The sequence below is a fragment of the Castanea sativa genome, chromosome 3 (genome assembly GCF_040712315.1).
Source record: "Castanea sativa cultivar Marrone di Chiusa Pesio chromosome 3, ASM4071231v1".
NCBI classification, from domain to species: Eukaryota; Viridiplantae; Streptophyta; class Magnoliopsida; order Fagales; family Fagaceae; genus Castanea; species Castanea sativa.
The window spans coordinates 40098375-40170463 of NC_134015.1; the positions used below are offsets into that span (position 1 = coordinate 40098375).

The window sequence follows — 72089 nt, forward strand, 5'->3', positions numbered from 1 at the left end:
TTATACTTCAATATGTTTATTTATATATACTTAAAGTGAATCCACCTCTCACTGTACACCATATATCTATGCACATGTGCATCCGATTAGTAAAATAAATCCACGCCTTCATTAACATCCTATGTTCATTTTATGTTTATTATTAATTTTATCCCAACAATTGGACCTTTTCATGTCAACTTGTCCAACTTGTCGATATAACCAAGACATTTCTAAAGTTTAAGTAACTTCAAACAGTGGCTTATTATATATATTAATACATACTCTACTAATTGCCTCAGATGCTGCGTCATCATCAGAGATGTTGAAATTATTGCACTTTCATTTTGGGGTCACACTTTGGGTTCAAAGATGATTACATTCATAAAAATAAATAATAATAAAATTGTTTATTTCTAAATTAATTGAAAAAAATCTTAATTTTTTTTATATCTTCTTAATGGAAGTGATTTTCTTTTTTTAAAGAAAATTTTAATCTATGACGTCTGCTCTTAATGATAACTTTTTATCATCAGATCAAAACATCAATTGGTTTTTTGTGTAGTTGAGTAGTTCTATTGAATTTCAGATCTCTTATTCAACTATTAAAAATTTTACCAGTTGAACTAACTGATACTCATTATTGGAAGTAAATTTTGAAAACATAATTGTTAAATTATATGTTCTTATTATATCATTGTTTGCAAAATTTGTTAAAATTTCAAATTTTTATAGTGTAAAATTAGAGTAATGCGAAGGCTATTTCTTTACCACTTACAAATTGATACATGAGCAAATTGTAAAAAAAAGTTATGAAACTAACATTTTTCGTAAAATTATATATAAGAAATAAGTTTAATGATAAATAATAAATACTTTTTGATCGAAACAGAATTTTACATGAACATAAATAATATACTATTCAACTATTAAAATTTTTGTTTTTGTTTTTTTTTTTTTCTTTCTGAGAATGAATCTTGTCCGTAAAATATGATTGTGATTTGTTAAGACTAAGAGGAGGGATAGAAAAAAAAAATAGTAAAAGTAAATCTGACCTGACCCTCGTTTGACCATAAAGTTGTGTGGTGGTCGGGTCAACCTCCGAGCTGAGTCGACTCGCAGCGAGTTGTAGTGACCCGCCCACACTATCGCTGTTGATATTCCTTTTCTTGTTGCTCTTGTACTACAACAGAAAAAGTAATAACAATAATAATTTAAAAAAAAAAAGAAAAACAAAAAGCAGAGTAGTAATAGATATTAGATAGTACAAAAAGTAAAAACAAACAAACCGGCCCATAGTCAGAGCTAGCTGCATAAGATTTGTGTGAGCGAGAAAAACAGAGAGAGAGAGAGAGAGAGAAAACAACGCGTCCAAATGTCGCTTTTGAACGGAATGATATGAAGAAGAATCCAAATCCTGTAGCTGTAGCTCAAATTCCATTCACATCCAATTCCGACTCTCACTTTTTCATTTCTCCAAGTAAGCTATTCTCTACTCTCTACTCTTTTTCTACCATTCAGATTTCTAAAAGTCCAAATCCATCTCAATGATCTCTCTATAACACTTTCTGATTTTTTTTTTTTTCCCGATTCAGACCGGTAAGAACATCGATTTTTTTTTTATTATTAAAAAAAAACACTTTTTTTTTTTGAAGATTTTTTTGGGTGTAATGATTTTTCTCGGGAGTGATGAGTGATGGAAAAAAAAGCAAAAGGAAAAAACTTTCCTTTTTTCTGTGATTTCTGATTACTATCTATAGACTTGTAAGAAAGAAAAGAAAAGAAAAAAGTTGTTGTGGTAATAATAATGATAAATGAAGAGGTGGAGTTGCCGATATTTTCTAAATTTGGAGAAACAAAAAACAAATCTGTTTCTGTTTCTGGAAACTTCCGTTTGGACTTTTGGAAAATTGAAATAACGAAAAAAAGATTCTTCCTTTGGTTTTCATTTTCTCCGGAAAAAGTTGTGTGCGATGAAAGAAGAACGACGACGCCGTTTCACTTTCTCAATAGTTATCCACAGGAAATTTCAAAAACAAAAACAAAAACAACAAAAATTCCTACTTCTTTGTTGTTGTTGTTGTTGTGGTTGTGCATGTGCTGTCTCTAAAAGGGTACCAGAAACTTTTTCCCATAACCTAATAAACCCTAGAGCTGGGACCAGCAAAGCACTGTACTGTTTAGTCTTTTACCTGATACTGAGCTTTCATTAATGCCTTTTTTATTTATTTATTACTGTTTGCTTCAATGGACTTATTATTACAACGTCCTTTTCATGCCTAAAAGTTCTTGTCCTCCTCCTGTTTTTTTTTTTTTTTTGGGTTGTTGGTTGGGTTCAATGCAAATTTATGACTTTTCATTCGGGTTTAAAGAAAGGGACCTAGTGGGTTATTGTAGCATTTATTAAATGGGCATTTGGGTCTTGTATAATTGAGTTTGTTGTTTGGTATTTGGTGCATATTATTAGGTGGGAATATGGGATTGGAGAGGTTGGCTGCATCAATGAAGCAGAGATTTTTTTTTTTTTTTTTGGGTTTAGTTTGCAGAAATTTTGTTGGGTTTCTATTTGATTTTGATTTGTTTAGGGGTTTGTGAGTAACACTTTCTAGATGGGTTTGTTGTGGGTCTCAGTCAATGACCGTCTTTTGAGTTTTAAGTGCTGATGATAGTGAGAGAGAGAATTATTGAAATTGTAAGGCTGGCTCTCTGTGTTTTGAATTATTGAAAAGTGAAAGCTGTGTGGTAATTAAAAGGTTAGTAAAAGTGGTAAATATGTCCTATCGGTGTTCTTTCACTTTTTAAGGTTTTTTTTATTTTTTTTTATTTTATATAAAATTAAAAAAAAAATCCATGAATTATTGGAGAGAGAAATAGAGGTGGTGTTAATGCTGAAAGGTTGTGTTGAATGTAGGGTTGTAAAATTTTGACAGTATTTCAGTTGGGTAATTGTAAGTGTTGCAGGGAATTGGGAAACACTAAACTGCCTTTACTGAATTGAAGGTGATAATATTTTATGAATGGTGGGGACTGGGGACCCTTTTTAAATACCAAACTCAGAAGTAATGGATAGGATCTCTAGAATACAAAAGGTTGCAGATAAGTTCCATCCCTTGGTCATAATGAAAGAGGAACTCTTTTAGGTGTATCTTGAGATTGGAATTCTTAAAATCTGGGTGTTTTTGACCTATAGGGATGAAGATTGATGTATGAGTCTTATAGGCCAAAAAGGTTGAATATTGTTCTTTTGGGATGCTTCCTTTTTGCATAATTTGAGCAGTACGTGTAGTGTTTTGACATTGTTTTCTGAGAGATCATTTGGGTTTGCCTTCTGTGATATACCAATCATCAGAAGCAAAGAAGAAAGCTTGGAAGGTATTGCGTATTCTTGATAGATATGAGCTTGATTAGGCTTATCCTCTGCTTCTTTTTTTGGTTTCCTATTACTGTTTGCTCTTTCTTAATGTGTTTGGTTTTGTTAATTACTAAAGCAATATGTCGTTCCTGCTCTTCTGAGTATATGGTGCATCGATTTCTTTATGTAGAATCTGAATAAATTGAATTTAATTATCTGAGTAATGTTTGCAGGATGCAGTGACCAGTTTATTGTGCATCTTTTGGCTATTGCCCGTTGCTGATGGAGTGGAATGAGAAATCCCCCTCACAGTGGGAGTGGGAGAATCTGTTTATGTTCAATGCTAAAGCCACTGAAAATTCCAAGTTGCAAGAAATAGAATGGGGTATGCAAGGAGATCAGGGAATTAACTCTGGTTCTTTTTATTCGTCTGCGGGTGGTGAGGGTAGTGATGGGTCTGGCCCTGAGTTGGGACATGCTTCTCCATCGAAGAGCTCGAAATCAGCTTCCATCAATTCTTCATCAATGGGCGAAAGTAAGCCATCCAAACTCACTTTTGAGGCCTTTGGAGGTTTCCCAAATGATTTGAGCAACAAGAAAGAATTAGCCAAGGTTGAGCCTAAGAGAATTTCTAGAACGCTTGAGCCTTCATCTGGCTGTGGTGAGCCATTGCTAAGTCTAAAGCTTGGTAAGCAGATGTACTTTGAAGATGCTTGTGTGGGAAGCAATACAGAGACCTCAACTTTTTCTATGATTCCCATGCCATCTGTGACCATAGCAAAGAAATGTAAGACCAGTTTTCCGAGTACTACACCACGCTGCCAAGTTGAAGGCTGTAACCTTGACCTCTCATCAGCTAAAGATTACCATCGCAAACATAGAGTTTGTGAAAGTCATTCCAAATCCCCCAAGGTCATTGTAGGTGGTCTGGAACGTCGGTTTTGTCAGCAATGTAGCAGGTAAAAGCTTGTTATAAAATGGCAGTTATATATCAGAATATAATGAAATCAAGCAACAATTACTGATTATTTTATTGTCTACTCATAGTCACTCTTTTCTAAAGACCACTTGGATGATAATAATTTCACATGTACCCTGATTCATAACCTAATTTAAATTTAATCAATCAAAATGAGGTTCAAGTCCTAGCTCATCTTGAATAAATTTAATATTAATAACCATGTTATTTTCTATTTTCCAAGCTCATCTTGCATTTGATATTAATAACTACAATATTTTATATGCTGAAGGTTCCATGGTCTGTCAGAGTTTGATGAAAAGAAGCGAAGCTGTCGCAGGCGTCTTTCTGATCATAATGCTAGGCGGCGCAAGCCACAGCCAGAAGCAGTCCGGTTAAATCCGGCAAGGCTGCCTTCTTCACTTTATGGTACTAGTTTCAAATTCAAAATCGAACTCCCCCCCCCCCCCCACCTCTCTCTCTCTCTCTCTCTCTCTCTCTCTCTCTCTCTCTCTCTCTCTCTATATATATATATATATATTTACCTGGGTGTATGAGACTAATTTCTCATACTACATGCTATTAAACATGTTGGTATTAATTTTGATACCTTGTCCACTCTCTACAAACCATAAATCAGGCATGGAAGTGATTTCTTTATCAAGTTGTATCATAATCATCTCAAAAATTCTTTTACTTAATATGGTATTGAACTGTATGACTTGTGAATTTGTGGAAATGTAATGTCTCCTGGATATATATAATGAATAGCATGATATGACCACCGTATCACAGAAATTCCTGAAGTTACATGGACCTAAGAAATTAATGTCTTTATTTATGAAACTCCTCTGAAGTTTAATGATTTTCCCTTTTACTTGATAAAAAAATTGAATGGATATTTAAAATCTCTAATCTTGTTATTGTTTGTTAAATTTTAAAACCACAAATGAAAAATCACAATTTATTTAGATAGAGCAATTTTAAAATTGATAAACTTACCCAAAAATAGTATAATGACATTTTGGCATACTGATTGCAGAATTTTATGGGCACTGCAACTATTGACATAATGCTGCTCTTATAGTACAGCATTGTTGTCTTCCAAAAAAATTGGAAAATGAAAATTTACTTTTTATAGAAATATATACTTTTACTTACCATCATTTCCAGGCAAAGCAAAACACAGGACTTGAACCAGCTTTTCTCCTGGTTCGCAAGAAGAAGATAGGAAGCTGGGGGTTTTACATTTGGAAAAGAGAATCAGACTCTCAGATGTTGTCCCTATGCCAAATTTATATAAAACCAAATAAAAGACACATAATAGCTGCAAACTTAGGGAAGGGAAATGTTGGTCAGGTCTTCTCTTGTAGGATGACTTGTATAGTTGTAGTTGGATGAAACTTATGTACTTCAAAGGGGTGTTGGTGGAACCAAATCTGTGCATATTAATTAATTATTTTGTAGAAGACACCTGCAGTCTCAATTTAGATGTAATTCTGTGAACAACGGTTGATGCTAAACACAGTGCTAGGAAATTCTTTAGGACAACCACTGTACTTATCCTGATAAGTGAATCATTGCCACCTGGTTGTCTGGTATTGACTTTTTACTTTTTAGTTCTTAACTAGTTAGTTATTTTGTTGCTCTGCTATAGAGGACTAAATTCAGTCACTCATAGTCAATGTCATGGTATTGCCTTTATCTTTATTCATCATCTTTATCACATCATTTAGTTCAATTAAGATCTATACTATCCGATGTTAACCACCAGTTACTATCACTATTGCTATTCTGTCATATGAGTTACTTTCTAATAAATGCCCTGCACAATACAGTCTATCAATACAGAATTTAAAGATCTGAACTCCATAAAATATTTCAATTAGGATTGCTATTTAACAAAAACTGAGCCATTGAATTTGCTATAAATTGTGGTTACCTCCACAGATGGGAAGCAACAGATGAGCCTTGTCTTCAACAAAGGCCCCCTTGCTTACTCAAGGGCTGCTGGTTTTACATGGGAGGACATATGCAGCTCCAAGATTAACCAAACAAAAGAGTATCCTCTAAAGGTTGCAAAAGCAAGAGACAGTGATATACAGTTGCATTTGCCCAGCAATGAAATGCCACGTTCCATCAATACACTTTGTCATGATTCGAGTAGGCTTTTGCCATCCAAGGGAACCATAGCTGAGGCTCTCAACCCAGGTCTGTTTGTTGCTTCCTCACTTGACTCAGCATTATTAAATTTTTGTTTAATTTCAGATTTAATTATGAAATGGTTTTGGATTGCCAAGCCCTGGATCAATTGCTTGCACAGTCATATAGGGTTATAATCTGGCCATGTCAAGATTGCTTACTGGAGTATACTATCATGCATGTTTCAGTGGCCATCAGGGGAAAAAAAAAAAACACACACACACACACACACAACAAATTTTTTTTTTATTACATGATAGAAAGCCTTCAATATCTTATTTGTTTTTCTACAAAGGAAGAAAAATGAAACTACAATAACCATACTTGCCTTGTGAGCTACTTCTGGTAAGAAAATCTGAACTGACATCATGTGTCAGATGAATAGATGATCTGGGTAACCTGATTTATCTGTGCTCTCTTTAACAAGATCACAATTCACATACCAACTTTCAGAAAAAATGAGATGAAAAGCATCCAGAAATTAGGTACTGAAGATTTGCCTTTTAAAGAATTTGAAAGGTTAAAAGCTTGAGAACTCAAACCTAGCATGTGCAGTAGAGATTGGAAGACCTCTTACCATAACCGATGAATCATAAATTGATGCAATGAGATTATTCATTGTCTTGTTTTTGATGACTACAAGTGAATAGATTCATGATAGCAACAAATTTTGTTGAACTCTAGGGAAGATATGATATATACATGGTAGGATGGTTCAAGAAAGCAATATTCAAGTTTTGCAGATTCTTGTGCTACATAAAAAATATAAACTGAGATTCTTGATTGGTAATTTGTGGCTAACAAGCATGTTTAAGAACATTGTACAATAGACTGTGTATTTACCCAATTCTGGTGTATTAAGAAAATATGTAAAAGGGTGTGGCTACTGCTGTCAACTAGCTGGTGGCAAAAACATAGTTTTCTAGTGTTAAGGAAGTTGGTTAAATAATTTAGACGTGTCAGAAGGACTGTGCAGCCACTTCTAAGAAGGGTGAAACAAATTGGTTTATTTATTTTGATAAGTTAGTTTTGGTAAGTGGAGGGAGGAAAACACTAGTAGTGTTGAGAAACTATAGATTTAGAAAGGATTTGGAAGCTTAGCTCACTGAAGTTAAGGTTCTAAAATTGTTGTTTACTGAACAAAAGTTTGCCTTTTCCAGTTGACTGACAAGGAATTCTTATGTTAAACCTTTCAATCTCATAGTTGTCTAAAGAGGTGCAAGTGACATTTTTGCAGGTTTAGGAGAACCCATGATGTCCACTGATCTGGATGCATCACAGGATTTTCGACGTGCTCTCTCTCTTCTGTCAACAAATTCTTGGGATTCACGGGAGTCAAAACCAGCTAGACACCCACACTCCAACCATACAAGTCAATCTAACATGCCACAGCCTCTCATGCATGCTATGACCCAAGGCTTGCCACATACTTCATCAGAACACTGGCGGACTGAGCAACAGTCCACTGAGTCCCAAGTTCATATCTTAAGTTCACCTAACAATGGCAGCAGCCATTTTCAAGAATTCCAGCTGTTCAAAGAACCGTATGAGTTTGGCTTTTATTCCAATTGATTGGATTGACCACTCAAAACCCAATCAACAGTTTATTTACTAAAGTATGTGTAGGGGTTAGTTTCTTTTGTCTCCTGGTTTTCCTTTAACTTACAGCCTATCAGATGTTAGGTTACTCCTAAAAGGTTAGCGAATATGTATATGCAAGAATGCAGACAGGCCGTTATGACTCATCTGGAAGTTGGCTAAAAGTTTCTCCTATTTTCATCAAGCGCTTATTCAATTTTTATTTTAATTTTAATTAGAGTTCTGACGTGGGAACATTGCACATTGGCGTAACATTGAGTTCTCTGTTAAAATAAGTTTTTGATTAGAACCAGCTCAAACCATTAGTTAATAGTTGCCCAAAATCTTAAAACTTACGTTTGGAAATTCCGTAGAAGCAGAAAGCCGGTATAATTTTTTTGACTTTCAGCATTATTTCCGTGACCCAACATTATTGTGAGAGATTAGGATCCTCTTCATTTGCCTTGAAATAGAGATTTGGAAACTACTGAAAATTGAAGCCTCCATTTTTAAACAAAAGAAGAAAATCCAGGAGTTTGAATTACCTGTGCTCGCACTTCAATTTGTTAAGACTGCCAAAAAGTAATTTTAAATCTTGGCCCTAATATATGTGGTCAAAATGACTACTTACTAGGGTAAGGCTTCCCAAGTGAATTCCATTTACTCACGCTTCATTTTTTGGTTAAAAGTTAGAACTGCCATAGGAACACGACTCTAGACATTACACACCTTACCAAAATGTGGTCATTTTTTTTATGAGCCCTTAGACGGGAGCAATACTTAAGATAGTTTTGGAGCACTGCTCTGGGCTCTCACAAAGGGAATAGGCCTTAAAGTGAGACCCACCCTCTCTGGTAAGAGCTTGGAGCGGTGCCCTAGGACTATTTAAGTATTTTCCCTCAACACAACAGCAATTTCACAATAAAATTAAATTGCAGATTATGATGACTTCATGTGTGAGGTGATGGATTAATTTGGGAATAAGGTGAAAAAATTGTGAATTCTTATTGTGCTCTTAATTTTTTTTATTTATACTTGGGGTTTGTATCTGTGTAGGGTGGACACAAGCTAGAATTGAAAAATGTTTTGATAAACAAGTTCAGAAATGTACACGGTTTTATCTATTTACTTTTTAATTTAAAGATTGCGGCAGTTTCTAATTTCCAAGTTTTAATGAAAGTAAGCTCATGACAAGCAGCACCCCGTGACGGTAGAATACGACTCTTCGAGAGATCAAGTTCTTCAATTTTGGAAACCCTACCCATGCAATCTATCTTTTATCATTTTGTACAACAGCATCCATCTTCCACACACACACAAAAAAAAAAAAAGACACAAAAAAAAAAATGGAAGGGAAGAAGAAAAGAAAAAGAACCCGTCTGGTTATTGAGATGACAACCTCAATGGTAAGATTCATGAGGGCATGGTAAGATTCATGAGGGCAGCCTTTCATCTCTACTCCGCTTACTTAATTGGAAATATAAGTGGACAAAGTCTATAAACACACAAAATTTCACGTCTAGTTGATGTGTCAAATTTATAGTGATAGATAAAAAAATGATGTTAGACTGTTAGTAGGAAGTCCAAATAAAAATCGATAAAAACTTGTCAGCTCAAGGATGGGTTTGCTTCTTTGCAAAAATATCTAGCTTTCTCCAGTACGAACATTAATGGTCCTTCTACTTCTCTTCTTAATGATTGCAGGTTGTTGGCTACCCCATATTCCCAAGCTTAAGATGACTCACTGCTATAAGAAGGCTAACAGATGCCTTGATGCATTAGCTAAGTCTGGTGCTTATCAGGCTTTGGACTGTTATTTACAGTTCCCCTCCACCTTTCTTGGTGGGGGTCTCTTGTTATGACTTTGCTGGTCTGTACCTGAACAGGCCCTGTCCGTAATCTATATCGCTTTCTTAGTCTTAAAATAGTCTACTGTATGGTTGAAATAGTACTTATTTGTGAAGTCACTGCCCTCCAATGTACTCTCCAATCAATCATATTGTACATCTAATCTGTTTTCAAAGTTCACGGACCAAACCACAAGCCATCATGTACGATAGGTATATTAAAAATTTTCTTTCAAATAAAAACCGTGTCTAGAATCCAAGGCCATACTAACAGCAACTGCATCAATATGTCAAACAGATTCTATCTATTTTATATAAAAAATTTATTTTTTCTATTTTTCACCATCACTCTTACAAAACACTCATATTAGTTTATCTATTATATACACTTTTTTATTAAAATAATATTTTTCCTCCATTTATGTATTATTTCCCACCTACTCTCACCTAACCCATAAATTATATGTCTCTCACTTTCTCCTAACCCACAAAGTCTCTGTCCCTCTCTCATCCCTCAAAGTCTCTGCGTCTTCTTTTTTTTTTTTTTTTTTGACAGTTCGAAAGCTACAAGGAAGAGAGAAGATGATGATGAAGAAGATGAAGATGATTGAAACATAAGGAAATCCCTCATCACTCTCCTTAATTCTCAGATCCCTTAAGTCTCGACACCATTGGGTTTGTGTTTGATTTTGATTTTGGGTTATGAGTTTTCAGTTAATGGTTTAATTTTGAGTTGATTTTCTGTGAATTTTCGGTTTGATTTTGAGTTGATTTTGTTTTGGATTGATTTTGAGTTGAGTTTGGAATGGTTTTTCAACGGGATTTGAGTTGATTTTAAATTGTTTTGTGTTGATTTTGAGTTATTTTTGGTTTGATTTTGTTGATTTTGTGTTTGGATTATCAAATGTTGAAATGAGTTGTGGTGGTAGACCGGTGATAGTTGGATGGTGCTGTGTTTGTATTTGGTTGATACTTTCTTGACCGGTGTTGGTTTGTAACAGAGGAGCAAGAATATGAGGGAGAAGAGAACAGCCCAAGTTCGTTTCAAAGGAAGAAGAGAGAAAAAAGGAAGCCAAATTGAAAAATTATTAAAATATCAATTACACGAGTTATAGTAACCGTGCATATATGCACAGTTACTGTAGCAATTGTGTATAAATACACAATTTTACACCCACCGATGTGGGTGTTTTTTTAGCCAAAATGTGTAAAATGAAGGAATTTTTGTATTTTAGAAGACTATGCACCTACATAATGTTTCCACTTTCCACCACCACTACCCATGCAAGTTTTGCTGCCGTATCTGATCACAAGTATAATTACGATATACCAATAATGTACAGGTTAATGCGTTTTACTTTTAACTCACTTTACATTTAAGTGAGTAACAAAAAACGTGCACTGAAGTAATAAAATATCTTCCAAAATTAAATTTTCATGGCCTAAGTTGGATCTACCATAATTGTGACAGGTCCTAGAGATCAAAACAATTGAAACAGGGACATATCAACTATCTTTGCCCCAACCCATAACACGGTGTCAGTCTTTATCAGTCTTTATCAGTCTTCACAGTAATAGTTGAACACAGTTGATAGAAGCATGTGAACTTGTTTGTATATTATTAACCAAGAACAAACCCAAGATTCGAAGGCTAAGTCACCATATATGTTACCAATGCTGACGATCATAAGATTCCTTATTGTTTTTCCCTCTACCCTTTTCTTTTTGGTTTTCATTCGGCCTTTATTCAGCCCAAGATGCCTAACTAAAGGCCTACATTTTAAGATTCTCCAAAAATAATTAAAAAAGCCAACATTTTAAGGAAGAATCTCTTAGAGGAACTTTACAACCATAGTTTTGCTTACCAAATGCTTTACTACATCAAACTTTGGCTTTGCAATCTTATTGGCCAGTTTGGATGAAAGGAAAGTGGAGTGAATTAACTGAAATTGCACGAAAATCATTACTTTAAAGAAACACCTAAATGGCTCGGGCCCAGACGGGGTAACCAGGCGATATGTAGTTGGAACTCACAAATGTAGCAAATTATTAGCTACAACAAAACACACATGTTCTGAAATGAGTCCAATATCCAAGTAACAGCGAAATGAGGTACTGGAAACCTAACTTTTAGCAGCCAAGACACTAATTTCAGTTCCAATCAGGGACTTTAACCTGGAAGTCCATGGGACTGGACAAGAATTGATGCATATGCAGAACGATTCACATTTCAATCTATATATTATCTTGTCGAGAAATGTTACAAACAAACTATTTTACAACATTTTTACAAATTGTTGATGTGACAAATTCTTATTGGTTGAGCTCAGCCCTAACATCACATTTTTACTTACCAATAATTACTCATCACATCAGAAATTTGTAAAATAATTTGTGACTTTAGCATTTTCCTATCTTGTCAAAGAGATGCACAGTTGTAGCCACAAAAAACCAAAACCCAATGCAAATATAAAGTCTTGTCCTTGTGTTGTGGCTAGGGAAGGAGACAGATCAACCCTGAGATAACACAAGGACCCATGCAGCATGACTTCAAATGGCTGGTTAGGTATTAAGGCAACTTAATTAATGTGACCTAACTTTCCGGCAACAAATCCCACGGGAGTAGCAGGATGTGTTGCTCCCCAGGTCTCAACAAACCAGAAATGAGACCAATGCCAAATACCTAACAGACCTAACAAAGTTTTTACAGCAACAGAACCACAACCATTGAGACCATAACATGTGGACCCACATGTCAAGTGCAACATACGGCAAAGAAAAGGCCTATATATAACATCATAAAGCAACTGACTAGTCAAAAGACACATTTTCTAGACCCCAAATTTTATTAACATGATCTTCAGAACTTGGGACTTCATAAGCTTTAAACAGAAGCATCTGTTAAAACAAAGATACTTCAACGACATAGAGACAATTCAGATTGAAATGAAAACTAAAAATGCACAGACTGCAGTATCCTTATGCCGCTAATAACTTATCTAAAATGCATGGTAACATACCCACTAGGATAGGAGAGCTGATTCCAAAAGTACAAATCCTAACTATCAGAAACCAGAACCAACCTGTAAATCCTTGCCAGATCAAGCTGGCTGACACATAATGCATCAGAACAATTCATAGACCACAAATACCATTTCAGTTAATACAACAACTTGACACAGATCATGAGAAGGTAGAGTAACTTGACAACCGCGGCAACATGACGACGACAAGACTGACTTTCAGACGCCCATATTGAGCAATGCCGGACGACAACTCTGGACCTTCTCAACCCTCAAACATGTCCTAGTACTCACTGGAACATTAGACAATTGCAAATTAATGGATGCAATGAAGAAGTAGAAAATAAAATAAAACTACAGCTGTTGAAAAAAAAAATCAACTAGACAAGGGTGAAAGGAATAGAGATAGAGAGAGAAGATAGTGTAAAAGAGGGTGGGAGTGGGGGGGGGGGGGGTAAAACCTTGCAAGGAATCCACACGCTTTAATAAAACTGAATGTTTATTGATTTTATTATGTGTACACAAATTATCATCGACCTTATTGAAAATTTCAAGCAACAAATGAATATACAGAGAAAATGTCACACCACAAACCTGGTTACTTTCATCTGGCGATGGTGAAGGCGACTTCTTTGACTCAGTTGGTTTGTCAGCCCCACAATTCTGTCTGTTGCACTTGGTTCTGAATGGAAAGTTTATGTTATTACATTTCTCACACTTCCAGCTTCCCTCAGGCGTCTTTTGTTCTGTAAGGCAACAGATAAATAAGTGTCCCAATTACAACATAAAACCAATAACATTTGCAGGTCTAAAAGAAAGAAAAAGCAATCAATTGGCAGAGATGCATCCTGTCAACTTACTAGAATTCTTGTCAGATTTTGCAGCCTGCATATGCAAGAGAACATTATTACACATAAAAAAATTCCAAATAAAATAAAATAAGAAAACAGATTTTTTAGGAGGATATTCAGGGGGGGGGGGGGGGTTGGTAATTTATGGTGCCAACAGAAAATAAAGGCTTGAAATAGTGCGGTAATGCGGAACAGACCTGGGATCCGGGTTTTGGTGTGTTGCACTTTCTCATGTTACAAACCGTTCTAAATGAGAAGTTGATATTTCCACATTTGGGACATGTCCAGTCATTATCACGTGTTGCATCTAGAGGTGCATTTAATTACAGAAGGGAGAGGAAGACAAAGTTAGTTCACCAGGAGATGTCAAGGTGTCTAATAATTGGATAAGACATTCATCAACAGCCTAAAGGTGACAAACCTGAACCCTTCTTTTGAGATTTATCATCTGGAAAAAATCCTGGCCGTGGCCCCTGTGCAAATAAAAAATGCTCATTAATTCTAATTCACATCTTGGTACAGTCAATTCTACCCAAAACTGAACAAAATCTAGACGCTCTATTAAAAAAGAAACTATAGCTCAACATTAGAGAGGAAACTATAGCTCAACGTTTGTATGTCTATTACTTGTGTTTTTATTATACATGAAAAAGTGAAACACCGAAAAAGGAAGGGATATGAAATGCCTCTTGTTAAGAGGCATGCCAAAAGTGGATTTCATTATTTATTACGATAAAATTGATTGCAGATGCAAACAACACAATTGCAGAAGATCTCAGATTCCAATACAATATCATATAGAAAAAACTAAGATAAAATGTTACATATGTATCCTGAGTTCCCAGTCCTGACAATAGAGAAATCTTTGCAACATACCATAGCACTAGGGCCCATGGGCATACCCAGTCCATATCGATCCATCAGAGGGGGTATACCATACATCCCACCTGAAAAGGACAAGTAAAAAGGAAAAAAGAATGAAAGAATACATCATTAGGAACCTACACAAGACACAATCCAAACAGAAGGATTATTAATTATCAAAGGTCTTCTTGATTTTCACATCATGCGCTCTAAATCATGAAAATTGAAACCATCCAGTATTTTTTGATTGGTAAGCTACAGATGCACCAGTGGGTATTGAACACACAACCATACCCTCCAACCCAATATTACAGAAGTGCCATTTGAGGTAAGCTTAGTGGCAAAATTGAAACCATCCTATATACAAATAAGGTGTATGGAAAAAGGAAAGTCAGGATTTAAATGGAATTAAAAGGTTGATTAAACCATTAACTCTAGGCTATACCAGAAGAGGCTCCTCCCACTCCCCTTTCCCCGCTACAAACACACACACACACACAAACTATAGAACAGATGGAACATAACAGTAACATGGAACATAATGGAGTGATAAACAATGGCTTAGTTAGAATTTCAGTTTAGTCGTTCTTCAAGGAAATAGTAATTTTGCACTATCATACAGAACAAAGGTAGCAGAAGATACCATTCCCGATCATAGATCCACTTGAGTAAGGTGCTGGTGCAGACAAATGTAGAGGTCTGTAAGGGCTACCAGTAGAAAGGCGGCTGCCATAGTTGTAGTGGTATGCTGAACCCCCAGAGTATGGTACATCAAATGGAGGCATAGATGAACCACTGAAAATGGAAGAACCATAGGGTGGCACACCCAGATACATTGAAGAGGGTGCACCGGAACCTACATAAGGAGCTGAGGATGTGTAACCCTGTGGCGCTTGAACAGGCTTGGCAGCAGTTTTCTAAAAAGAGAGGCCATTAAATAAAAAAATTAGATTGTATGATAATTGAAATAAACTAAACACAATCTTGGAAAAAGCAAAGAAAAAAAAAGGTGAACAGAATCAACAAATAAAAAATAATCCATGAAACACTTCATAACAACCTAATCAACAAAATCATGATGACCCTTAAAACATTGTACGCTAGAATGAAATGCTATAATCAGTACATAGAAAGAAATGAACACGTGACTAAAAATTCAAAAAATAAGAGTCATACATACAGTCCAACCATCAATATTACCACTTGCCCAAGTTCTCATTTTTTGAAGACTGCAACTCCATTTAAAAAGGTTGACCTTAGTGCAATGGCAAATGCCTTCAACCAAAAGCGACAAAAGAAATTGGGGGTAAGGATTGCCTACCAATCACCTCTCCCTAAATCCCAAAAAAGTGGGAGATTTGTGCACTAGGTAGGATATATTTACTACAGCTACATTTGAATCTCCATAATTTTGATGGAGAAAAGAGAAAGTGTTTTAAAATTGAAATTTGTTATATAACCCAATCAAATATGACTGAAACCAACTACTTGGATCCAGATCCAACCCTAGATATCTTTAGTGAGAACAATCCAATAATTTAAATTATTTTATGAAAAGGTCCAATTAACAAAAACACATGCACACACATAATCATAAAATACATTGCATGATTGAAATGACAGTAGGTTGATGCACAAATCAGCAACCGTGATAAATAGACAAAATAATCAAGAAAAACAATAGATTATGTTGTATAAAAAAATATGCAAGCCAATACATGAATCACACTCTATCTTTAACCTAGCTACTACTATACCCTGCAATGCACCGATTAATAAAATAACATATGTAAACTAAGAAAATGTTCTTTAATAATGATTGGTACAAGGAAAGTCTAGCCACTTGGTGGAAGGAAAGTATAGCCACTTGCCATAAAGAGAAGATAGCCAATTGGCGTAACACAGCTTCTAGGGCCCAACTTTTATTATATAATATACGATACATGAACCTCTAAATATTTTTTAATTTTTTTAGTAGAATCAAACCTCTAAGAAAATTTTAAAAACTATGAGTTATTATATAGAATATGATACATGAACCTCTAAGATTTTTATTTTTATTTTTTATTTTTTTTAGAATCAAACCTAGAAGAAAATTATCAAAACTATGACTTAGTTGTAACCAAAAAATGTAGCAAGCATTCATTCTGGACAATGTAGGGCAGCTGTAGTTTATATCTTACTGAGTTATGATCAGCGGGCCTCGGTTGAGTGCAATTACGCATATTGCAAGTTGTCCTGAATGAAAAATTGACATTACCACAGCTAGGGCAGGTCCAATCATCTTCCCTACGACTACCTACAAACCACACATTATTTAATGCACCCAAATATCAGTACCAAAAAAGAAAGATATATCATTTCCTAAGATAAACAATTAATATTATTAGGGCAATTTTCAGAAGAGCATGAGTAAACATTACAAGAATAAAAATTCAAATAAGAAACATTACCATACACAAATGTGATGTGGCTAGTATCAATGTGTGTATGTGTAATATGCATGTGAAGATCATACTATTCGTCACAGTGTAAAGAGAGAGAATACTTTTTATAGGCAAATAAAATCTGCACATCCAAGAGGGATTGAATCCATGATCTCATCCTCCATCCCTGTCTAAGGGAGGAGGTTATGCCATTTGGCCCAGGTATTCTGACGAACATAAAGAACATTCTTCAAACAGGCCGTCACAAATCCAAAGGGGAAGAGGAGATTCAAATTTCAAACCAGTAAACTCAACTTTATGAGCCGTCGTCCCTAGCAAATTGTGCTACTGCTACCCCTTGGGGGTTTCTTTTTTATTTTTTATTTTTTTATCCCGTCAACTGACTCAAACTGGCAATATTAGATACGTTTATGTTGCAATATACGATCACATGGAAAATCTGCACCATCTAGTAAGTTAATTACAACATACGTGCATATCCTTAGAAATATCACTCAATCCAAATTTCCATAAGTTTAACCCTCCCCCACTTCATGCCTTCTTAACATCCCCAATACTTGAGTCATGTCAAAAAATATGATGAGCCCATTGAATCACATTTGACAGAAATATTCCCAAACTCAGCCGGTGTTGAATATGCGAGCACAGACCATTATTCTCTTTATTATACATAAAACTCAAATAAGATTCCTAGAAAAAGTAGTACTTTGCAAATGCACATTTAACATCATAAGTATTGAGAATAACACAAAACATGAATAGTTCAATAACCACATAAAAAAAAACAAAGCCTACCATCAGTTCTAGCACGCTTGGCAGCTGAAGAATTTCTGTTATCAACCTGTACCACACAAGAGAGAAAAATACAGTTATCGAACCCTATAGACTTCAAATGAAAACCATAACAAAACAAAAGCCACAAGTTTTGCATTCCAAATCAAAACTAATTTAAGCGCGATCAGAAAAGGAGAAATCAAGAAATTGAGAAACAAATCAAAATCGATATGAACCTAATTTCAAGTATCTGATACAGTAGTTTTAGGATGAGCTAGGGTTTGGAATAACAGCGTTAAAAACAAGCTGTGAGAATGGGAAGATATAAATAAAGAAAAGGAAATGGAGAGAGAGAGAGAGTACCTGAGACATGTTGATGAGGAAAGAGAGTGAGAGAGTACGGCGAGATCTAGGTGTGTAGATTCGAAGCCGGAAAAATGAATTTTGCCCTTGAAGTTGAAGACAAAGGCGATAAATAAAACAAAACAGACTAATAAAGCCGCAAGCGTCGATAAGATGGGGGTTGTTTTTTTTAACACCGTTATTTAGGTCTTGAGTCCGTACACAACGCGCGCCGTTTAGGGTCTTTTTTTCTTATGCTGCGTTTGGCCAGGCGTAAAATGCTAAAAGTGGCAGCGTTTTTAGGTGTAGGGAAGAGAGAAATCCGAATGATGGACAGGTTTGGCTAGGAAAGGAAACCAAATCTTAACAAACACAGCTTTTAACATGAATTTACTAATCCTGAATTTTCAAAATGCACAATTATTACCTTAAATTGTGTTTTACTTTACACCCTATCTTAATTGGGTAGCTAACTTGGATGAAAAAGTATATTCCATGTGACTCATGTGACTTTTGTATTAGTGACACCACTTGAAAAAAACTAGGAGTGTTAAATGAGTAGGTTTGGGTGGGCATAATTGAGTTAAGTATATAAAATTCATTTACTCATCAAAATCTATTTAACAAATTGTTTCTAACCCAAACTCAACCCAGCCCCAATTATTATGGGTAAATCCAACCCACCCAATTACTCAATTATTAAAATTACCAAAATGCCCCTAAAGTGAAAATGACCAAAGTACTCTTAAATCTTTAAAAACGACCAAAATACCCCCAAAACCTAAAAATTACCAAAATAACCCCAAAACCTCAAAATTACCAAAATACCCTTGAAACCTAAGAAATGACCAAAATACCCCAAACCTAAAAATTACCAAAATACCCTCAAAAGTCAAAAATGACCAAAATACCCCCAAAACCCTCAAAATTACCAAAATACCCCTAAAACCCCAAAAAAACCAAAATAGCCCCAAAACCTAAAAAATGGCCAAAATATCCCCAAAATCTAAAAATTACCAAAATAATTTCGAAACCTACAAAATGACCAAAATACCCCCAAAATCCAAAAATGACCAAAATACCCTCAAAATTCAAAAAATGACCAAAATAATCTCAAAACCTAAAAATGACCAAAATAATCTCGAAACATACAAAATGACCAAAATACCCCTAGAACCCATAAAATGACCAAAATACCCCCCAAAACCCAATAAAATGACCAAATACCCCCCAAAACCTAAAAATTACCAAAATACTCCTGAAGCCTAAAAAAAAAAAACCAAAATAACTTTGAAACCTAAAAAATGCCCAAAATAACCTCGAAGCCTAAAAATTGACCAAAATAACCCCCAAAATTTGAAAATGACCAAAATACCCTTGAAACCTTAAAAATAGCCAAAATAAACTCGAAGCGTAAGAATTGACCAAAATAACCTAGAAGCCTTAAAATGACCAAAATGCCCCCTAAACCTAAAATATGATCGAAATACCATTGAAACCTAAAAATCAACTAAAATGCCCTTGAAACCTACAAAATGACCAAAATACCCCTAAAACCTAAATATGACCAAAATAGCCCCTAAACCTTAAAATGACCAAAATATCCTTGAAACCTAAAAAATGACTAAAATACCCCGAAACATATAACATGATAAAAATGCCCCTTAAACCTGTAAGTCGATAAAAATGCACCCTAAACCTAAAAAATTACCAAAATCCCCCCTAAAATTAAAAAAATGACCAAAATGCTCCTGAAACCTAAAAAATGGCCAAAATAACCCCGAAGCCTAAAAATTGACCAAAATAACTTAGAAACCTAAAAATGATCAAAATGGCCACAAACAACTTGAAACCTCTAAAATTACCAACAAGACCTTGAAACCTCCAAAACCTATACATACCTCTAAACCTATAAAACAACCAAAATACCTCTAAACCTATAAAACGACCAAAATACTCCTCAAAATATCTAAAATGACCAACATACCACTAATCCTAAAAGATGAAAAAATACACCCAAAGCCTCTAAATTTACCAAAATAGGGGTTTGGGGTATTTTGGATGTTTCGAGGGAATGTCACTAATTTTTTAGGTTTTATGGGGGCCAAAATGGGCAATTAGCCATAGTTATGGAAGAATATAGTTAGTAGATACAGTTTGGAAAGTAAATATAATACTAACATCTCGACTCTAAGAGAGTCGATTTTGGAGGCCAAAATCGAGTATCAGAGACTCGATTTTCATGGTATATCACATCTGATGTGGCATTTTATCTACGTGGACTCCACCTGAAAATCGAGTCTTATAGACTCGATTTACAAAACAAAAAAATTTCAACTCTCACCCAAAAAAAAAAAAAATTCAGAAATCCCAAACACTGGGTCGCGTGGCCTGGTCGTGCGCCCGGGTCGCGACCTGGGTTGCGCGCCTGGGTCTCGCGCCTGGCCGCGACCCAGGTTGCGACCTGGGTCACGTTGGGTGTGCGACCTGGATCGTGACCTGGGTCTCTCGCCTGGGTCGCGCCGCCTAGGTCGACGGCGATGGGCTGTGGTGGCTGAGCTTGTGCAGGAAGCAGATGAACAAATGCATCGATGAAAAAAGAAAGAGAAGGAAAATAAGAAAAAACAAAGTGAAACATATAAATCGAGTGTCAGATACTCGATTTCCAGGTGGAGTCCACGTGGATAAAATGCCACATCAGATGTGATAGACTATGAAAATCGAGTCTCAGAGACTCGATTTCGGCCTCCAAAATCAACTCTCTAAGAGTCGAGATGTTAGTATTATATTTACTTTCTAAACTATGCCTAATAACTATATTCTTCCATAAATATGGCTAATTGCCCATTTTGGCCTTTTATGGGTGTTTCATTAACTTTTAGATTTCGGGGTTATTTTGGCCATTTTTTAGGTTTTGGGGGTATTTTGGTCATTTATTAAGTTTTTGGATTATTTTGGTCAATTTTTAGGCTTCGAGGTTATTTTGGTAATTTTTAGGTTTAGGGGGTATTTTGTCTTTTTTTAGGTTTTAGGTGTATTTTAGTCATTTTTTGGATTTTAGGGGTATTTTGGTAACTTTTTAGGTTTCAGGTGGTATTTTGGTCATTTTTTTAGTTTCGGTGGGTATTTTGGTCATTTTTTGGATTTTAGGGGTATTTTGGTAATTTTTAGGTTTTAGGGGGTATTTTGGTCATTTTTTGAGTTTTGGGGTTATTTTGGTAATTTTTAGGTTTCAGGCGTATTTTAGTCATTTTTTGGGTTTTGGAAGTATTTTGGTAATTTTAAGATTTTGGGGGGTATTTTGGTCTTTTTTTTTTGTTTCAGTGGTATTTCGATCATTTTTTATATTTTGGGGGTATTTTGGTCATTTTTGGGTTTCGAGTGGTATTTTGGTCATTTGTAGGTTTTGGGGTTATTTTGGTAATTTTTAGGTTTAGATGTTATTTTGGTCTTTTTTTAGGTTGAGGGGGTATTTTGGTAATTTTAGTGGTTTTGGGGTATTTTAGATTTGGGTGATTTGTAGAAATGATACTTGGATTATACTTCGGTACCCAATTAGAACCCAATAAACATTAATGTTAATTGGTTTAATTGGGTTAATTAATACCCATTTAACCCAATTAAGGGATGAAGGTAAAAAAGAAAAGTAAAGGTTTTAATGTGTAGAAAAGTGGATAAATCATAAATGTAGTATCATTTAGAGTTTAGAGTTTTTTTTTTTAATCAGGTATTAACTTCCCTAGTTGATAACAGAAAAAGAAAAAAATTAAATAAAAATTAAAGATAAAGAAAGGAGTGAAAAAAATAGAAAGAATAAATCAAATCAGATAGGAAAAAATATTGGGTTATCTTGGGATAAAAATGTTAGAACAAATATATTGGGTTTGGAATGTATTAAGTATGGGGAAAAAATAAAAGCAAATCTATATGTGTGTGTGTGTGTGTGTGTGTGGTGTGTGTGTGTGTGTACAAAATTGAACGATCAGTTTGCTACTTTTATTAAAATATCGATAACCCCAAAACATTACACTGATATTAACCAATACCAAAATATTTCATTTTTCTTACCAAATCAAAACAATTTTTGGTACAGTATCGACTCCCTTGCTTAGGACACTCTTCCAAATCAGTGAATCATTTCCTTTATAAAGACTGAGAAAATGTTTACCTCTCAAGTACTTTGAATTCAAGATCCTTGCACAATTGCAATCCTTCTTCTTCAATACCGTCCAAGCAAGCTTGGATAATAGAGTTTTGTGAGTATTGAGGAAATCTTTTCCTCTGAAGACCTCATAATGTGGTTCATATGCAGTTGTTGTATTGAGTTTTTTTGCATTAAAATTATGGTTTTGTGAGGAAAACATCATTCCTTTGTTTGAATTTGAAGATGGGGTTTTATATCAAGCTTTAGAGGTTTCTAAAGACTGGTTTAAAGATAAGGCCATGGACCTCTTTTGATGATGCCGAAAAATCACCAGTAAGCTGCACGCACTCCCAAATCGAAATAACACCTACAAAACAAAAAGAGAAGACCTAACAGAGAACACCGGTGTGGTGCCGGCCAACAACCCTTCGAAGGTCAAGTTAGAGTTTTTCACAACCCTAAAGTGCCAGAGTTGAGTCAATTATGCATACCTTGATTTATGAGGGTTTTGGAGTATTTATATTAGTGTAGGATTATCATCCATGCCTTGGCCAGGAAACCCTTTCCTTTTAGGATAGCACCACTTCGATTCTGCATACCTTATAGAGTTCTTTTCCTTATAGGAGTCTTTTGATTATGGTTAAACGTGTGACACAAGAACTCTCTTTATTCACGTTTGCGTGGAGATCAAGCAAAGCCATATCAGACTTATCGCGAGATGCAAGTTGATTCCGGTTAGGAATCCTTAAAGCCTAATCAATACAAATGGAGGCTAGATGTTACAACCATCCACTACGTGTCCTTATAACATTGACCCGTCGACCATTCACATGTCAATACCGTACCGTCATGCTTTAAGGAGAGACCCGTATCCTATTTTATCCTCTTCAGTTGCCCCCTCACTCCTTGAGTCCGTGACTACAAACTAGACGGACCCATGGAGTGGTAGTCTTCCTTTCTCATGGTAACCTATCAAGACAGGCTGGCTAGGATTATTTATGACAAGGGACACACGGCTTTCATCTATTAGCTGTTCACCCTAAGCGAGGCGTCCCTTCGTATTTTGTGCCCTTCGCTCTATAAAAGGTTGCCTTCTCTTTCTTCATTCTCACCTTCTTATAGAAATTTTTGCAATCGGAGCGCCACCGTCATTTACTTTACGCACTTATACCGTCCTGCTAATCTCTCTATTGTCTCATACTGCTTGATTTCAATCCGGTATGTACTCCCTTCACTAAACTTTTTCTTTTTCGAATCCACGTACTTTCTGTAGATTCGTCAATGTTTTAGGTTTTACCATCATATGTAGGTAATGTCTAGTGCGTCGAGTAATCATTCGTTGTCCGCGACGGGGCGGGCTACGATGAAGGATTCCTGTCAGGTCAAAAAGACCCTGACACTTCAACTAAAGAAAGGAATCTGTCCGCTACTTCTTCTTCCTTAGATGACGAAGGTTTGGAGTCGGATAGTTCAGAGGAGGCTTCAAGTGATGGCCTAGACGGCGTTGATCCCCCCGTTCAATCTGTAATTGGTCCGATGGCCTTAGGGAGTTCGTAATGCTACCCCTGTAGACGGTCAATGATTTTAGGTCCACGATCAAAGAATCTCATTTCAAAACTATTAGGGCCAAGTACCAAATTCTTGACAACATCCGTCTCTGTCTCCCCTATAAATCCGAGAAATGTTACTATAAGGGTGTTGAAGGTGTTGGGGTTTATGAGCAAATGCTAAAGGCAGGGCTCAGATTTCCTCTGAGCTTTCTCTACTGTCAACTCCTTCAGTATCTTGGTTTATCCGTCGCACAAATCTCCCCGAACGCCTGGAGGGTTTTCATAGCCGTGGAGGTCTTGTATGGGGCCATGTCAGACGGTGCACAAAGGCTGATGGTGGAAGAATTTTTTCACTGTTACCATCCCATTGAGATCACAAAGTCAAAGGGTATGTATAGTTTCGTGGCTAGGAGCCCATTATTGAGGCTTGTGCGTGATACACCCGACTCTAATAGGGACTGGAAGAGTACATATTTTTTCATGGAAGGGGATGAGTGGATGTGTTGTCTAGGTGATAACAAATATATGCTCGTCGACACAACATGGGGCATAATACCTCCGTCGGGTATGCACTTAGTTTAGTATTCCCATGTGTGATCAAACCTTACTTTTATTTTTTGTAAGTTACTCTAAACATCTTCTTTTGCAGCTCGAGACCGTCTGGAAGTTTCATTGGAGCAGTGGAGCTTTTTGGAGAGGATTTTTAATAAGACCAAGCTCGAAGAGAGGACGTGGGCAAAATTAGTCACCCTCGACACACTCCACTGGTATTATGAAGGTCCCGAACCAACTTCAGCCGCTCGTCGTTACGACAATAGAGTTCGCAAACGTAAGCCTGTCATTAAACGCTTTCAGTTTCTTTTGCTCATACTTTTCTAATGCTGCACATCTGTCTTTTCTTTGCAGAAATGGACGCTGCCAAAAGAAGAGCCTTTATCAAACATCAAGCAGCTAAGAAAAAACCGGAGGCCAATCAACAAATCAGGGGGACGGGTTCATCCGTTTCGTCCAAACAGAAGCAATCGGAGAAAATGGACCGTTATAAAAAGAAACAGAAAACAACCCCTGAACTAGTTGTAGCGTTGGAAGCTGAGGCCAAAAGAACGGTTACTCCCATGAGGCATGGAAAGGGTAAAGGTTTGATGAAAGGTCCAGTTTTTGTTGGTGAGAAACTACCCGTCCTCCTGCGAGAAGATTCTGAGTATGCCTTAGAAAAGCTCTCGTCTATCATGACTGTTGACGATTATAAGGATCTTGGCAACCATGCTATAGAGGCGATGGGAGAGACGGGTCTTTTTACCATTGCTCAGGTATTTTACACCCGTCCTTCCTTATTCATCATTTTTGCCGTACTCATATTGACTTTGCTTTCAGGCCATGTTGATAATGAAGGGGTTGATGGGTCGTTGTCTGAATCATGAAACAACCTTGGACTGTCTCAAGAAGAAGAATAAGTTGATGGAAGACGAGCTTCATGATCTGAAGGCTTGGAAGATCAACATGGAGAGAAAGCTTACTTGCTCTGAGCAGGTCAGAGGAGAGCTAGAGAAGCAGACTGAGCAGCTGACACAAATCTTGAAGGACAAAGAAAAGGAGGTTACGGATGCCAGGAATCAGCTCTGTGAAGCTAAAGAGGAGGCGATACGGGAGTGTCGTGACTCCGACCTTCTTTTAGCAGAACTTGGGAGCTCCTTTGCTGAAGGATTTGATGATGCCCTTGGTCAGGTTAAGGCCTCGTATCCAGATCTAAACGTGTCCTATGTCTCTATAGACGTCCAAGGGCAGACATTAGCCCACTCCGTCCATTCAGAGAGTACAAAAGACTTATTTGCTGTTAATGCTCCTTTTGTGGATGAAGGCCAAACTCCTGCTTAAGATCAACCAGATGACGAACAGAAGCTTGAAAGCACTCCCCACCAGCAGCAGTAGTTTTTTTTTTTTTTTTTTTAAATGTTAAGGACAGCTTTTAACCGTCATATATTGTTTGTAAACATAATCCCTCTTGTAGGGTTTAACTAGCTTATTTGCTTGTTTTTATCCGTTTTCTTGTACCATTGAACGGCTTGTATCCATCGTGCATTTCTTAATTTATGGTTCGTACAATAGGTATTCTAATCATGTCACAGGGGTCCGTCCAAATGTGGACTTGCATGTATGATTGAGTCATCGTTTACTTGTGAGGTCCGTCCATCTCACAATTTGACTAATACATTTCATCCTCGAGAGGATGAGTCGTCCACTTTTTGGACTCACATATTCATCCTTGAGAGGATGACCCGTCCATTTTGTGGACCTGTACACTTCGTCCTGGATAGGATGACCTGTCCATTGCGTGGTCTTGGTAGGTTTTTATCCCTCTTGGGATGACCCGTCCAAATCATGGACTTGATAAATTTTTATCCTTCCTAGGATGATCCATCCACATCATGGACATTGTAGACTTTCATCCTTCTTGGTTGTTTAGTCCACTGTGTGGACTTAATAAATTTTCATCCTTCTTGGATGGTCCGTTCGGGGTGTGGACTAGATTTTCATCCTTCTTGGATGATCCGTCCATTGTGTGACTTGTTAAACTTTCATCCTTCTTGGATGATCCGTCCACTGTGTGGACTTATTAGATTTTCATCATTCTTGGATGATCCGTCCACTGTGTGACTTGTTAAAATTTCATCCTTCTTGGATGATCTGTCCACTGTGTGGACTTGTTATCCTTCTTGGATGATCCGTCCACTTTGTAGACTTGTTAGATTTTTATCCTTCTTGGATGATCAATCCACTGTGTGGACTTGGTAGATTTTGAGCAAAATATATTCCATATGCTCTAAATAAACCCCTCTTATTATAATGGATTGGTAGAATATATTGTTCATAGAAAATAAAAAACATCTTTGGCTTTAAAAGTACTTGTAAGAAGTAAAAACTATGATTATCTAAAAATAAACTGGAAATGAGGAGGTAAATGTTGTTGTTGTCTTTGCCCTTTGTCTACTAGTAGTATTTTTTCAGGTGCTCCGTGTTCCATGGATGACTCAACTTTCTTTCTTCTAGTGTCTCTAAGTAGTATATTCCCTTTCTATGCCATGAAATGATCTTGTATGATCCTTCCCAGTTAGGACCTAGTTTCCTTTGGGAGGCATCCTTTGTAACGCCGAGTACTTTTCTTAAGACTAGATTTCCCACCTGGAAGTCCCTGTGCCTGACCTTGGAGTTGTAATGCTTTGCCATTAGGTCCTGGTATCGCGCTAATCTCTGTTCAGCTGCATCCTTGACTTCGTCCAGAAGGTCGAGCTGTAAACGCAAAGCTTCTTCATTCGTGCTCTTGTCGTAGTTCTCCACACGGTAGCTTGTTAACCCTACCTCTGCCGGTATGAGAGTTTCACTACCATATGCCAATCAAAACGGTGTTTCCCCTGTTAGTGTTCTCACTGTTGTCCTTTACGCCCATAAAACACTTGGTAATTCGTCCGGCCATATGCCTTTTGCCCCTTCGAGCTGGGTCATGATAATCTTAAGCAAGGATCGGTTTGTGACTTCAACCTGTCCATTGGCCTGCAGGTGAGCGGGTGATGAGTAGTGATTCTTGATCCCAAGCTGGGAGCAAAAGACTTTGAATATGTCGTTATCGAATTGTTTCCCATTATCCGAAACCAGCACCCTCGGAATTCCATACCTGCAAATAATACTTTTCCACACAAAACTACGGATATTCTTCTCCGTGATAGTGGTCAGAGCCTCTACTTCCACCCATTTGGTGAAGTAGTAAATACCAACCACTAAGAACTTTAGCTGCCTCACCGCTGTTGGGAATGGACTCATGATGTCTAATCCCCAATGTGCAAACGACCATGGGGCCGTCATAGGGGTAAGTTCTTCCGTTAGTTGCCTTATGAAATTGCCAAATCATTGGCACTTGTCGCAAGCTCTAACATATGTGTGGGCATCCTTCTGCATTGTTGGCTAGTAGTATCTTGCTTGGAGTAGCTTGTGCACTAAAGATCTTGATCCAGAATAGTTTCCACAAACTCCTTCATGGACCTCCCTCATCACGTAGTCTGCTTCTTCACGACCGAGGCATCTTAGGTACGGTCGGGAGAATCCTCTTTTGTATAGAATGTCTTTAATCAAAACGAACCGGGCAGCTTTAACCTTCAACTTCCTTGCGTCCTCTTTATTATCAGGTAGCTTGCCTTCTTTGAGATACACCACTATTGGAGCCATCCAACAACACTTATTGCTTACCTCCTGCATGCTAATGTCATCTAATAATGATGAGGGCTGTACGAAGGACAATACCTGTTTAGGGATGATCATAGGTTTGGCCGAAGCTGCCTTTGCAAGTCGATCGGCTTCTTGGTTCTCCTCCCTTGGGATTTGAATCATCTTGATTTAGAGGTTATTCATTCGACCCTTCACTTCCTCAAGATACCTTTTCATCCTTTCATTCTTGCAGTCATAGCTCCCATTAACCTGGCTAGTCACGATTTGAGAATCGGAGTATACGACCACACTCTTAGCTCCTGCCACTATTGCAAGGTTCAGTCCTACTACCACGGCCTCGTATTCCGCCTCGTTGTTGGTAGTAGAGAAGTCCAGACGGATCATGCATTCGATCTTATCTCCCTCCGGGGTATGGAGTACAACTCCAACACCTCCAGCATGTTTATTGGAAGATCCGTCTATATGGACTCTCCATATAGGCGTCTCCTCTACCCCCTGGTCTTTTATGATAGTGAATTCAGCGATGAAGTCTGCCAATATCTGTCCTTTCACAGCTGCCCGTGGTTGGTATCGAATATCGAATTCACTCAGCTTGATCGCCTATAGCGCCATCCGTCCGGCAGCTTCGGGACTACTCATGGCTCTTCGTAAGGGCTTCTCGGTCAGGACATTTATGGTATGCACTTGAAAGTATGGTTTGAGTTTCCAAGCTGCGGTTACTAGAGCAAATGCGAGTTTTTCCATCTGAGGGTATCTCTCTTCTACTCCTCTCAGTGCTCGGCTTATAAAGTACACAAGCCTTTGTACCTTACCTTCTTCTCTAATGAGAGCTACACTGACCGCTGCTGAAGAGACGGCAAGGTATAAGAATAATTCTTCCCCCAGCATAGATGGGCTGAGCAATGGCGGAGTGGAGAGATACACCTTTAACTCTTCAAATGCCTCTTGGCACTCGTTTTTCCATTCAAATGATCTTTTCAGTGTGCGAAAGAATGGGAGGCATTTGTTCGTCGCTCTTGATACGAATCTGTTTAAGGCTGCTATCTTACCGGTCAAGCTTTGTACTTCCTTTACCATCCTTGGAGGAGATAATTACGTGATCGCCTTTACCTTCTCTGGGTTTACTTCAATGCCCCTTTGGGATACCATAAATCCCAAGAATTTTCCTGCAGTTACCCCGAACGCGCATTTGCTTGGATTCAGCTTCATTTTGTATGACTGAATAGTATCGAAAGTCTCCTAGAGGTCCCTCAAGTGATCGGACTCCCGCACACTTTTTACCAACATATCATCTATGTAAACTTGCACATTTCAGCCAATTTGGTGCATGAACATCTTGTTCATCAATCTCTAATATGTGGCTCCTACGTTTTTAAGCCCGAAAGGCATTACTTTGTAGCAGAAAAGCCTTTGACTCATTACGAACGAGGTTTTCTCCTGATCAACCTTATCCAATTTAATTTGGTTGTAGCTAGAGAAGGCATCCATGAAGCTCAAGAGTTCATGTCTTGCGGTAGAGTCTACCAGGGTGTCAATACGTGGGAGTGGGTAACTATCCTTAGGGTAGGCGCTATTCAGATCTATGAAGTCAACACACATTCTCCACTTCTCATTGGCCTTCTTGACGATTACTACATTTGCCAACCAATCAGGATAGTACACCTCGCGTATGAAGTCCATTTCTTGTAGCTTCTGTACTTCTTCTGCTATGGCTCGATCTTGTTCAAGGGCGAACACTTGTTTCTTTTGTCGGACAGAGGAGAAAGAGGGTGATACGTTCAACCTGGCATGTCCTCGTGACTCCATGCAAAAACATCTTGGTTTTCCTTGAGGAATAATGCGAGCGCTTGTCTGACTATTTGGTTGGCCAAGGTGCCGATTCTTGTGGTCCGTTCGGGCCTAGAATCATATAGGTGTACTTCTTCTAACTCTTCCACCGGTTCTGCCACTGTTCGCTGTTCCTCGACGCTCATTGCTTGTAGGTGGTCATCCATTTCCATCATGGCGATGTAGCATTCCTGTGCAGCCACCTGATTTCCACGTAGCTCTCTAACTCCGTATTCAGTGGGGAATTTGACCATTAGATGGTAGGTCGAGGTAACAACCTTCCATGCATTGAGAGTGGGCCGTCCGAGGATGGCATTATAAGTAGAAGAGCAGTCAACCACAAGAAAAGCTACATCCTTTGTTACTTGCTGTGGGTAATCCCCGACCGTCACGGATAACGTGATGACGCCCAAAGGGTAGACCCTTGTCCCTCCTAAGCCAACAAGGGGTGCATTCGTTGGGATCAGTCATTCTCTAACAATCCCCATTTGCTGGAACGCGGGGTAGTAGAGGATATCCGCTGAGCTTCCATTGTCCACCAAAACTCGATCCATGTTGTAGTCCCATGCCCGTATGCTAACGACGAGCGCGTCGTCATGCGGGTGGTGAAAGCGTTGTGCATCTTCTTTCAAAAACCCGATGCTGGGGTTATCACGTTGCGTCATTTTCGGTGAGGAACCTGTCAACTGGACGCTTTGAACCATCCGCAAATAGGTTTTTCTGGCCTTTTTGGATGACCCTGCAGAAGTAGTGCCCCCTACAATTATTCGTATGTCTCCTACAGGTGGTCTGGGATGCTCGTTCTCCCGTCGGGGATTTTGTTCCTAGAGTTGATCCGTTCTCTCCTTCCTCATAAACCTCTACAACCTTCCTTGCCTAATAAGGGCATCAATTTGCTGTTTTAAGTCATAACAGTCTGTCGTATCGTGGCCATGATCGCCATGGAAACGACAATATCTGTCTTTTGGCCTCTTGTTCGGATCTCCCTTCATCTTGCCAAGAAACGTCAGGGTTCTTTCATCTTTGATCTCCATTAACACTTGGTCGATTGGGGCTGTGAGAGGGGTGAAGTTCGTGAATCTTCCCGCGGGCGGTTTGGGTCGTCGATCTTCCCGTTGCTCTCTGGTTCTAGCCATCTTTCGTCCCTTATTCGGTCGTGTGTCTTCCTGCCTTTCCTTTTATTTAGGCTTTTCCTCTCGGGCTAGCAAGGTATCCTCAGCGTTCTTGTACTTTGTTGCCCTATAAAACACTTCGGACATAGTTTTTAGGTCATTCTTATACAGAGAAAACAGGAACTTACCCTTCCGCAGCTCGTTTGTGAACGTTGCTACAAGTATCTTGTCATCCAACTCGTCTATCGAGAGGGCTTCCTTGTTAAAGCGAGCTATGTGTGATCTTAGAGGCTCGTCTTCTCGTTGTCTAATGTTCATCAGACACGCGGTAGACTTCTTATGCCGGTGACTATCGATAAAGTGTGATACGAACTGTGCACCTAATTCCTTAAAAGTGTCGATGGAATTAGGCGTTAGCCTACTGTACCAATCCTTCACAGGTCTTTTTAATATGATGGGAAAAACCCTGCACATGATTTCATCCGGTACACCCTGAAGATGCATTAGGGTCTTGAAAGATTCCAAGTGATCCAATGGGTCCTTGGATCCGTCGTAATTCTCCACCTGAGGCATGCGAAACTTTGGGGGAAGGGGGCATGAACTTATGAGCGCTGTGAAAGACGAATCTGTTCTATGGACTAAGTCATCTAGGTCGCTGGAGATTCGACCCCTTAGGGCATTCATCATCACATCCATCTGTTCCCTCATCTCTTGCATCTCAGCTGCTATGTGATGTGGTAGGGTGTCCAAGATGGATGGCTGGTTAGTGTCCTGCCGTTCTGGTCTACTCGGAGTGTTGCTACCCTCAGGCCCTTTCGGGTTCCTTCCTTCCGCGCTTGCACCTTCCTGGTCTTCCTCTAGTGCGCTTGGGTGTGCATTCCTTGGCCGCAGTTGCTCTTCTAGATCATGATTCTGCTTGGTTAGGCGCTCAACTGCCGCCGCAAGAATTTGGACTTGCCTCTCTAAAGTTGTGGCGTGCGGTTCGTCGCCTTGATTCTTGGTTGTTGCCATCGATCGAGTGAGTACCATGCAACTTTTTGTCTCAGAGATAGAGCAAAGGCTGATTACTCTCTAGTGATGATAATGTTTCCCACAGACGGCGCCAACTGATAATGCCGAAAAATCACCAGTAAGTTACACACACTCCCAGATCGAAACAACACCTACAAAACAAAAAGAGAAGACCTAACAGAGAGTACCAGTGTGGTGCCGGCCAACAACCCTCCGAAGGTCAAGTTAGCGTTTTTCACAACCCTAAAATGCCAGAGTTGAGTCAATTATGCGTACCTTGATTTATGAGGGTTTTGGGGTATTTATATTAGTGTAGGGTTATCATCCATGCCTTGGCCAGGAAACCCTTTCCTTTTAGGATAGCACCTCTTCGATTCTGCATACCTTATAGAGTTCTTTTCCTTATAGGAGTCTTTTGATTATGGTTAAACGTGTGACGCAAGAACTCTCCTTATTCACGTTTGCGTGGAGATCAAGTAAAGCCGTATCAGACTTATCGCGAGATGCAAGTTGATTCCGGTTAGGAATCCTTAAACCCTAATCAATACAAACGGAGGCCAGATGTTACAACCGTCCACTACGTGTCCTTGTAACATTGACCCATTGACCATCCACATGTCAATACCGTACCGTCATGCTTCAAGGAGAGACCTGTCTCCTATTTTATCCTCTTCATCTTTGGTGCTAATTTGATGTTTTAGCTCAGTTTGCTTTTGTTTAGGCAAATGGTTGGCTTGATTTTTACATCAAAAAGGGAAAGACTTAACCAATTGGCATTGGGTAATCTTTCCTAGCCATTTTTGGGCCTCTAGGGAAGCTAGCCATGCTGACATGATGCAGCCAAAGTCAGCCAAGAAGCCAGCTTAGTCCAAAAACCTAAAATGACAACGTATGAAAGTTTTAGCCACATATAACAAGAGCTACATGTCTCTATTTGAGTGAAAACTTTGGACATTTGACATTTGACATTTTCTATGAGAACTAGGTCATGTAAGCATTCCCCAACTTTCATAACACAACCTATATTCAGGAATCATGCAAAAAAGGTTAAATAATCTACCCACACCAACCAAACCACACTCCCCTAAATCCCTCTTAAGGTGCACGGGCTCAGGCCATGCAAAAGAAAATAAATTGAGATAAAAAAAACATGAATTGAGTCCAAGAATAATAAATTGGACTTAGCTTGCATTGAGCTTGTAAGATTTTACGAAAATAAGTACCAACAGTTTTAATGCTTAAATCGAGTATCATAGTTACAAGCTTAAATGCTTAAATCGAGTATCATAGTTACAAGCTTATCCACGATCGGCTAGTAATATTAGAGATTTTTTGTTTGTTTATATGCTTAAATTGAGTATCATACTTATGAACTTATCCTTAATTAGCTGATTTTTTGTTTGTTTGTAGTTGTGTGGGGCTGATGGTGGGGATTTAGGATTACATATAAACTATTGAATAATTTATAGTTTTAAAAAATTTTTTAATTGCATGACTGAAAAAGCATAGTGTCTATTGATAAACTTTTTAGACACTACCATGATTAGTGGTATACTACAATTAGTGAAATATAAAATGAAACTCAAAAAGTGAAACAAGCGCACTTGTATTCAAACCTTTGCACAACCCGTCAGCCACTCACCAAATGAGAAAAGTCTGAAACCTTTGCACAACCCGTCAGCCACACACACCCAAAGAGAAAAGTCTGAAAGGTTGATAATTACGCATACATAGCAAACTATTGAGTTAAATGTAATAGCGAGTACCCCGAAAACAAAATGATGCAACGACAATACAATTAAGCATAAAAAGTCCTAAAAGGGCGAGCAAAACAACCGAGATAAAGGAGTTTGCAAGCTTCGCTGCTCCTGTTAGGTGAACCTTTCCCACTCTACTCAATACTAGTGGCTGCAGACTCAGCTGGGAATGCCAAGAGAAAAATGGCTATAGCCATCGCCATCAGACCAGTCAAGTGAGGACCAAGCCTAGTTCCGAAATTGGCGTCGTTAGCTTTTTCCGATGATGATGTTGGAGTGGGTGTTGCTGTTGAAACATTTGTGAAGATCGCAGCGTCTGGGGAGCCAGGAGCTAGCCCTAACAGCTCTGTCCAATCCAAAAGACACGATACAAAGTTAGCAATTTATTAACTCTGTCAAACTTTGATTTTACTTCGTCAGCTCTCAAATTTTAATACGTAGAAGGCCAAAGGGCAAAAGGAAAATGAAAACATGGAAGTATGGAATTTCTTACAGCTTAGACATAAAGTTATTGGCTCTATTAAATGAAGTTGACTACACAGCATTAGGGTTAAAAAAAATTAAGATCACAATGTCTATGTTAGATATATGTATTACTCTTCTCATAATATGGGTCTCATAATTGTATGAAATTGATTTGATACACTACAAGAAAGTCTATGCATACATTTAATACATCATAAATGAGATACCTTATTCTATGGTGGACGTTGAATTTTCATTGATTGACACTCCATACTAAGATTTACGATGGAATCAACGTTTGAAAGGTCACTTTCAATATTTCGATTTTGTTTTTAATTTTCTTTTGATGATTCGATAGCTAAAAGTGGGGAGGATTTGAACATGTTTATATTAGAAAGGCCAGGCTTAGGTCTAGTATTCAGCAGTATTGGATCCGTTGAAATTATGATATGGGTTTACTTTTAGACATATGTCACTATCTGACTGGGTCCAGTACACTAAATGTACTAGACCTAAACCAAGTCTATGTTAAAAATAGTAAGATGTATTAGTTGAGTCCCAAATATATATAATTTTTTACTTGTGAAAGAGTTTTTTCTAAGACCACAACTTTTGTCATAACTCTAAAGTGACAATATGTGAATGTCTATCTATCATTTTCATATCAATTCACCATTTTTTCTCTAATATTTATAATTAAGCACATAAAAATTATAACAAAAATTGTGTCCATAGATATTCTCTCGCAGAAAACACCATTCACCGTTGTATTTGAGGGAGATGATAGAAACAATATTTATCTAGCAGCCATGATGTTGTTTATAGCCATTGCAAACTTAACCATCGACAGCATAAACAAATTAGAAATAAATTAGTTAAGTCATCATAAATAGCCGACAATAAGTGCACAACTTCCAATTGACAGCAGCATAAAGGCCCTAACTATTAACCAGTAACCACTACCTGCCTAGCTGTCTTGCTGTCCTTCATTAAATAACAAAGAGGGACAGTTAGACACTGGGAGGTTGGACTGTACTCTTTGTAATTTTCTTAAAGGCCCTTTCAAATTTATTCCTCGATCACTTTAGGTATTTTGCTAAAAGCAATAATCAATCCGACAGTGATATATTTACATATACTGTTCATGTAAATTGTACACGTGTATGTAAACATTTTTACGTTACATTTGCATGGATAGTGTACAGTAATGTGAAGTGTATGTAAACATAAAATGTAAAAGCATAATTTTCCTAATCAATTTAGATAGGTTTTTCTGCTCAAAATGAAAAAAAGAAAAAAAAAGGAGGTTTAACTCAATTATTTTCTCATTTCCTAGAGCGTGGGCTTGGGGAATTATATAAAACAAGTTCACGGCTCACCTCATAGATTATGTTGAGTAATGCTGTCCCCAATTGTCAAAGTGATTCATCTTAACCTTGAAGGTGAAATAGTTCATACCATTAGGATTGTGGTAGAGCTACCGCTATGAATTGTGGCTGCTTGCAAGTAAAATTTCTCTATGCACCACATGCGGTGCCAGGCTATCTATACTACTACAGCTTATATGGGAGTAGGGTTTGGTGAATGGGATGGAAATTTTAATGAATATTCCTATGTGGTATATCATATATGCCCACATATATAGTATGCCACCACAGTAAGGTTTTCTTTTTTCTTAATTACGTTAATGTTTTTTATTACCTCTGAGAAGTGTTAGTTGGCCTAAAGGTCATTAGCTACTAGTTATGGCAAGTTATTGGTGAATTCTCAAAAGAAAAAAAAAATGTTAGTAGCATATAAAAGTCATAGGCAATATTGTCAAAATGTTTTTTTAATTTATTAACAAAAAAAAGAGGGGAACTCGCAGATGTGTTCATTGCGCCCACTTCATTTTATCCTTGTAATGGGTGGCACGGGACCACCTGAGCACTAAATTGGGACAATATTGCCTACATGATTATAACAATATTTAGCACGTACATTGACTGGATTTGGGCTTACAGGTTTCTTTCTTTTAATTGTATCAAGCATTCAAGGGTATATATAAGCAATGTTGTTATAAAATTTTCATTTTCATTCCATTTTCATTACATAACAAGCTCCTTTTGGTTTTCTTAAATTTATTTTTTTCCAAATATCCAGCAGAAATATAAATATACTTTATTCCTTTCTATTTAATGAATGATATATCTATTCCAATTTTTTTTATTAATCTATTCCAGTCCTTTACTCTCTTCGGATGAAATCTTTTGAATACCCAAAATAAGATTAGAATAATTACCTACTTAATAAAATATGAAAACTATGCCCCGGGCTAAGATAATAATAAATTTTTTTTTTTTCGTTTTTAAATGATAGCCACATCATCTTTTTTTAGTGACATGAAACTTTTTCTCTTTTCCTTCATTTTTAGTCTTCCCCTCCCACATCTAACTTCTTGTATATTTATACTTTCTACCTGTAATGCATATTCTCTATTCCTCATAATAAACTACACTGCCATCTATTTTAAAATAGTTTAAAACAAAATCACATCCATATTATATATAAATTATTTCTACAAACTCCCTAATCAAAATCACCATCCTGAGAGTGCTAAGGCAGTCAGAAATAAAATCATTGTATCAAACACACATTGAGAGAGAGAGAGAGAAACTCACTAGGGCAATCACTAACGCTAGAGTTTTTCAAGCTGCATGCAGTGGGGAGCTGAAGCAGCTTAGCCTCCTGGATTCCCAAACTCTTGATAGTTTCACTACCATTGTGAGTCTGCTGAATCATGTAACACAAGCACTCAGGGTCACTGTCCCTTATTCCCTTCACCGATGTGCAACAATCCTTCGTTGGCGTTTCCGCTTTCCCTGATGCGAAGTCCAGGCACTGAGCCACACTCGTCATTTCCTGGCTACACTTTTCTGCCAAACCTGCTCCACTGACCTCACAAACCAAACCACACAACAACACAAAAAATAAGAGGGACATTTTATTGGATTGCCCTTTCATTTTGTTCATCATCTTTGTTAGTTTTTCAAGTTTGAACACTTGGAAAAGTGAAGAAAGCTAGCTTTGCTATATAGTGTAATAAAGGAGGATAGGTGTGAAAATTAAGAATTCTGGACTTAGCTACGAGTGAGGTGGCCATTTAATGGTAGCAGAAAAAATTGAATATTATAATTTCATCTGGGCTGACCACGTCAGCACCGCTTTACCATTGGACGGTTCAGATAAATTTGGAGTGGTTCAGTATGTGTCTGTGTCTAAGATTTTAATGAAGGTTGTTCATAGGGGTAGTTGGGTTGCTATTAATGTGGCCAATGGAACTATTTGCAAAGAGGACCTGTACCATGAATTAATGAGGTTCACAGCATTTACCCAAAAACGTGTCGTGCTGCATGAAACGTGGCACAGCTGCACAGCTTTGATATATGCATGTGTAAGTTGTAACGTTGAAATTCTGAATCTTGAGTTGATTGTGAAAGTAAAAAATATAGACGCTGAAGATTCAAAATACAGAAGAATTGATCGGACAACAAGGGATGCGAATGTAACGTTCTTGTTTCCTTGGGGAATGGTAACTAATAAGACAACATGGCACTCGTATTACTATGGCCTTATCCATGGAAGCTTGATACGAGTTTATTACAATATATTGGGGATCCTTATATTTTGGGATATTTTAAATGTTAACTGATTGTCCTAGGATAATAGTTAATAATTTATTTTTTAAAAAAATTGTTATAAAAAAAATTAATATTTTGACAATTTTTTCTATTTTTTATAAAAGAAGTGTCAAAATTTTCCTAAAATGAATTATTAATCATGTCTTAAGAGTATCCGTTCGCATGATCCATTTTTATTTTGGTCACTCATTTTTTAAAACATTAATTATAAAGGGGATGTGTAGTTTGGTTGTAAGAGTCGTTCTTGTGGAGCTTCGTATAATGTGATAGCCCAAAAATATATTGACCACTTGTGATAAATTAACCAATTAATTAAGTTTAATTACATGCAATAAGTGTGGTAGCACAAACAAATCACCAAATAACTCAATATGCAGCGAAAATTAACTGTTACGGTGATTTGTTTACGAATGGGGAAAACCTACACTGCAAAACCTTCATCGGATGATTTTAAGGTCACCACTCTCGAGAATCCACTATTATCAAAACAAGTAGTTACAAGTAAAGGAATCTCAGTACCTTATACCAACCTACAGTTGAACCCTTACCCCAATACACAATTGGACTTGTTCTATAGTCACCACTCTCGAGAATCCACTATTATCAAAACAAGTAGTTACAAGTAAAGGAATCTTAGTACCTTATACCAACCTACAGTTGAACCCTTACCCCAATACACAATTGGACTTGTTCTATAGTGACAATCTCTCCTTGTATTACACGGCTCCCAATACGTGACTAACCAAAAGATGCGCGGATCCTAGTACGCGACTTTATCACCAACTTGAGAAGGATGTTAGTTGCAAAGTTCTTCTGTTCATCACACGATGAAAATCATAAAGTTGCTTGGTAACAAAACCCTATGGTATACAAACACAAAAACTTCTTCAAGAACTAGGACAAACTAGGTTTCTGGTCACATTTGTGGAATTATGCTTTTGTGTAATTGTGCTCTGTACTGTGCAACTTAATACGATCCTTAAAATAATCCTTATATATATTTAGGGTTGTAAGAACAAAAAACCCAAACACATACTCACGGATTGGATGAAAAACGGTCTTGAAAAATTGAGTTTCATAAACCTTGATAGATAGCTATCTATCGAGCTAGTTGTCGAGCCATGGGCTTCAGCAGCTTTTAAAACTCGATAGATACTAGCTGTCGAGATTTAAAATACATCACTTCTTCACTTGATTCTTGGACAGACTTGCATGACTTTAACACTTGAACTTGAAACCTTGTTTCTTGAAGTATTAAATACATCCTAAATCTACCCAATTACAAGTAAAATACGTTTTGTCAAAGGATTAGCCAATAAATAAAATGTTGACATATGTTCCTAACATCAAATCACATATGTCCTAAAAATCTCCCCCTTTGGCAATCCGTGACAAAACCACAACAAACAAATGAACATATGAGAGAAGTCATAAATCACTCAACTCATACTCACTTGTTAAGTACAATAAAATCTATTCTAACACAAACTCTTGAAAAACTTTGCAAGAAGAAAGTTCATGGCAAGTAGACTTTGACAACCTATATTTCTGAAACACTTAAACAAAACTCATGAAGGCATCTTTGTGTGAAAAAGAAATAAAAGATTGCATACAATAAATAAGAAACATGTGTATAAAGAGAGAAAAGAAACAATACATGTAAAAATAGGTGAAAACAATAACCTCAAATGTATATATATCAGCAAGTACAAGGTTTGCTATCACAATATGATCACAAGATCTAAGGTACATGAACAATGTATCTAAAATAGAGAGAAAAGAAATAGATACATCAAAATCCTCACTACATCTCTAAAAAAAATGTGAACACTCATGAACACTCCTCATATCTCCTAAACTATCCCTCCCTCTATGAGTATGACTACTTTCATCTCAAAACTACTCATCTTTTTTGTCATGAGTGACAAAGGGTAAGTACATCAAATAGACATCTCATCATCACTAGGCGAGCTAACATCAGCATTCTCACTAGCATCATCACTGTTGGAGCCATCGTCACTCTCATCCTCTGACACCGGTGGAGATGGAGAAGAAGCAACCATGAAACCACCCATGATAGCCTATCGTTGTGCGTGCAACCAACATGGGTGTTCACCTGACACAACTCATCACTAAGTGTGTCAAGGTGAGCATCCATGCGCACAAGCTGTGCCATGATGGCCTTAAGAGTCACTCCACCCGTTGAAGACGAAGGAGCGAAGGTGGATGGAGTGGTAGAAGCTGGAGGAGCAGCCGTCTCGGTCTAAGTTCGCCTCGAGCGAAGCTGTGCAAAACTCCACTTAACGGTAGCGGCATTAGTGGCACACATAACAGAGAAGTGGTCGGAAACGAGAAAGGAGACAGAAAAATGGTAAATGAGCCGCGTGATAGCCGAAGGGAAGACGAGCTTATCACGGGTCATCGTGTCCCTATAGACATCTATGAGGGATAAAATGAAGTGAGAAGGGAAATCTATGGTAAGATCCTAAATGAGGGATAACAAAAATCGAGCACGAGGCTCTGTGATAGTGTTATAGTGAGAGAAAGGATGGAGAACAAAAGTCATAACCATGTTAAAGAACCTAGGACCTTTAGTAAAGGCCAAACAACATGTGTACTAACGGTCACCCCAAGAAGAAGGTGTCTCACAGAATCGAGACGAGAGTTCGTCTTTGGATACTATCCTCAGACGCTCACAACCAGGATAGTCAAGATGCTCTACCCTAAGAACGTGGAGTACCTCGGATACAAGACCCAGAGTGACTATCATACGTATACCCCAAACACAAGTGACAAACTGGGGTATAGAATAGTCAAATCTGTTCATATTGGAGTAGAACTCCAGTATGATCATGGAAGGGCACGTGACCAGGATGCCACATAATGACTCCTAACCCCTACTGTAAATGACAGTAGGTAGGTTAGTGTTAGAAAAATCTGACAGAATGACTTGGCATTCTGAATGAATGCCTCGTCTAGAAATGTTCTCCGAAAAGTCCTTGCGGGCTTTATCATCACAGAATTGAATATGAGAAGGGGTAGGATTAGAAGAGGTAGATTCCCCAGAATGAAGAGGATTCCAGGACGGAGTGGATTTATGCTTAGGTGCCATAATGCAACTAACGTAAGAGGGAGAGAAAGAGAGAGAGAGAGAGAGAGGGGGAGACAATCAGAAAAGTACCAAGCAACACATATATCAAAATATATAGAATTGAAGGTGCGTATGCATGAGAATGCATGAACATGTGACATGCTAAAATAAATTCATCATGGGCTCAGCCTAATCCAAACCTACCAGCACATAACATAGTAACAAAGTAAACACACATCTAAAATGCATGAAACATTGTTATTAATGCACATATGATGCAATGCATGAAGTTTAAAGATCATTTTAACAAAAACCCATCCCAAAATTTTAACAAAAACTCAAAAGTTTTGAAAAATCTCAAACAATTTCAAAAACCCCAAAAGTTAGGTCAAAGATCATGAAATGCATGATAAATATAAAGAAAGAATCATACCAGATGAGGAATAATGATCTTGGGACCGAAAAAGAAGACAGGAAGAAGTTTGGATTGCTTGAGATATGTTTTGGGAGTTGAAGAGGCTGAAAGAATCGAGAGAGATCGAGGGAATGAGATTTGAAATCGCGATGCCTCTTTATGTAGAAACTTTGTAAATCTCGATCGATCGAGAACTATCGAGCTTTGAAGAGGTGTATCTCAGCTGTTGAACCAGCTATTGAGGATCTAACGAGAGGTTTTCTTAACAAAGAAGCTCGATGGATCGAGGTAGCTATCGAGGAGACAGAAAGTTTCTCGATTGATCGAGCTAGCTATCGAGATTGCGATAAAGAAAAGCTGAAGAGTCTCGATAGATAACCTAGCTGTCAAGAGCTATCGAGGAGCTATCGAGAATGCTTAAAAACAGGTGTTCAAGGAAGAGAAAAAAATAGATATAAATACAATCAAGCATGCTACTCAAACAAAGATCCAAACAACATTTTAAGCTCTCAAACTCATCTCTCAATCAAGTTAAATGTCATGTATTTAGATCCAAAACACACACACACACACATACACACACACACATACACACACACACACACACTAAACAAGTCTAACCAGTTTTATATTTCAAAAACAAGTTAAGACAGTTTAGTGAGCATACATTAACACATGTAGACCTTATGATGACTAAATCACATTGTACCTGCACATGTATCAAAAATAGCAAAGAACATTGCGTGTTGTGTGTGAAAACATCGCAAGATTGCATAAGTGTCTCTATGTTATGATGATTTGAGATATGAAAAAATCACTTTAACTCACACACAATCATAACTGTTTAATGTGGACTATCACCTTCGAGGTACATCCTATAACTCCCACATCTCCTAGAATACACGCTTGCAATCATATATAAAGCATTTCAATCTTTTTGCATTTATTTTTCTTTGCATATTTCCTTTTTTTATTTATTATTAAGCATATCATGCATGAGTATTCAAGAGAGAGAAAAGAAATACCCAATTATGTTAAGCTTTTTGACATTGCACTTTTGCTCTGCCGAAGGATACAGATGCCATTTCATGATTGACGGGCAATAGTGGTGAGATTGTTATTTATGCCTTTCTCTTGGAATTTTCTAGTCCTACCCTTCAAAAAGAGTGATACAAGTGTTAAGTACAAGAGATAACTTAATCTTACTCATCATAAACAAGAGCCACAAAGCTCACTTGCTTAGTTGTGCATGTAGATGCTCATCTAAGCTACAAGAGATACAAAGTTTAGTAAACTTTGTTTAATTGGCCATTCAAGGTATACAAGTATTAATGTACACAAACACACACTGTTTTTGTATTTTCTGATTTTTCAAATTTTTATTTTTATTTTTATGAAGGAAAACAAAATAAAAACAAAACTGAAAGACAACCAAACAAAAACATGTCAAATAAAGTAATGCATAAAAACTAGACTGTCTCAAATTAAGAAAGCAAAACACACAAGTAATGCAAACATAACAAAAAGAGGGAGAGAGAAAAAGTGACTAAATCACTTGGAGCCATTTTCCTTCCACACCTTAGAAGAACCTTTCCTTTGAGCAAAATCTTGAACCGGCGATGAGGGGGAAGAATTGAAACCGTTCAAGTTCGAAAGGGACATGAGTGCCTTGAGGAGATCTCCAAGAGGAACAAGAGAGGATGGAAGCTGATTTTGGTTTCCCGATGAAATCATGTTGTTACTCTGTTGAGTGGCTAACCACTTATAGTAATTGGTTCCAGTATGTCCAACTGCGCCACAGTGATGACAGAGATGCTGCTTTTTCTCTTTAGACTTTTGAGCATTACTCTTCTTAGCCCTAGGGTTTTTGGTTTCTTTCTTAGAAAGCTTAGAGGGTGCTCCTAAGATAGATTTACCCTTGTCTATGTTCTCACTAGCTATCACAGTTTTAGCATCATTATTCTCAGAATCAATATTGTTAGCAGGAGAAACAAAAACAGTAGTACTAGAAGAGGCAATATTAGGAGAAGAAAAATCATACCCTAAACCAGTTTGATCGGAGATAGATTTTTGCATGCTGAACATCTCATTAAGCTTTGCACTTGAGGTCCTCTCCAACTGAGCTCTCACTTAGAACAGTTCTTCCTTAAGCTTCTTGGTCTTCTCAGCCAAGAAATTGTTCTCAAACCTCAGTGCTCCAATGGTCTAATTTGCTTCATGAAACTTTGAGGAGAGTTGTTCTTGTTCAAGCTCCACATCACTGAGCTTCTTGGTGGCTAACCTATACAGCTTCTCATGTTTTTCTGAGACCTTGTACAACTTTGCATAGGCTGTGTAGATGTCATCTTGCTCATCCATCTTCTCAAAGTTTGATTCCACCAAGTATTCTTCTTCATTCACATCTTCTAGAATCCCCTCAGTAGCATTGACACTGTCAGTGAAGGCATTTAGGATTCCGTCATCTTCATTTTTGGAATCATCCTTAGGTTCGGTGTCGCTTAAACTTGCAGTAAGTGCCTTACTTTTCCCAATCGACTTGAGATAGGTTGGGCATTCTTATTTTATGTGACTGAAACCTTGACACCTGAAACACTTAGGTCCTGAGGGAACCATGTACTGACTGCATCCCTAGCATCCTTCTTCCCTTTGTCTTGGCTCTTAGATTGAGAAGAACTTGATTGCCTACAGTCCTTGTCGAAGCCCTTTGCATTGGCATTCTTCATGAACTTCTTAAACTGCCAGATGATGTAGGACTTCATTTTAGAATCTTCATCGTCGGAAGAATCATCAGTGTCACTACTGATGGCCTTCAGTGCCATGCTCTTGCTCTTGCTTGACTTCCCGAGCCTAGACAAACCCAACTCATAGGCTTGCAGATTTCCAACAAGTTCTATAAAAGGAATCTTATCAATATCCTTTGATTGCTCAGTGACGGTGATCTTGGCATGAAATCTCTAGGGCAGAGATCTGAGCACCTTTCTCACAATCTTGGGTTCGAGAATGGTTTCCCCAAGATTGAAAGCTGAGTTTACTATGTCCTTAAGCCTGGCATAGAACTCATCAAATGACTCATCCTCCTCCATCTTGATTTCTTCAAAGCTAGTAGTGAGCCTCTGAAGCTTTGAATCCTTGACAGCCTCGGTTCCTTTATAGGTTGTATGGAGAATGGTCCACACCACCTTTGCAGTTTCAGTAGAGGAGATCTTCTTAAACTCCTCATTTGTGACCGCACTGAATAAAGCATTCAATGCCCTACTGTTGAAGTTTACCGCCTTGAACTTTGCATCATCCTAGTCGGCCGATGCTTCCTTCAGCTTGGTCCAACCTATCTCTTAGCATCCTTCTTCCCTTTGTCTTGGCCCTTGAACTGAGAAGAACTGGATTGCCTACGGTCCTTGTCAAAGCCCTTCCCATTGGCATTCTTCATGAACTTCTAGAATTTCTTGGTGATGTAGGACTTCATCTTAGAATCTTCATCGTCTAAAGACTCTTCTGTCTCATTGCTTTTGGCCTTCAGTGCCATGCTCTTACTCTTGCTAGACTTCCCGATTCTAGACAAACCCAACTCATAGGTTTGTAGATTTTCGACCAAATCTATTAAATGAATTTTATCAATATCCTTTGATTTCTCAATCACAGTGATCTTGGCATGGAATCTTTTAGGCAGAGATCAGAGCACCTTTCTCACAATCTTGGATTCTGGGATGGTTTCCCCAAGATTAAAAGCAGAGTGCACTATGTCCTTGAGCTTGGCATAGAACTCATCAAACGACTCATCCTCCTCCATCTTAATTTCTTCAAAGCTTGTAGTGAGCCTCTATAGCATCGAATCTTTGACAACCTTTGTTCCCTCATAGGTTGTCTGGAGGATGGTCCATGCTTCCTTTGCAGTTTCAGTGGATGATATCTTCTTGAATTCCTCATTAGTGACTGCACTGAATAAGGCATTCAATGCCCTGCTGTTAAAGTTTGTCGCCTTGATCTTAGCATCATCCCAATCAACCAGCACTTCCTTTGGCTTGGTCTAGCCAATCTCTATAACTTGCCACACCTTTTTATCTAGAGACTGCAAAAAAGCTCTCATGCGTACCTTCTAGTATGTATAGTTAGTACCATCAAATAAATGAGGTATAATTAAAGATTGTCCTCTATCCATGACAAACAAGGGTTAATGAACCACACACAAAGATTAACCCTAATCAGAGTGTGCCTGCTCTTATACCACTTGATAGGCCAAAAACGTATTGACCCCTTGTGATGAATTAATTGATTAATTAGCCAAGTTTAATTAATTAATCAATTTAACATGCAGATGCGTGGTAGCACAAACAAATCACCAAACAATTAAATGTAGCAGAAATTAAATTTGACATGGTGATTTGTTTACGAATAGGGAAAACCTCCAAGGCAAAAAACCCCATTGGGTGACTTTAAGGTCACCACTCTCGAGAATCCATTATTATCAAAACAAGCGGTTACAAGTAAAGGAATCTCAGTACCTTATACCAACCTACAGTTGAACCCTTACCCCAATACCCAATTGGACTTGTTCTATAGTGACAATCTCTCATTTTGATGCATGGCTTCTAGTACATGACTAACCAATTGCGCGGATCCCAGTATGCGACTTCAATCACCAACTTGAGGAAGATGTTGGCTGAAAAGTTCTTCTTTTCTTCAACAAATGAAGATCGTGAAGTTGTTTGGTCACAAAACTCTACGGTGTACAAATACAGCAGCTTCTTCAAGAACTAGGGCAAAACTAGGTTTCCGGTCACACTTGTGGAATTATGCTCTTGTGCAATTGTGCTCTCAGTTGTGTAACCAGATACGGCCCTTAAAATAATCCTTATATATGTTTAGGGTTGTGAGAAAAGAAAGCCTACACACATAATCACGGTTTGGAGTCAAAACAGATCTGAAATTCAGTTTTTTATAAACCTTGATAGATGCCTATCTGTCGAGCTGCTGTCGAGCCATGGGCTTCAACAACTCTACAGGTCTTGATAGATACTAGCTGTCAAGCTAGCTGTCGAGCTTTAATGAACAACACTTTCTTAGCTTGAATCTTGGACAAACTTGCATGACTTCAATACTTGGACTTGAACTCTTGTTCCTTGAAGTATTAATTACATTCTAGATCTACCTAAATACAAGTAAAGTGCGTTTTGTCAAAAGATTAGCCAATTACATTAAATGTTGACATATGTTTCTAACAACCAATCACATATGTTCTAACAATCTCCCCTTTTGGCAATCCGTGACAAAACCACAACAAACAAATGAACATATGAGAGAAGTCATAAATCACTTAATTCATACTCACTTGTTAAGTACAATAAAATCTATCCTAACATAAATTCTTGAAAAACTTTGCAAGAAGAGAGTTTATGGCAAGTAGACTTTGACAATCTGTATTTCTGAAACACTTAAACAAAACTCATCAAGGCATCTTTGTGTGAAGCAGAAATAAAAGATTGCATACAATTAAAGAAATATGTGTATAAAGAGAGAAAAAGAAACAACACATGTAGAGATAGGTGAAGAAAACATACATCATCACATATATATCAAAGATAAGCACAATGTATGTAAATATGGTCACCAGACCTAAGGTACAAGAACAATGTATCTAAGAAAGAAAGAAAAGATACATCAAAATCCTTACTACATCCCTCAAAATCAACACTCCCCCTAACAAAAATCTCCTATATACTAACCCTCCCCCTAAGTATGACTACTCTCATAAGCACAAATACTCCCCTTTTTTGTCACGAGTGACAAAGGGTAAGAGTGTCAAGTAGACATCTCGTTAGAGTTGGAAGAGCTAGCATCTCCATCCTCATCATCATCGTCTTCATCGGATGCCTCGGGAGGAGGAGGGGGAGACTCCACAAAGCCACCAAGGCGAGCCTACTGTCTAGTAATACGGCCGACACGGGTGTTCACCTGATACAACTCAGTAGAAAGTGTATCACGGCGAGCATCCATGCGTTGAAGCTGCGCCATGATCGCATCCAAAGTCACACCTCCCGCTGAAGTAGAGGGAGCGGAGGTGGATGGAGCTGAAGGAGTAGGAGGAGCTGCTGAACCAGACTGCCTCGATCGAAACTGCCCCTCACTCCGTTTAATGGTAGCGTAGTCAATGGCACACATAATGGAGAAGTGGTCAGACAAGGGAAAAGGAATAGAAAAATGGGCGTGATAGTTGAAGGAAAGATGTGCTTATCACGGGTCACCGTATCCCTATACACATCAATGATAGAAAGAATGAAATGTGAAGGAAAATCTATAGTGAGATCCTCAAGAAGGGAAAGCAAAAATCGAGCACGGAGCTTTGTGATAGAATTATAGTAAGAGAAGGGGTGCAAAACAAGCGTCATTACCATGTTCATGAATCTAGGACCTTTAGCAAAGGTCGAACATGGTGTAAACTGATGATCGCCCCAATCAGCTGGGCGCTCGCAGAAAGCAGAAATCATCTCGTCTTTGGACACAATCCTTAGATGCTCATAACCGGGGTAGTCAGGATGCGTAACCCTCGGGACACGGAGCACATCAGATACCAACTCCGGTGTAACCACTATGCGCGTACCTCAAACGTGAGTATGAAAGAGAGGTACTGAAGTATCAACTCCACGCATGTTGGAGTAGAACTCCTAGATTAGCATGGAAGGACATGTGACCGAGACGTCACACAATGACTCTCATTCCTAACTGTGAAAGACAGTGGGAAGATCAGTGTCGGCGAAATCCGACAAAATAACTCAGTGTTCTGAATGAACACCTCGTTTAGAGAGGTTCTCCAAGAAGTCCTTTTGGGCATCCTCATCACGGAACCGAACAAAAGAGGGGGTAGGATTAGAAGACGAAGAGGGTTCTGGGATGGAACAGATTTACATTTCAGTGCCATTGATGCACTAAGGTAAACTAGAGAGAGAGGTGGACGAAAGAAACACTCAGAAAAGTCCCAAACAGTTCAAATATACAGAATTATATTGAATGTGAAGAATGTATGCATGAAAATGCATGAACATGTGACGTGCAACAGTAATATTATCATGGGCTCAACCCAATCTAAACCTACTAGCACACAATCAGTTTAACATATATAACACACATCTAAATGCATGAAAATATAGTTACAATGCACATGAGATGCAATGCATGAAGTTTTTAAGATCAAATCTACAAAACCCATCCCAAAATTTCATAAAAGCTCAATAATTTTAAAAATCCCAAAAAATTTTCAAAAACTTAAAACCTAGAAATGAATGCATTAAAAGATCATGAAGAATGAGAGGAAGAGAGATCATACCAAGTGATTTGAAGCAAGAAAAGCACGAAAATCACTTGGGTTTGAAGGTTTTGAGAGAGAAGTGAGTGTTTGGGAGGTGAATAGGTGGGGATAGATTGAGAGAGGTCGAGAAAAATGAGGATTGGTTTGCACTGAAACCTATATATAGGTGTTCAGTAAATCTCGACAGATAGAGGTGTCGAGAGGTGTCCACAACATACGCTCGATGGATCGAGGAGGTATCAAGGAGCTATGGAGGGGACAGGAGATTTCTTAATCGATCCACCTAGCTGTCGAGAGGTATCAAGATTGCTATAAAAATCAACTGAAGAGCTCGATAGATATGCCAAGTATTGAGAGGTGTCGAAGAACTGTCGAGATTGCTTAAAAACAGTTTTTCAAGAAGAGAAAAACACAGATATGAATGCAATCAAGCATGCAACTCAACCAAGGATCGAAACAACATTTTAAGTTCTCAAAATCATCTCTCAACAACAATTTTAAGCACATTGATCCCAAAAACACACACACACACAACAAGTCTAACCAATTTTATATTTCAAAAACAAGTCAAGATAGTTTAGTGAGCATACATTAACACATGTAAACCTTGTGATGGCCAAATCACATTGTACCTGCACATGTATCAAGAGTAGCAAAGAATAATGCGTGTTGTGTGTTAAAAACATCGCAAGATTGCATAAGTGTCTTTATGTTATGACGGTTTGAGACATGAGAAAATCACTTTAACTCACACACAATCATAACAGTTTGATGGGGACTATCACCTTTGAGATACATCCTAAAACTCCCACATCTCTTAGAATACACGCTTGCAATCATGTTTTAAAGCATTTTGTTCCTTTTGCTTTTATTTTCTTTGCATATATATTTTTTTATTAAGCATACCATGCATGGGCATATAAAAGAAGAGCAAAGGAGGATGGAAACTAATTCTAGTTTCCCGACGCCATCATGCTGTTGCTATTTTGAGTGGCTAACCACTTATAGCAATTCGGTCGAGTATGACCAACTACTCCATAGTGATGACAGAGATGTTGCTTCTTCTATTTAGGCTTTTGAGAGTAGCCTTCTTAGGCCTAGGGTTTTTAACTACTTTCTTATCCTGCTTAGGAGGTGCTCTTAAGATAGATTTACCCTTGTCTATGTTCTCACTAACTAATTCAGTTTTGACATTAATGTTCTCAATTTCAACATTATTACTAGGAGGAACAAAAATAGTAGTACTAGAAGAAGTAATATTAGAAGAAAAGAGATCATACCCTAAACCGGTTCGATCGGAAGCAGATTTCTAAAGACTGAGTATTTCATCGAGCTTGGCACTTGAGGTCCTTTCTAGCTGAGCTCTAACTTGGAACAGTTCTTCCTCAAGCTTCTTGATCTTCTCAGCCAAGAAGTTATTCTTAAAATTCAGTGCTCCAATAGTTTGATTGGCTTCATCAATCTTTGTGGAAAACTCTTCATGCTCGAGTTCCACATCACTGAGCTTTTTGGTGGCCAACCTATACAACTTCTCATGCTTTTCTAAGACCTTGTATAACTTTGCATAGGCTGTGTGGATGTCATCTTGTTCATCCATCTTCTTAAACTTGGACTCTACCAATTCCTCTTCTTCATCCACATTTTCAACAATCCTCTTAGTAGGATTGACTGTGGCAGTGAAGGCATTCAAGATTCCGTCATCCTCATTGTTCGAATCATCTTCAGACTCGGTGTGGCTTAATGTAGCAGCAAGTGCCTTGCTTTTCCCAATAGTCTTGAGATATGTAGGGCACTTCTGTTTCATGTGTCCAAAGCCTTGGCACCCAAAGCACTTACGTCCTGTAGAAACTGGATTGCTTACGGTCCTTTTCAAAGCCCTTCCCATTGGCATTCTTCATGAACTTCTTGAATTGCCTGGTGATGTAGGACTTCATCTTACGATCTTCATCGTCTGAAGACTCTTCCGTCTCACTGTTCTTGGCCTTCAGTGCCATGCTCTTGCTCTTGCTAAACTTCCCGATTCTAGACAAACCTAACTCATAGGTCTATAGATTTCCAATAAGCTCTGTCAAAGGAATTTTTCAATATCTTTGATTCCTCCATTGCAGTAATCTTGGCAAGGAATCTTTCAGGCAGAGATCTGAGCACCTTTCTCACAATCTTGGATTCTGGAATGGTTTTCCCAAGATTAAAAGCAGAGTTCACTATGTCCTTGAGCTTGGCATAGAACTCATCAAATAACTCATCCTCCTCCATTTGAATTTCTTCGAAGCTTGTAGTGAGCCTCTATAGTTTCGAATCTTTAATAGTCTTTGTTCCCTCATAGGTTGTCTAGAGGATGGTCCATGCTTCTTTTGCAGTTTCAGTGGAGGATATTTTCTTAAATTCCTCATTAGTGACTGCACTGAATAAGGCATTCAATGCCCTGTTGTAAAAGTTTACCGCCTTGATCTTAGCATCATCCCAATTGGCTGGCGCTTCCTTTGGCTTGGTCCAGCCAATCTTTACAACTTGCCATACCTTCTCATCTAGAGACTGCAAAAAAGCTCTCATGTGTACCTTCCAGTATGCATAATTAGTACCATCAAATAAATGAGGTATAATCAAAGATTGTCCTCTATCCATGACAAACAGGGGTGGTCAATGGATCACACACAAAGATTAACCCTAATTAGAGTGTGCCTGCTCTGATACCACTTGATTGGCCAAAAACATATTAACCCCTTGCGATGAATTAATTGATTAATTAGCCAAGTTTAATTAATTAATCAACTTAACATGCAAACGCGTGGTAGCACAAACAAATCACCAAACAACTAAATGCAGTAGAAATTAAATTTGACACGGTGATTTGTTTACAAATGGGGAAAACCTCCAAGGCAAAAAACCCCACCGGGTGATTTTAAGGTCACCACTCCCGAGAATCCACTATTATCAAAACAAGCGGTTACAAGTAAAGGAATCCGAGTACCTTATACCAACCTACAATTGAACCCTTACCCCAATACCTAATTGGACTTATTCTGTAGTGACAATCTTTCCTTTTGATGCACAGCTCCTAATACGTGACTAACCAATTACGCAAATCCAGTACGTGACTTCAATCACCAACTTGAGGAAGATGTTGGCTGCAAAGTTCTTCTTCTCTTCAACATATAAAGATCGTGAAGTTTCTTGGTCACAAAACCCTACGATGTACAAACACAGCAGCTTCTTCAAGAACTAGGGCAAAACTAGGTTTCCGGTCACACTTGTAGAATTATGCTCTTGTGCAACTGTGCTCTCAGCTGTGTAACCAGATACGGCCCTTAAAATAATCCTTATATATTTTTAGGGCTGTGAGAAAAGAAAGCCCAAACACATAATCACGGATTGAAGTCAAAACAGATCTGAAATTCAGTTTTTCATAAACCTTGACGAATGCCTATTTGTCGAGCTGTTGTCGATCCACAGGCTTCAACAACTCTACAGGTCTCGATAGATGCTAGCTGTTGAGCTTTAATGAACAGCACTTTCTCAGCTTGAATCTTGGACAGACTTGCATGACTTCAATACTTGGACTTGAACTTTTGTTCCTTGAAGTATTAAATACATTCTAGATCTACCAAAATACAAGTAAAGTGTGTTTTGTCAAAGGATTAGCCAATTACATAAAATGTTGACATATGTTTCTAACAACCAATCACATGTGTCCTAACAAGATCTGTATCTAAAAAGATACCAAATCCGTTTTTATTTTAAGGAAAAAAAATTTAGATCTACATATAAGGAAGATGTAGATCCATTTTGTTTTGAAGAAAAATTCAGATCTACATCTAAGAAGATGTAGATCCAGTTTATTTTAAAGAAAAAGAGTTAAGTACATGCACATCTTTAAAATTAAGAAACAAATTATAGCAACAATAAAGAAATCAAGAGCATATTTTCATGAACAAAATTGATCATGGAAAAATGTGAAAATCTAAAACAATTAAACATGCATTATCATGATAAATAAAAGCAAAAGTGTTAGAGAACAACCTTTTGCATGAGCACACTTTGAGAGCCTAAAACGTATGCCTCTCAGAGCGTAGCAAAAATGTGCTGAATTATAAGGTTCAGTCTCTATTTATAAAGGTTAGAGGACTCTAAAAAATAGGTACGGACGATTAGGGTTTGAATCCGGACGCATCCTTTTGCGAAAAGGTCAAAAAGGGTGTGCCTTATCGTCACCCGAAGGCCGTGGGGCCAAAGCACACAAGGAGAAAATTCGGCCCTTTTAGAGTGCCGTTCGGCACTCCAAAAGTGCCAAATTTTTCTTTGGACTTCGAACACTCTTTCGTGTTTGGGTGCCATTTGGACTCCTCTTCTAGGGTTTTTTAGCCGGTTCTTGTACCTAGACACGTTTTCATCCTCCGTCTATGGTTTTTCATCTCTTTTTGGATAATTCAAGCTTTTTAAGAACAATTATCTTGAACAATTATCTTGTGGATAAATCCCTTAAAATAAGTCTTGATAAAGTTCAGATTATCCACAATTTCATTGTTATCCAATCATCCTTTTTATTCCTATGCATGCATCCCTATCTTAAACGCTAATTATCAACCAATCATAAAATTATTTAATTCATTTTAATTGTTCAACCAATCAAAATTAATTTAAATTAATCGTGTGTGGTCGATTCCTCCTAGACATAATGCATGCTGACCATACAAACTTGATCATGCGATATATTTTGATCCGACGGTCTGATTTGAAAACTGGAAACACCGTTGCAATCATTAGAATCTCAAGATCATTTTCATGATATGTAATGAATGACATGATGCATGTAATGTAAAGACAAAATGATGTATGTAATGCAAGAACAAATTGATGCATGTGATGCAATTATGATTTTTGGAGTACATGGATGGTCATTCGAGTCATTCTCTTTGATTAATTCATGTGTGCAAAATTGAGTGTCTATAGGTCCAGTTGCGTTCAATGGCTGCCACCAACTAGGAAACAGGGAATCCTCCCAATGCCTTGGAAGACAGGTTCAAACCCTGGTTGCGGCGGTAGAACGACTCATGTAGCGTAAACAGGAGTTGGAGTAACAGCTAAACCAAAGAAACAAGCGACAACGTGACGAGTGAGAGATCGACGAATAGAATGGATGTCACCTACCAACAGGAGACAGACAGGAAAGGGAAAACTAGGAAAAGAGTAACGTCCCAAGTATGAGGGATGGACCGAAGATACTAGCCACCCATTCGAGATGGAAGTTAGTGCTATGCGCATGGCCCAAGACATGCAGATGATGAATGAGAAGATGGATATAATGATGAATGCCCTAAGGGGATATGATTCCACCAATCTGGACGAGTTGGTACATCAGATGGACTCCCTATTCACTGCCTAGGTGACGTCCTTCCCCCTCCCAGTGAAGTTCTGGATGCCACAACTAGAAGCGTAAGATGGGTCGAGGGACCCGCTCAACCATCTAGATTCATTCAAGACCCTCACACACCTACAAGGAGTTTCAGACGAAATTATGTGTAGGGCCTTCCCTACCACACTAAAGGGGCCAACAAGGGTGTGGTTCAACAAGTTTACCTTGAACATAGTTTCTGCCTTCAAAGAGTTGAGTGGACACTTTGTAACACACTTTATTAGAGGGTAGAGACACAGAAGGTCTTCTACGGCCATACTGAACATTAAGAAATGGGAAAACAAAAGCCTAAGGCCATACGTGACCCATTTCAATAAAGAGGTTCTCTTGATTAACGAAGTCGACGACAAAGTCCTCATCATTGCCTTTATTAGTGGGTAGCAGCTAGGGGAGTTTCTCTACTCCATCTGCAAGAACGACCCAAAGACAATGGCCGAAATGCTATACAAGGCCACGAAATACATGAACGCTGAAGATGCAATGATCGCCCGGGGGGACAAATAGAGAAAATTGGAAAGGCAGGATAACCATTGTTAGGACAGAGGAAGAAAGTCAGCGCGAATGAGTGACCGAAGGGACGACTAGAGATCAAAACCCCCGTCGGGAAGGACGATGAATTTCACCCTGTTAAATACCCCGTTAGACCAAGTCCTTATGCAAAAAAGGGACGACGCGACACTGAATTGGCTAGACAAACTGAAGGGCGACTCGAATAAGGGAAGTTACAGTGGTTTGTCAGGAGAAAACTTGCCAAGGGACCCTGAACCCAACCAGCAAGCCAAGGAAAGACCCAGAGCCCCGCTCAAAGAAATAAGGGTAATCATGGGAGGAAACACTATGGTAGGGTCATCTAAGAAGGCAAGGAAGACGTACTTACGTATGGAGCAGAGCGCCTAGATTTTCGAATGGCCCCCTAAAGCAATCAGGTTGACAACCCTGCCATCAGCTTTATAGAAGAAGATGCTAGACGGCTACACCATCCTTATGACGACGCTTTGGTAATTAGCTTGTCAATTACAGATTTTAATACCTGATAGGTGCTAGTAGATAATGGAAGCTTAGTGGATATCCTCTACTACCCTGCATTCCAGTAGATAAGAATCGACAAAGAGCGTCTCCCACCCACGAACACACCATTAGTCAGATTCGATGGCACCAAGGTTTTCCCTATGGGAACTATCACCTTGCCAGTAATCATTGGGGCGTATCCTTAGCAGCTCACTAACGAGGTCAATTTTCTGGTGGTTGATTGCTCCTTTGCCTACAATGCCATCATTGGCCGACCTACGCTTAACGCGTGGAGGGCAGTCATGTCTACATACCACCTACTGGTGAAGTTTCCAACGGAGTATAGGATAGGAGAAGCGAGAGGGGACCAGATGGCCGCCCGCAAATGCTACATTGCCGTGCTAGAGATGGATGATCACTTATAAGCTTTGAACATCGTGGAAAGGAGGGTTGTAGTAGAGCCAACAAAAAACCTAGAAGAAATCTCCTTAGATGACAACATCTTAACCGAATCACTCGTATTAGCATGTAGGCTAACCCTTCAATTCGCAGAGAGCTTGCCCTCTTCCTAAAAAACAATCGAGACGTCTTCGCTTAAAGTCATGAGGACATGCTAGGGATCAATCTGAATACCATGGTCCACAAGTTCAATGTATGCCCATCCTTCCCCCCGGCCTGATAGAAGAAAAGGGTCTTCGCTCAGGAAAGGGACAAGGCCATAGCTGAAGAAGTACGTTAGCTGCTAGAGGCAGATTTTATCCGGGAAGTCTACTACCCCGAATGGTTGGCCAACGTAGTAATGGTAAAGAAAAACAAATGGCAAGTGGAGAATGTTTGTAGATTTCACCAACCTAAACAAAGCAAGCCCCAAGGACAGCTACCGACTCCCGCACATCGACCTCCTCGTAGACTCTACAGCAGGCCCCTAACTTCTATGTTTCATGGACGCCTTCTTTGGGTACAATCAGATTAACTTGGATGAAGCAGACCAAGAGAAAACCTCACTTGTCACGAGCCAAGGACTCTTCTGCTACAAAGTCATGCAATTTAGGCTAAAGAACACAAAGGCAACACACCAAAGACTCATAAACAAGATGTTCACTCGACAGATTGGGCGAAACACGGAAGTGTACGTAGAAGACATGCTCATGAAAAGCACAAAGGAGGTTAACCACTTAGACTACCTTTAGGAAAAATTCGATACCCTTCGCCTCTATGACATGAAGCTCAACCCCAGTAAGTGTGTGTTTGGTTTGGCGTCAGGAAAGTTCCTGGGCTTTATGGTATCACAACGCGGTGTGGAAGCTAATCCCAACAAAGTTTAGGAAATAATGGAGTTGGGTCCTCCAAGGAACGTCAAGGAAATGCAAAGCCTGAACGATAGGGTTGCAGCGCTTAATATGTTCATCTCTAGGGCAACAGATAAATGTCTGCCCTTCTTCAAAGTGCTAAGGAGGGCTTTTGAGTGGACCGACGATTGCCAGAGGGCTTTTGAGGAACTGAAGACATACCTCGCGTCCTCACTGTTGCTTAGTCCATCCAAACCTGGTGAAGAGCTCTCCCTATACTTAGTCGTGTCCTCAACGGCCATCAGTTCCGCTCTTATACAGGAGGAAGACCAAGTACAATTACCCGTTTACTACACCAGCCAAGCTCTCCGGGGAGCTGAAGGAAGATATCCCTCAATGAAGAAGTTGGCCTTCGCATTGATCACAGCTGCCCTAAAACTGAGGCCGTACTTCCAAGCACACACCATAGTGGTCCAAACAGACAAGCTGCTGCGGAAGGTGATGAACAACCCAGAGGTAGTAGGGCGACTAGTTCTATGGGCAATAGAACTCGAAGAGTTTGATGTCCAATATCCGCCCTGGACTACGATTAAGGCATAGGCTTTAGCTGACTTTATTGCCAAATTCACAATAAAAGAAACTGAGGAGGTGGAACCGATGGAGTGGATGGTATGGACGGACGATTCGTCTAATTAACAAGCTGAAGGAGCTGGGGCCCTGCTACAGTCACTAGAAGGAGATACAATAAAGTGTGCGGTCCACCTCCAAGTCTCAATGACCAACAATGAGGCGGAGTACAAAACGGTCCTCTCGGGCCTTAACCTGGCTAAAGCAGCATGGGCCATGTCAGCGGTCATACACTACGATTCGTAAGTTATGGTTGGGCAGATCAACGATGACTACAAGGCAAAACGGAAGTGGATGAAAGAATACTTGAGCATGGTCAAAGGCAAGATGAGCAAAGGATTCTCGACTAAGTTTGTGTAGATCCCAAGGGAAGAGAACAAATAGGCAGACCGTTTGGCCAAAGCTACATCCACAGAGTATACGGATGCCACTAGTCAGGTACTATCCTTTGTCCAATATGCCTCTACCATTGACAAAATAGAAGTAAAGGCTATCCCCTTGGAAATTGACTGGATGATGCCAATCATATCCTACCTCAGGAATAAGACATTACCAAAAGACCGCAACGCTTCCCGTAGACTGAAGGTACAGTCGTCACGTTTTGTGATGATTGGGGATGTCCTTTACAAAAGGGGTTTCTTCCATCCATATCTGAGGTGCCTAACCACTGACGAAGTAGACTCTGTCATGAAAGAAGTGCACGAGGGAGTATGTAGGTACCACTCGAGGGCACGCTAATTAGTTCACAAGCTAATACGGGCCAGATACTATTGGCCTACTATGTAGAAGGATACCCAGTCCTACATGAAGGCGTGTGACAAGTGCCAACCCTTCAGCAATATCATGCGACAGTCATCAGAGGAACTTACACCAATTAGCTCCCCTTGGCCATTCACCCAATGGGGATTAGACATAGTGGACCCTTCCCCATTGCCATACAAACTCAGGTTCCTCGTCGTAGGGATTAACTACTGCACCAAATGGGTTGAGGCAGAACCATTGGCCGCTATCACGGAAAAGAATGTCCGAAGCTTTGTTTGGAAAAGCATCATTTACCACTTCGGTATCCCCAGGGTCTTCGTCTCTAACAATGGAAAGCAATTCAACAATGATGCATTCGGGGATTTTTGCCAACAGTTAGGAATTAAGAACCACTACTCCTCTCCCGCTCACCCTCAGGCCAACATGCAAGTTGAAGTCACAAACCGATCCTTGCTCAAGATGATCAAGACTCAAGGGGGGACAAAGGGTATATGGCCAGATGAGCTACCTAGCGTCCTGTGGGCATATAGGACGACAACTTGGACACTTACAGGGGAGACACCTTTCCGCCTCGCGTACGGGAGCAAAGTCGTTATCCCAGCGAAAATTTGATTGACTAGCTATCGAGTATCCCACGATAATGAAAAAAAAGAATGAAGAAGGGATGCGCCTACAGTTAGATCTTCTTGACGAAGTCAGAGTAATGACAAAATAGAGGATGACTCGTTATCAGGATCTGTTGGTAAAGCACTACAACACCAAGGTCAAGCCTCGTCATTTTCAGGTCAAGGACCTAGTCTTAAGAAAGGTAACAACGACTACCAGAGATCACTCATAGGGTAAGCTGGGCCCCAATTGGGAAAGGCCCTACAAGATTGTTGATTGCCATAGAAAGGGGACCTGCTACTTAGAAACCCTTGACAAACTGAGGCTCCGTCACCCATAGAACACCGAGCACTTGAGGAAGTGCTACCAGTAGTAGGCCAATGTAGCTTATTTTATCGCTTTCTTTTATTTTCATGTTAGAATATAGTATTAGGAGAAATTGAAATTTTAAGGATGTTAAGTTTCTTTTTTGCTCTTTCATTATTAATAAGACTTGGACAAATTATCATAAACATTGTTCTACTCTCTATCCTTTAGTGAATCATCTAAATTATAGTCCTACCTACGGAGTGGGCAGACGACCAAAGATACCGACGAGTACCTAGTCTAAAAAATCACACTAAGTTCTACCTATGGGGTGGATGGACAACCAAAGATATCAACGGGTACTTGGTCTTAAAAATTAGACCAAGTCTTACCTACAGGATGGACGGACGACCAAGGATACCAGCAGGTACCTGATCTCAAAAATTATATTAAGTCCTACCTACGGGGTGGACGGATGACGAAGGATACCGACGGGAACCTGGTCTCAAAAATTATACTAAGTCCTACCTACGAGGTGGACGGACGACGAAGGATACTGACGGGTACCTGGTCTAAAAAATTATACTAAGTCCTACCTATGGCGTAGATGGACCAATGATATCGATGGGTACCTGGTCTAAAGAGAACCCCTAAGTAAAACACACAAGAATTGCTGCGAAATGGATGGATAAAAATGAATGTCAACGGGGGCATACACAATTACAATAAGTAAAATGAAACAAGTATAAAAGCAGTAGGAAAACAGCCAGAATGGGAAATTTCTTACAAAGAGAGCTCATAAAATGAAAGAAAATTAAGTACAACTTATACAGAGAAAAGATTCACGACGAGAGAGCTTGAGAAGCAGTCGGGTCCATAGGAGACGAGCCATCTGCAGTAGACAGGCCATCCTCGGTAGATGGATCAACAGCGAACTGGACAGCAGGAGTCTCCAAGCTGTTAGGAGCAAGTTGAACGACGGTCTTAATGTCGGCATCCTTTGCTCCCTACTCAACCATATGGATGGAGTCGTCGAACTCTTCACTAACAGTGTCATCCCCTCCAGGTGTTAGTAGGACGGTGTCATCAATTGTAATCTAGGACAAGTCTAAATCGGGGTAAGCAGCTATTACCTGCTTTAAGCAATCATCAAACTCATCATCGTAAAACACGCTGCACATGTCAAAAAATGGCTGAGAGACCCGAAACTCCACCACAACATCAACCTTAGCCTTGTTGATCTGCTCACGAAGAGCAGCCAGCTCAGTCATCAGATTGGTCCTTGCCTTCTCTGCTTCCTCGCGGCGACGAGTCTCCTCTACCAGCTCAGCAAGCTTCGCTAATAACTCTTTGTTAAGAGTATGGATGGCCTCCTTATGCTGCTCCCATTCTTTGTTTTGTATCTCTTGGTGCTTGCAGAACTGATGGATAACCCCTTCGTTGGCTATGCACCTGTCCTGAAGGGCTTTTATTCGCACCTGTCCGATGTGTGCTCACCACATAGCTCCAAGTCCGTTTCCTTGATGATCGAGTTGACCATCTCGATGGCATAATCCTTGTGAGTCACCAACCTTTGGGCGAGGTCAGGGGCAATGGGTCCTTTACTCGTCATCAGGCCTTTCCCAACTCTATGACGAGGGGCAAGAGGGCGTTAAAGAGACTTATGCTATTTTCCCCCAGAAGACTGACCCATCATCTTCTTATTGAGGGAATATTTTAGGATTTAAAGAAATTTATTCAATTATCTTTGAAACCTAAAATTCTTGCTTACAAAAAGGAAATTCTTAAGGCTAGAGCCTCTAGAACATCTTTAACGTAAGAGAGAAAATAATAGAAAAGAGAGTCAGAAAGAGGGGAAATTAGAGAGCGTGAAAAAGTGTGCTGAATTCTGAGATACAACCTCTATTTATAGAGGCTGGGGTGTTCAAAAATTTAGCTAGATGATCAGAATACAAACTAGGGCGTGTCCTTATCTTTGAAAAATCGGGGAAAATTACACTTTACCACCCTAAACTATGCACCAGATTACACTTTGTACCCTAAACTATCAAAATGCACATTTTGCACCCTAAACTATTACACTTATCACACTTTGCACCCCGGTGTTACTTTTGCTGTTATGTTTAACGGAATCTTGCTGTTTTGTTTAACAGAATCTTGTTGTTTTAATTAATTTTAAAGAAGGGAATTTCAGTCTTTTAAGTTTGTTCCACCTAAGTAAGAAGCATGTGCTTGTCACATGCAGTAAGATTCTGTTAAACATAACAGCAAAAGTAACACTGGGGTGTAAAGTGTGATAAATGTAATAGTTTAGGGTGCAAAGTGTGCATTTGGATAGTTTAGGGTGCAAAGTGTAATCTGGTGCATAGTTTAGGGTGGTAAAGTGTAATTTCCCCGAAAAATCGAAAAGGATGTGTTTTAACCTAATCCAAGTGCCCTTGGGCTGGGGCCTGAGTTTGGCCAATCGGCACTTTAAAAGTGCTGATTGGCACTCCAAAAGTGTCGAATGGCGCTTTTGGGTGCCAGTCCCTCGTTTGAATTTTGGTCCATTTTGGACCCCTTTTTTGAAAATTTTCTAGTTGGGTCTTTCACTTAGACGCATTTTTAATCCATATTCTAAAAATTAAAATCTTTTTTAGATAATTCAGGTCTTTTCAACAACAATTATCTTGTAGATAAATACTCTTCCAGTCTGGATTATCCACAATTTTATCATTATCCAATTATCCTCTTTATTCCCATGCAAGCAAGCCTATTTTTGACACTAACTAACAGCCAATCATAAAATTATTTAATTAATTTTAATTGTCTAGTCAATCAGAAGTAATTTTAATTGTCTAGTCAATCAGAATTAATTTTAATTAATCATGTGTGGTTAATTCTACCTAAACACAATGCATGATGACTGTGCAAACTTGATTATGCGATATCTTTCGATTTGACGGTCTAATTTGGAAATCGGACATACCGTCACGAACATTAAAATCTCAAGTTCATTTTTATGATATGCAATGAACAAATTAATGCATGTAATGCAATCATGAATTTTGGGTACATGAATGGTCACTATAGCCATCTTCCTTGATTAAAACATTGGTGCAAAATCGAGTGTATACATGGGTAGATCTAAATTGGGTTTAATATATCAAGAAGTATATTTTTCGAACATATCAAGTGGTATCATTAAAGACATGAAGTTTGATCCAAGAACCAATTGGGAAAAAAAAACTGTTTCATTAAAGCTCGACACTAGTTGCTATCGAAAGGTTAATCAAGAAGCTTGGGATAGGCTAGGGTAGTAGTAAAATTCCTCATACTTGTAACCACTTGATTTCATTCGTGGATTCTTGGGAGTGGTGACCTTAAATTCACCCGGTAGGGTTTTTGCCTTATGAGAGGTTCTCCCCATTTGTCAACAAATCACCGTGTTAATTTATTTTCCGTTGCATTTAATTTATTTGGTGATTTGTTGGTGCCTCCACGATTTGCATGTAATTTGACCTAATAAATCAACTTGGGTAATTGAATTAATTATCCAGCGTCAATCTATTTTAACCCAACATTGTCTATAATATCTTGAATGTTATTTCAAACATGATATTTATGGCTTATATTTATTGATAACATATTATTTAAGATCAATTATGTCATTATTCTATAAAAAAAAAGTGGACAAGCCTATGGGCGCAGCAATTTTCTCCTTAGCCTCAATCGAGTGGACCGGGGCGGAGAAAAGGTGGAGTCGCCACCTAGATTAGGTCTAGGAACTATAAATATAGCGCCCTTATGCGAAAGAACTAATCTTACTACTAGAGTATGGGTTCGGAGTTTAGGTATGGGAATAGGAAGGTGTTAAGCACTCGACCCCACCCGACTAGTGAGTCGACTTCTAGTCATTGTGTCTTACGTCTTAATCTCATTAAAGGCTTATTCAATATTGTTATCTATACTCACATGCACACTAGCATACATCTAACAATCAACATGGCATCAATCATATCCAAAACCCTAACATACATCAATCATGGTAACTCAAATCGAACCTAGTATATATCTATCATAAGGGCAAAAATATAGACATGGCAGTAAGGTATTAAAATCAAATATAACTCAAAATCTAAACATAGTATCCAAGCATCAAACAAACATATGCATCAAATTCATCATCCAAAATGCATGTTCATGTGAATGCATGACTTACCTCACTTACCTTAACGCATCACAGGACCTATGTCTCAATGGATGGACATGTGAATGCATTTTTATGGCAAAACAAAGAAAACATTAAAGAGAAACCCTAATCTAACATATGAAGAACAAACAACAAGTAAACAAGGAGACAAAGACTCAAAAACATAAGAAAGGGTAAAAATAGAGGCATATTACATGAAAGAAATAAAGAAACATAAGCAAAAAACTTAGATTAGGGTTTCTGGGTAGGATTATGCATGTGCATACATAAGCCTACTTACGCGAGGTAGTTGTGTGCTTACACATACTTTGAGTATGCATACGCATGCACACGCATACATGCCTCAAACCTTAACCAAGAAATTAAAATGCAGAAAAATAAAGCAAAAACTTAAAACGATAAATCTAATGATCTAACATGCTTCTAATATAAAAATAAACAAACTAAACTAACAATAAAGATATCCAAGATAAACAAAACAAAATCTATACCTAAACATGCATTGAATCTAATAACAAACAAGAACAACACTTAACACATCAAAACATGTTCATCAATATATCCAATCATTCAAATCTCCAATCAAAATACGGTGAGATGCAACAAAACAAAACAAAACAAAATAAAGAAAAACATATTTTTAAGCATATATAACAAATAAATATATCAAGAACACAAATTATAATTATTCAAATCAAGGAAGAACCATGAAGAGAGACTCACCTTGCTTATGGAACATAACTTAGTTGATATTTAACCAACCCCTCAGTGCCTATACAACAAGATTCAATGATAATCAAGGGAATCATAGGATTCAATAATTCATAGGTAATTACAACTCAAAATAAAAGAATATTCTTGAAAATAATGTTTGAAAAAGGTTTTGAAAAGATTAGAAAATAGTTTCTGCCTTAAGACTACTAGAGAGAGGTTTTGAAGAACTAAAAAATGTTCATAATTTTGTGAGTGTAGAAAGTTTAGAGTTAGAAAAGTGTTTTGGAGAAATTTAGGTAGAAAATCAACTCTCTAGCTAAGGTTTGAGTTGGGAGGCATAAGGTTGTGTTTATATGTTTAAATTAGGGTTTTCGGGGCATTTTAGACGTCTTTGGATGTTCCTAAGGGTCTAGAGTCCGGCCCACATCAAAGAATGATGTTTTAGGCCCCTAAAACTGAAGTTCTAGAGTTCTATAATGTGGCCTGCGTACACAGGTCCGTGCATGCAAACACATGCATGATTCATGTGTACACATGCGTCTCCAAAAATCCTAAACTGACAATTTTAATGGCCCAAATTTAAATAGCCATAACTCACTCAATATAAATCTAAATTAGGTAAATTTTGTATTCAAATTGAAGCCCAAGATATCTACTTTCCAATGAAACAAACTTCATTGAAAACTTCTTTATGGATCAAAAGTTATAGTCAAAATAGTCAGTAAATATCATTTTTTAATATCAATTTTAAAGTAATTTGAGCACTTTTGAGTTGTGATTAATGTCAAACTATCAAAATAACTTCAATTATCTTTTGTAGACATGTCAAGCTCATCATTGGGACTGGGACCAAAATTTATTAACGGGTACAAAATGCAGTGTCTACAAATGCCCCTCTTTTAACTTTGCTTGCACTGCAAGAATAGTTACAAGCCTGAGGAGACAACATTTTGCAAGTTAAATAAACTTTGAGTCCACACAAACATGCAAGAAAACATAGAGGTGTGCTCAAAAAAGTGATTGGTGCACTTCCAACAAGAAGTGTGAAAAACCACATAAAAGAAAAACTAAAATATTCTCAAGTTTTAAGGATTCTACCTTTATGATACACATACAGGCAAGCAATCATGCAAACAAGAAATGTACCATAAGAAAATTTGGGATTTTTTTTTTTTTTTGAGTTTTAAGGACTCTACCTTCAAGTTTTAAGGACTCTATCTAAATTTTGGGAGGGGGGGTTGGGGGACCACTCAAAGAGAGAAATTTACATCCAAACACAAACAGGCCAATGTAGACACAACGGGGAGTCGCCACCTAGTTTTTGCAATGGTTTAGGAACCATATATATATATCATCCTTTCGAGGAAGGACCTTTTTGGATCTTACTACCAAAGATATGGGTTTAGAGTTTAGGTACGATTTTGAGAAGGTCTTAGGCACCCAAAACGGCCCAACCCTAAGGTTGACTTCCTTTCATTGTGTTTTATGTCTTAACCTTATTAAAGACATATTCAATATTGCATTCTAGCTCTCTCTCTCTCTCTCTCTCTTTCTCACACACACACACACATACACTAGCATACATCTAAGCATACAACATGACATCAATCATCCCAAAAAGATCTAATCATTCATCTATCATGGCATACACTAACATTCATCTATCATGGCATCTCCAAACATTCATCTAGCATAACATCTCATATCAACCTAACATACATCTACCATCATGTATACATATCATTCCCAAGGCAAAAGCATATAAACAATAAATCATGGCAGGACATAGGCAACAAATAATCATAGTATCATCAAGAGATCATTGGAAAATATTAAGAACACAAACATGCTTATTCAAACCACCATATAATGTTCATCAACCCTAAAAAAGATTATGTTCATGCATTAATGCCATAGGTTTTTCCACATGTTTAAATTAAGGTAAGTCATGCATTCATATATATATATATATATATGAATGCATGACTTACCTTACTGCTTCTCAGCACCTATGGCATTAATGCATGAACATGTTTTGGCATCAAAACAAGAAAACACAATATAAACCTTAATTTAAACATGTGGAAAAACCTATGGCATTAATGCATGAACATGTGAATGCGTGTTCTTGGCATCAAAATAAGAAAAGACAAGATAAACCCTAATTTAAATATGTGGAAAGCAAACAAACAACAAGCATGTGAGACAGCAGCTCAAAACCATAAATATATGAAAAAGGATCTAAAACAGAAGCATTACATGGGAAATAAGAAAAAATAAAAAAAACAAGGGTTAGGGTTTCTAGGCAAGATCATGCACGCGCATGAACAAGCTTGTGTGCATAGGCAGGATTATGCGCACATGGAATCCACCCCAGAAACCCTAGCAACACAAAAAATAGAATATAACTTCAAATAATAAATCTAACATCCTAAACCTAACTACATAAACACATATTAACATAAAACAAGAAAAGAAACAAGATAAACAATAAGATTAAAATAGAAAAGAGTGAAAAAGAGTTTAGAACTCAATACCTCAAAACAAAAGCTCTTAGGCTTGATTTTGACCATTCCTCTCAGTCAAATCTATTCACAATTAAAAGTAATAATGATTAGTAATCTTAAACTTGAAGATCAAGGCTAGAAAAGGCCCCAATCAAAAGAAAATTGACTTGAGAAAGTTTTGTGAAAAACTCCCTCTTTGATTCACTATTTCTAGTGAATCTTAATGTTTTCCCTTACGATTTTTGTGTGTTTCGAAAAGGTACCATGTATGGCTATTTATATTGTGAAAATGGGGGTTTAGAACAGCTTCTAGACGATACAAGATTCATTCCTAACCTCAACATTAATGTAGAAAACTTACCTTTTTATGTTTCTGGAAGCTTACATGCACGCATAGGATTGGTCCTGCGTGCGCATGCCGAGGGCCTCCTTGGCCTTACTTTTCCAAAATTAGATTTATTTGCTCATTAAAAGTTATATTTTTAATTTTAGCATTTCTCAAGTCAATTTAACATCAGATTGGACTCTAAACCAACCTTGGGTCGTAGAATTTCAACTTCATTGTGGAACGGGGGCCCAAGTCGTGGATAGGACAAAATGTGGTGTCTACAGCCACTCAAGAATGAGAAATTTATGCCAAGGGGACCACTCAAAGCAAGAAATTTATGTCCAAACACAAACAAGCCATTTAAAAATGAGAAATATTCACCAAGAGGACCACTAGAAGCAAGAAATTTACTCCAAACACAAACAGGCCACTCAAGAATGAGAAATTTATGCCAAGGGGACCACTCGAAGTGAGAAATTTATGTCCAAACATAAAAAAGCCACTCAAGGATGAAAAGTTTACGCCAAGGGTACCACTTGACGAAGCGATTTACGTCCAAACACAAACAGGCCACTAAAAATGAGCATTTACGCCAAAGACACAAATAGTCATTCATGACTCACACAAACACACTACCACACAAGGTTTACGAAAACAAACACACAAGATTCATGCAAACATACAAGAATACAAAACATAACCACACATGACTTACATAAGAAATATAACACATAAACACGCAAGACTCACATAAAACATCAAACAAACATGTGATCACAAAAGATAACAAAAGGATGAACACAACAACCAAGGAAGCACACAAACATAACAAAGCATGCAAACACACAAGATAATAAAAAAGATGGGCCTAAGGCCCCAGATAAAATGAAGATGAGCTTAAGGCCTAACACAAGCAAAGAAAGGCCTAAGGCCTGACACAAAGCAAAGAGAGGCCTAAGGCCCAAACGGAGTATGAGATGGGACAAGGACACAAACAAGCAAACAAACATACATGACATAAAAACAAACAAAGATCACATACCAAGTCCCAAGATTGCAAGCAAACATGAAGACACCAAAGACAAGGATAGACATAACAACTTCTAAAGAAGCAATTGATAGACCAAGAATGTATTGAACCCTTGTGATGAATTAACTAATTAATTAGCCAAGTTAATTAATTAATCCAATTAAAATGAAAAACGCGTGGTAGCACAACCAAATCACCAAATAACTAAATGCAGTGAAAATTAAATTTAACACGGGTGATTTGTTTACAAATAGGGAAAACCATCGAGGTAAAACAACACCGGGTGAATTTAAAGTCACCACTCCCGAGAATCCACTATTATCACAACAAGCGATTACAAGTAAAGGAATTACAGTACCTTATCCCTGTAAGCTTGATAGATCAAGACATGTGTCAAGCTTTAATGAATCTCGACAGATGTCGAGGAGCTATCGAGACCAGCAGATTGAACTTTTCTTGAGAAGTTCTTGAGTAATCTTCATGTCTTTAATTTAACCACTTGTAATGATCATCTTGAACCTTTTTAGATTTACCCAAATATAAGTAAAGTGTGTTTTGTCAAAGGATATGCCAATAAAAATATGTCCTTAACAGCAACAAACAAAGAAAACCACAAAGAATGAAGGAGAACAACGATGATGAAAAGGACAAAAAACTCAAGGTCAAACAGACTTTAAGAAAAGTAGACATGAAACAAGACCATCCTAAAAGGCATGGTAAAAATGGGAATTGAACACTTGATTCATTATGGATAACTTTTGAGATGTTCAATTATTAGAACGCATCCTTCTTGTGGGTTCCACCTTGCCTATAGCTTGACTGATTCACTTTCTTTTCTTTCTTTTTTCCCCTTACTTTTGCCTAGGCTGCCCTAACTTTTTTTTACAGATTTTCAACCTAACGGGCATTTTTTACTTTTTTTTTAACTTTTTTTAAGGCCCTAACTTTTGCCTAGACTGCCCTTGCAAGTTTTCAGCCTAGCGAGCTCTTTCACTTTTATAAGAAACAAACAAATGAGATGCAATGAAAAAATGCTACGACTTATCCTCAAAAAATCTTGTTGAGTCAAATTCTCAATACATGACTTACATAATTTACACGATGCGACGTGGCTGCACCTCACAAGGTTGCCTACATACCCAAAAGGGATAACGTAGTTCACACGAACAACTTCAATTGATCAGAGAGGACTTTTAGTTGGCTTATAATGAAGGCTTTGGATCTTGGCTCACAAAGAAATGGATAACAAAAGCTCAAATTTAATTTCTTGAGGGTTACAACTTGGTCAAGGATTACTTTTCATCACTTTGAACTTTCTTTACTTCTAATTTTTTTAACTTCACTTTTCATCTTTTTTTTTTTTGGCATTCACTTCACTTTCTCACTTTTTTTTTGTTCACTTTTGATTCACTTTTTTTTTTTTTTTTTACTTCCACCACTTTATTTCATGCATTGTCCCTAGTGTATGGGGTAATCCTTGACATGGGTTACTTTGAAAGAAAACAACTTTGAAGGCCCAAAAGGGGTGAGCAAAGGGAAATGTGTTAAGATAGCAGAATAATGGCCTCCCTTCATCCCAATTTCCATTGTTCAATTATGGGCAAATATGCAACATCATATATTGAGAATCAAATCAACTTGAAACTTTGAGAACTTATCATAATACTCAAACCATTGCAAACCACTTTATTGATGAATTAAAAGAGAGTACATGAATTGAAAGACTCACTGAATTGAAACAACAAAAACATACTAAATTGAAATAACAACACTTCTGAATTGAAAAAAACACTGAAATGAAAGACTCTTGTGGAATGAAATAACAAAGACTTAAATTTTCGATCAATCAACCCCAAGTAAGAGGAGGCACAGCATGGTAATTGGGGAGAGGCTTACTCTTGATGTTTGGGAGGTTGATGGGTGGCTTAGGGATCTTGCCAGATTGAATGAGATCTTCAATGTCATGACGGAGACAAGTGCACTTATTAGTAGAATGACCATGGTTTTGATGGTACTTACAATACTCACTTGCATTAAAGTTTGGAGTAGAGGTGTTTGGAGTATACCTTTTGAGATCCAATGACTTGATAAATCCTTTGGTTAACAAAGTTTCAAGTGATTGGGGTAAAGTCATTCCCAATGGAGTGAACTCTCTTAGAACATTAATAGCATTGTATTACCACCACTGTTACCATTATTACTTGAATTCCCTACCCCAAACTTCTTCTGAGGTTTTCCATCAGTCTTCTCAATAAGTCCACTATTAATAGCATCCTTAACTTGTATACTAGCATCATACAAATCCACAAAAGCCTTCAGAGGTATTGGTGCAAGTTGGCACCCACAAGTAGGTAGAATATTCTTCATGACCATCCTTACTTGGTCTTTCTCACTAGGACAATCAGGCATCTTGGAAGATTTTCCTCTCCACCTCATCAAAAAATTGGAAAATGACTCATTGCTCAATTGCTATGTAGTCTCCAATAGTCTCCAAGTCTCTAAGGCTCACATCCAATTGAACATTGTATGAATACTGTTGTGCAAAAGCTTCAGCTATCTTATTCTAATAGTTCATCTTAGCAATTTCCAATGAGAGATACCATTGTAGGGCTACACCACTAAGAGTTTGAGGGAAACACAAAATGATTTGCTCCTTGGTAAGACCTAAAGGCTCATGGCAAGAACATATTGCTTCAAATGATTCTTGGGATTTCCAGTTCCGTCAAAAGAATCCATCTTTGGCATCTTGAACTTTTGGGGGGAGTTGGACATCAAGAAATGGACACAATCCCTCAATATCAAGCATGTAGTCCTCCATACCTTGGGACCTCTTAAGCATACCCTTCATCTTCTCAATTTCTTGACTCATATCTTTGGTTCCCTTTGACTTTTCTTTCTTCTTAGGTTTCTTGTTGATTTCAGCCTCTTTTTCCTCAAAACAATCACCATCAAAGATAGAGTCTTCATCTTGAGGTTCTTGTACTACCTTCTTCTTCTTCTTTCCTTGAGCATCAATGATGAGCTTGGTGAATGTAGACACTGCATTTTGTACTCGTTAATAAATTTTGGTCTCCAGCCCCAATGATGAGTTTGACATATGTCAACCAAGGGTATTTAAAAAGTTCACAATAGTTTGGAATTAATCACAACTTAAAAGTGCTCAAATTGCTTTAAAATCAATACTAAAAAATAACATTTACTCACTGTTTTGACCATAACTTTTGATTCACAAATATTATTTGAGTGAAGTTTATTTCATTGGAAATTAGACATCTTGGGCTTCAATTTAAACACAAATATTTCCTAATTTGGACTTATATGTAGTAAGTTATGACTAATTGAATTTTGGCTAACAGATTTTCTGTGTTTTAAAACTTCATTTTAAGGGCCCAAACATCATGCTTTGATGTGGGCATGATGTTTGGGCCAGCCCATAGACCCTTGAGAATATCCAAAGATCATTAAAAAGCCCCAAAAAACTCTAATTTTAACTTATAAATACTTATTTTATATCTCCAATCAAAACCCTAGCTAGAGAGAATGGGTTTTTGACCTAAACTCTTCCAAAAACTCTTTCTTTTCTCTGCATCTTCTATACACAACCACCAAGCACATTTTTTTAATCATCAAAAAACCTCTCTTTACTTAGTTCTAAGGTAAAAACTTGTTCTCATTTATGTTTCTCAAAAGCTATTCAAAACTAATCTTGTTTTTGAGTTATGATTACTTATAAACTATTGAGATCTTCTATTTTCTTTGATATCTCATTGAATCTTTTCATGTAGGCACTGAGGAGCCAGTTAAATATCAGCCAAATGTGTTCCAATAAGCAATGTGAGCCTCTCTTCACGGCTTTTCCATGATTAGGGTTTTTATAACTTGTGCTCTTGTTATTCTTGATTGATTTCTTTGTTATATATGTTTAATATGCTTGTTTATCTTAGGTTTGTTTTGTTTTATTGTTTTAAGCATGTTAAGTTGTTAGTTTTATTATTTTAGGTTTTGCTCTGTTTTCAATATTTCTGGTTTTTAGGTTAGGGTTTTCTAGGCGTACATGCGTACGCATGCTTCTTGCATGCATACACAGACTTAAAGTATGTGTACGCATACAACTGGGCTGAGTACGCAAGCCTATGTATGCGCACACATACTTGTGCCCAGAAACCCTAATCCACGCTTTCTACTTTTGTTTCTTTATTTCATTTATGTTTTTGAGTCTGTGTTTCTCTGTTTGATTGTTTGTTTGCCTTTAACATGTTAGAGTAGAATTTTCCTCCAATGTTTTCTTTATTTTACTATGAACATGCACATGATATGATCATGCATTGATGCATAGGTGTTGTGATATAGTAAGGTAAGTGAGGTAAGTCATGCATTCATATGTACATACATTTGATTGGGATATGATATGTGAACTTGGAATATGTTTGTGTTCTTGATGCTCTCCAATAATTCTTTGATGTTGCCTTGGATGAGATGATATGAGTTGCCATGATAGATATATGTTGGGGTTTTGGGAT

The 72089-nt window shown here is 38.1% G+C and overlaps 3 protein-coding genes across 5 annotated transcripts; 1 reads left to right on the top strand and 2 right to left on the bottom strand.

Moving 5' to 3' along the window:
* The first annotated feature begins 1322 nt into the window (after positions 1–1322).
* On the top strand, positions 1323–8274 carry LOC142629810 (squamosa promoter-binding-like protein 2). 2 transcript variants are annotated; one of them, XM_075803849.1, is made up of 5 exons: positions 1323–1459; positions 3565–4290; positions 4582–4718; positions 6240–6500; positions 7729–8274. In XM_075803849.1, exons 2-5 carry the CDS (start codon positions 3614–3616, stop codon positions 8061–8063), a joined length of 1410 nt encoding a protein of 469 aa, XP_075659964.1. In that variant the 5' UTR covers positions 1323–1459; positions 3565–3613; the 3' UTR covers positions 8064–8274. The 2 variants fall into 2 exon arrangements, with proteins under 2 accessions (XP_075659964.1, XP_075659963.1); XM_075803848.1 differs by lacking the exon at positions 1323–1459 and adding an exon at positions 3049–3351.
* Positions 8275–12743: 4469 nt separating this feature from the next.
* On the bottom strand, positions 12744–18376 carry LOC142628281 (ranBP2-type zinc finger protein At1g67325). Its single transcript, XM_075802369.1, has 10 exons — positions 18239–18376; positions 17897–17942; positions 16838–16953; positions 15298–15571; positions 14667–14737; positions 14212–14263; positions 13988–14097; positions 13800–13824; positions 13534–13685; positions 12744–13232 (listed from the first exon to the last, which is right to left on the bottom strand). The coding sequence occupies exons 1-10, from the start codon at positions 18245–18247 to the stop codon at positions 13230–13232; spliced, it is 858 nt and encodes a 285-aa protein (XP_075658484.1). The 5' UTR covers positions 18248–18376; the 3' UTR covers positions 12744–13229.
* A 15293-nt stretch (positions 18377–33669) lies between these two features.
* Positions 33670–37439, bottom strand: LOC142628180 (non-specific lipid transfer protein GPI-anchored 1). Of its 2 annotated transcripts, XR_012843000.1 has the most exons (3): positions 36962–37403; positions 33743–34182; positions 33670–33695 (listed from the first exon to the last, which is right to left on the bottom strand). XR_012843000.1 is itself a non-coding variant. In XM_075802217.1 (2 exons), exons 1-2 carry the CDS (start codon positions 37314–37316, stop codon positions 33971–33973), a joined length of 567 nt encoding a protein of 188 aa, XP_075658332.1. In that variant the 5' UTR covers positions 37317–37439; the 3' UTR covers positions 33670–33970. The 2 variants fall into 2 exon arrangements, 1 of the variants encoding a protein (XP_075658332.1); XM_075802217.1 differs by having other exon boundaries at positions 33670–34182; positions 36962–37439.
* Positions 37440–72089: the final 34650 nt, after the last annotated feature.

Bases quoted from the DNA above. Each gene is read 5' to 3' on its own strand.
- LOC142629810 (XM_075803849.1), top strand. From the start codon at position 3,614: ATGGAGTGGAATGAGAAATCCCCCTCACAGTGGGAGTGGGAGAATCTG. The intron at 4,291-4,581 runs GTAAAAGCTTGT...TATATGCTGAAG, and splicing joins TTTTGTCAGCAATGTAGCAG to GTTCCATGGTCTGTCAGAGT. The intron at 6,501-7,728 runs GTCTGTTTGTTG...ACATTTTTGCAG, and splicing joins AGCTGAGGCTCTCAACCCAG to GTTTAGGAGAACCCATGATG.
- LOC142628281 (XM_075802369.1), bottom strand. The intron at 14,738-15,297 runs GTATCTTCTGCT...TGTCCTTTTCAG, and splicing joins TGGATCTATGATCGGGAATG to GTGGGATGTATGGTATACCC. The intron at 13,825-13,987 runs GTCTGTTCCGCA...TTGCATATGCAG, and splicing joins CACCAAAACCCGGATCCCAG to GCTGCAAAATCTGACAAGAA.
- LOC142628180 (XM_075802217.1), bottom strand. From the start codon at position 37,316: ATGATGAACAAAATGAAAGGGCAATCCAATAAAATGTCCCTCTTATTT. The intron at 34,183-36,961 runs GTGAGTTTCTCT...TGGATTGGACAG, and splicing joins TAGCGTTAGTGATTGCCCTA to AGCTGTTAGGGCTAGCTCCT.